The sequence below is a fragment of the Coffea arabica genome, chromosome 8e (assembly GCF_036785885.1).
Source record: "Coffea arabica cultivar ET-39 chromosome 8e, Coffea Arabica ET-39 HiFi, whole genome shotgun sequence".
NCBI classification, from domain to species: Eukaryota; Viridiplantae; Streptophyta; class Magnoliopsida; order Gentianales; family Rubiaceae; genus Coffea; species Coffea arabica.
In genome coordinates, this window is record NC_092324.1 from 22027701 (window position 1) to 22099789 (window position 72089).

The 72089-nt window shown below is 39.0% G+C and overlaps 1 protein-coding gene across 1 annotated transcript; it reads right to left on the bottom strand.

Annotated features, from left to right (window-relative positions):
- Positions 1-27796: 27796 nt before the first annotated feature.
- On the bottom strand, positions 27797-36522 carry LOC113704579 (uncharacterized). Its single transcript, XM_027226468.1, has 2 exons — positions 35977-36522; positions 27797-27913 (listed from the first exon to the last, which is right to left on the bottom strand). Exons 1-2 carry the CDS (start codon positions 36520-36522, stop codon positions 27797-27799), a joined length of 663 nt encoding a protein of 220 aa, XP_027082269.1.
- Positions 36523-72089: the final 35567 nt, after the last annotated feature.

Sequence of the window (72089 nt, forward strand, 5' to 3'; positions counted from 1 at the left end):
ACTAGTGGGTGGTTATTAGGGTTTAGCATACTTATCAAAACAACAAAGAAAAAAAAAAACCTATTCCCTACCTTTCATTGTCTGTCTCCCCTTAGAGCAAGAACCGTCGGAGAGTAGAGAAGGAAAATCAGGCGTCGCCATCAATCAATCAGACGACTAGGCCCCTAAACTCGTACGTCCTAAATTCATGTGAAACTTCTCTTTTAAGTTCTATTAGTCGGATTAATTATCCTAAAGATTTTACAGATATGTATTATGTTATATATAGAGATATATGCTGGTATATGAGATTTAGGAGGATTCATATTTGATTTAGTAAAAATAGGATGTTAGATGAATGGGTTGCCCCAAATCTGTCGAAAGTAAAAAAAAAGAAAAAAAAATGAGAAGAGTAGCGGTGAAGGAGCAACGCCAGGCGTTGTAGAAGCAACGCCACAGGAAAAAAAGTGGGGGCCGCCATCTCTGGCGGCAGAGGAAGAATCCCAAAGGTTGGCCTTTCGGCCAACCCAAGACCAAAAGAAAAAAAAAATTTTGAAGCAAGATTATAGTTGGCCTTTGTCGGCCAACCAATTGAAGACTCTCTGGCGACCATGAGCAGACATGGTTGGCCTCATGGGTCCAACCCACATTCTAATTAATATGACAAATTAGATATGGACTAAAATATAATATAAAATGTAGTAAATGTCTAATAAATAAATTTTAAAACTATAAATTATAGTTTATAGTGGGCATTAAAATTCAGGACCCAATTTAATATAATTGTTGGAATTGAGGTTTAGTCATGTAAAATTATACTTAGTTAATTACGTATAAGATACTCAAGTAGAAACCTAAAACACCGTAATTTAGCCGTATTAAGCCAAATTAGACAAGGTAAGATAAGTTCTAAATTGTTAAACGAAATGCTTAAAATAACAATAATAATAATAATGCTAATAATGGTACTAATAATAACACTAATGATAATAATCATAGCAGTAAATAATAATGTTGATGATAACACTAATAATAATGATAATAATAGCAAGGAATAATTATAAATTATAAATTGATATGGTAAGATAGTTGTCAAGATAATAAGCATGTTTATGAGTAATTATTCTCTTTTAAATTAGGAAACTTTACTAAAAGGAAAGCCGCTCCGATTAAGAAACTTTCTAAAAATAGAAACTTTCCAAATTAGGAAACTTTCCAAAAATAGAAATCATCAATTTAAGGAAGATGCTATTAGGGTTCATATAATGGGCTAGACACGAATCCTTGACTTACGCAGATTTTTGTATATTTATGCATCTATAGGAAGTAACAACTAATTAGGGAACTCATGCATTTGATAGGTACGGTACAAGGACCTAAGGTAGTTCCACTCGAGCAGCTAAACAAAGGTAGGTGGTACTTACCCTTCTGAGATTTCAAATGTGCAAAAATGAAATTCTTGTTTTCAATCCTATTTTGTTGTGTTGACTCGAAAGGTGTTTGATTAAATGCTTTACTTGGATATTTATGGAAGCTATATTTTACTATACAAAATGGGCCATGTGACTTATTTGAAATGTTTTGATATGTTCTTATATACAAGATGAGCTGAATCTTTTATGAAAGCAAAGATTTATGTATATGATATATGAAATGAATTTTGACAAGTAAAGCTCAGAGCAGTCATGGAATAGACGGTAGGGGCTATAGTCCTATCTAATCGCCATGGTAGCCTGGTATAAAGTCCGGCCGATTGGCAAGGTCATGGTAGTCTGGTATAGAGTCCGGCCGATTGACAAAGCCATGGTAGCCTGGTATAAAGTCCGACCGATTGGCAAGGTCATGGTAGCCTGGTATAAAGTCCGGCCGATTGACCCAAGAATGAAATGAGATCAATCGATAGTCGCGAAATCTATTGGTCGCCCACCTAGAAGGGGTTTAATCTCTAGGCTGAGTACTCAGTAGCCGGTCATTACATGTACTTGTTATGAGCTGATACGGGATGATTTATGAGCTGAGTTGAAATGATCTATGAACTAAAATGCAACGTTTTATAGGATGATTCATGAATGGATATGAAGAGACTTATGAATTGCTATAAAGTGATTTATGACATTACGATTTCTCATGTACAATTATCAATAAGATGCTTTTAAGTTGCTTGTCATTCCTTACTACTGATTGCTTTATAAATGACGTTACTTTCAAAATTATGGATGTGAATGATATGCAAACGATTTGAGTTGTACTTATATATATATGTATCTATAAAATTAAGAGAGCATGGTCCAACAGAGGGGTAAATATTACCTACTGAGCGATGTGTCGCTTAACCCACTTCTTACCATTTGTGCAGATTCTGAAGAGTATGAATTGGTTTACGTAGAAGACCCTGAGGACGACTTTTATTAGTTTTAGATGAATAGAAGTTGGCAGGCTAGCTACTTCTAGTTGTTAGTCTTATTTACTTTTGTTGCCGCTGTTTCAATTGGAGAATAAATGTACGAACATCTTGATTATTCGTAGACTTTCTTTCATATGTGATTTGTACCGCACTTTATTCAGTTAAATTATTTAGTACTTTTAAAGTTAAACTAGTTAATGTAGCCTTGTATTCTTGAGTGGGACTTGGGAGTACGGCGGATGTCATGTGACAGGCACGTGCGGGCTCGGGGCATGATACTCGCTCAAATATCACTTAAAGTATGACTAAGTCATCCTATCTCAAATCTTAAGGGTAAGGTTTCTAGTATATCTTCCAAATAGATCTCTAACCTAGCGCTCTGATACCAACAATGACGCCCCTACTTCTCCCTAAGGTGAACCAAAGGGTATCCGCGGGACGCCTGCCCAACTCTCGCCAGGACTCAAGACAATTCGATTCATGCTTAACGATACATAACGATTAATACAAGCCTAATAAAGAAAAGTCGCTTCCATAATCGAATAGCCAAGTCTTACACCACGAGTTCAGAATACATCAGTTATCCAATTCTTACATCAATTCCCAAAATATACAACAGCCAAAATATCTAGTCATTTACACTTGAAACCCTAATACAAAAGTACATCCAAAGGGGATTTCTCCGAATTTCACTCTCTGTCCATTCCTGTTAAGGAAAACAAATCTACGGGGTGAGCAATTGCTCGTGAGGCCAAGAAACACACATGCAAGCACGTTGTCCAAATAACAATCCCAATTAACAAGAAAAATGATAATAATCGAGTAATTAACAATTCAAGCGAAATTTAAACAAAAACAATTCAAGGATATGGTAGCTCTCAGGAGCTAATTTCCACTTGCTTTGCCAATCTCATTCGTATACCTTCCCGTGATGACTCTTCGTCAACCGGGTCGGTATTTCCAATCCGTAGAACTCTACTTGCTTCTCATTTCCGTCCACCGTATACCGCATCGGGCCCGAACTTTGTTTATACGACGATAGTATACGAGTATGCCAAGCGAAATCTCTCCAATAGATCAAACTTATCATTTCATTCCCATGACTCACCAAGGTTCCCGACCAATCCCATGTCGGTTCGAGTCCCAAGGTCGGCCTATGAGTTTGGGTGTCCCCCATTTAACATTTATGAGTCGAGGAGAGTCACTCCAACGATGTATACAGCCATAGCATACCATTTCATTCATTCAATCATTCAATATCATTCAATCGTTCATTTCATTCAATCCATTCAATATATTTCATTCCATTTATTTCATTTCAATCAATTCAATCATGATTCATTCAAATGAGAATGAGTGCGGTAAAGTATACACTCGACTCCATTTTCAAAATCTCCAATCATTAATAACAGTTAAGCATGTATCAAGTTCGCATACACTTGAAACTCACCAAGTAAAATAAGGAAGCAAGCACAAGAAGTTATTTAAGCGTCTCCTGTGAGATCCTCTTGAGTGCCTGAGCAATAATAATGAACTATTACATACTATCGCTTAAAACCCCTACTTATCGAGAAAGATTGCACTCGTGTACAATCTAAGAAGATATCATAAGAATGAGTCTTAATTACTCGTAAATCGAGGCTCAAAAGTGGGGTTTAAATACACAAGAAAAATTTGATTTTCATCTTTGAAATCAAGTGTAAAATGGTCAAACAATATCAAAGGAAAATGGAGAGTTCTAAAAACTCAATTTCCTTGAAGTTCGAAAATTTCAGATTTGATAAGCAATCCTTGAAAAATCGTATCTCACTCTCTGTAGGTCCAAAATTGGAAAACTTGGTACCGTTGGAAACTAGTTCTGAAGTACTAAAAGTTCCTAGAAGACACTTTTCCATGATTCAAAATAGAAGACATTCAAATTTTGGCTTCAAGTTGCTAGTTTGGGCTCCCCGGACAGATTCGGGGTTGGTTTTTGACAAACTTTGGAAATTCGGTAAAATTCACAGAATATGAACTAGGCTCTCGAATTTGAAAATCAATTAGAGTTACAATCAAAGTTTAAAACACAACAAATGGAACAAGAATCAGAGTTTTGAGCGCCAGGATATAGCAGCTCAAAGTTGCTGAAAAGTTCTCGCTGAACAAGGATTTTCCAGATTTGAAACATAGACTTTGGGACTTCAATTGGGCATCAAAATGGACTTGGAATGGCACCAAATTTGGTAGTATTACCCTACCATATAAGGGTTATTCCTCTGTCCAATTTCATGCAAAAATTCGTATGGAAGGTCAGTTAACATTGCCACTAAAGTTCCAAGAATTTCCAAGGCAAACCTGCAAACCTGCCTTGTACTTCCGTTTTCCTTTTTTCCTAACTTTTGGCCAATGAAATCGACTCAAATCCGGTTCATTTATGAAGACAAGGTATAAGAAACATCTAAAATACATTTGGTAGGTGATTGACACCAAAAGTTTCAAAATAACAAGTCCCAATTCGAAATAAGCCATTGGCCAACCCAAAATTAGGGTTTTCAATCACTGATGCAGTTCTGTAATTCGGCCACAAATCACTCAATTCAACTTGGAATTGGCCGTGGTTGGTGGTGTTGGAAAATACATTCATAAGGCTACAATTGTTCAGAAGAAATCATTTTGAAATTCTATTCATAACTAGCTCATATTCGAGCAACAAGTCATAGCACATAACAGGTTTTTTAACACAGCAGTGAAACAGGACAGTTAATTTTGAAAGGCTGGTACGGTTCACTGAAGTTTAATCAGGGGATGTATTTTATACTGTTAGAAAACTGGAAGTGTCTAGTTTCTAACGCCACAAATGGCACTCGATTTCGACGTCGGAGCAAAGAGTTATGGTCGTTTAAAAGTTGTGACAGCCCCACTTTCCCCTAAGGCGAACCAAAGGGGTTAGCGGACTGCCTGCCCAGCTCTCGCCAGGACTACAGATCAGATTAGAGCTATCCGCTTCAATCCGGAACTTACAAACTCGCGTAAACAAATCAAAATAGCATACAAAAGCTTTCAAAAGATAATACATATACACGGTTTGCCAAATCAAAAGAGAAACGCCCCAAAAGTACACTTAGGGTTTTAATACATGAGCTATACAAAAGATATGTTCAACTAGCTCAAGTCGGCAACCGATTATCAAATCCAGTCCAAAAGTATTTATTTTTCCTGTAAGGAAAACAAAAGGAACAGAAAGGGGTGAGCTTGCGCTCAATGAGGTACCAAACATATAGCAATAAAATCATGGCATTTCACGTTTAGCAAATCAAATCAAGTACACATGCCAGATATAAAGCAAAAGAACCAATGATTCAAATCAGAAGGATACGGGTGGCTCTCAGGAGCCAAATTTCCAGTGCAGTGCTTGATCTAAACCGGTTGACTCTCCGTCAACGCATATAGAACCAACGCGTCCGTAGACCCCTCTTTACACCGAATTCCGTCCACCAAACACCCCTTTACCGGGCCCGCTCACCTCAACCGAACAGAAATGGTAATACTCAAGTATACCGGAATCAAAGGTCTCAATACCCAAAATCCCCGAACAGACTACCGTGGTTCGTTATCTAATCGTCCAGGCCCTTGCCGGCCCGACTCGAATAACTTAGCCACAGGATTGAGCTCATAGGTCATAGAAATCCGAACAGATGCAGACACAGATAACAGATTCAGATACAGATACAGAATAGCAGATTCAGATAGCAGATTCAGACGGCAGATTCAGATAGGCACTCAAAATTGGCATATGGACAGACAAGAGAACGAGTGTGATAAAGTACACCCTCGTCTCAAACAAATTAAACAAATTGCAGAGCAGAAATCAAGTTAAACAGCAATGGAGGGGAGTGGTACACTCACCGGCTCAACTTCAAAAGTTTTCACTTCAGATTGGCCTTAATCGCCAAGAAACCCTAAAATAACCAAAATAAACCAATTGAAGGTTTTACTTCCAGAATCGAGTAAACAGAATGCACATGTGAGGCTCGACTACACGTCGTATGCCTTGCCAAATAAATACTAATGCAAGGGTGCAAGAACATGATTTTCTTGGAAACAAAAAGATAACATGAAGACCTAGGGTCAACAACCCAAAAGCCCTTCATTTCCATCAAAAGGCAAATCCAACTTAAAGAACCAAACGGCCTAGAAAATCGGGCAGCACTTCCCCTAAATTTTTTACTTTTCCAGCCATTAAGGCTTCATTATTTCCTCAAATCAGCCCCAACATTTCACACCAAAGGTCATCTCATTTCCCAAAAGCCGTACAGGGCTCAAAGTGGTACAAGTACAAAAGTTAGCTAGGAAACAACCAAAATGAAAGCAAGCCCTAAGAGAGACTCGACGACGAGTCATAAAACAATGCTGAACACAACCCCAATAGGGTCTCATATGCATAACTAAACATGATAGCAAACCAGAAATTAGAAATAGCATTAGTCTTGGCCCCAAATAGAAAAACTGTTTTGCCCTTATTTTGCGGTAATGGCGTCAAATTCACTACGATTATCGGATGGGGGTGTAAGACCCACCGATTCGAAACCAAGAAACAGAGCTACAACAATGTAGAAGGTCACTCAATCCAGTTCCTAACACAACTAGGTCAAATATGCAAAATACTATACCAGAATTCCCAAAACAGGTTTGCAAATCACACAAAACTGTAATTACTATAACTCAGTCTATACAAGTCCAAATGCCGAAATTCCAAAGGCATATGATAGCTAAGACATCCAGTAACATTTCATCAGAAGACACCAACTTCAAAATCCAAACCAAATCCAGTCAAAATAGGCAATTACTATCACAGTTCCGCACATTCTGTTCACCAAAAACAGCAACAGTAAAAACGGCATAACTCTCTCTATACTACTCCAAATGCCCTGAAATTTTGTAGGCACTTCATAATCACCAATACCTACAACTTTCATGTTTTGAGAAAAGTCCAATTCGGCCGCTAGCTATGACCTAAAATTTCGGACAGAATAGGGGTTCATGAACCCTAACTTTTCACATTTCATTCCAAAGCCAAAATTGATTGCATTTACCAACAATTCACACCTACTAGAGTCATTAGAGTCCATTGCCCATCATCAAAGATGGCTACAACATCCATTTCATATTAAACCAGAAAATTCATCATAAAATTAAAAACTTCAACAACTCAAGCCAAACCAAGAAATAAATCATATAATCCAACACTCAAGCCACTTCTAAGCATAATATAACCATCATTAGGTGTAGTAGGGGGGTTCAAGCATCACTTACCAAGTAACAAGAGAGAGAGGGATGATGGCCACCTTAGAGCTTCAAACAAACTTCACTAGAGCACTCACTATCACCAAAAGAAAGGATTTTATGGAATGAAATCAAACCTCAACTCTTGTTTGTGGAAGATTGAGTGAAATGGAAGCTTGAAAGTTGGGAAGTTTCCTTCTTCTTTGAGAGAGAGAGGGCCGGCCAACACAAGGAAGAAAAATGGTGAATTTTGTGAATTTTTGGAGATATTAACTAATTTTGGTCAAAAGTCAAAAATGTGAATAGTAATTCTTAAAGTCCACCCAATGAGAAGGTGACACTTGTCAACTCATTAAATGCATTCCTATCTTTCTTTTCTCTCTCACATCAATCACTTCACACACACTACTTATCTCATAACACCCGATAAATTTTTCACAGTATCCGAAACTTAACCTTATTGGCCGAATTTTTCCGAACTTTTCGCACTAGTGGGTCCCACGTCCAATATATATTCTTAATTTTCTAAAAACTCTCCAATACTAGAAAAATCATCTAAAAACTATAACTGCTCATAAAATTCACCAGGAAAATATTTCTAAGCCAGAAAATGCAAAAAAATGTAATTAAGGGGTAATAAACCCTAGGAAAAATATTAGGGTTTTACGGGTTCTCACACTCTCCCCCCCTTAAAAGAATTTCGTCCTCGAAATTTTCTTATCAGCGGAATCCATCGAATCTAAGGTACCCAACGGATATACAAGCCGGTCAAAATTAAGCCGCACACATACATACAGCCAGTTAAGTCAAGTACAAACATAGACGATCCACCGAGGAAAGGCCTTTCTAGTTCACCAAATCCTTTCTAACCTAGGCCCTCACATCTTTCGTATCCGGGCACAAGAATCCCATCTAAGATAATTCACAACTCGAGCCGGCCGGTCCCAAGAGTAAACCATCCTTATTAAAGATTCCTACCCGACATACATACCTAGCTTCCTCGAGTCCTATGATAATGATTCGTACACTTATCACATGCCCGGTTCATAACTTACGCTCAAACGAGCACTTAGACATATTCATGAAATTAGGACCACAACATCACTTGGCCCAGTCTCACTCCGCGCAGAGACCACGCGAAGTGGCTCTGATACCACTTGTGACAGCCCCACTTTCCCCTAAGGCGAACCAAAGGGGTTAGCGGACTGCCTGCCCAACTCTCGCCAGGACTACGGATCAGATTAGAGCTATCCGCTTCAATCCGGAACTTACAAACTCGCGTAAACAAATCAAAATAGCATACAAAAGCCGTCAAAAGATAATACATATACACGGTTTGCCAAATCAAAAGAGAAACGCCCCAAAAGTACACTTAGGGTTTTAATACATGAGCTATACAAAAGATATGTTCAACTAGCTCAAGTCGGCAACCGATTATCAAATCCAGTCCAAAAGTATTTATTTTTCCTGTAAGGAAAACAAAAGGAACAGAACGGGGTGAGCTTGCGCTCAATGAGGTACCAAACATATAGCAATAAAATCATGGCATTTCACGTTTAGCAAATCAAATCAAGTACACATGCCAGATATAAAGCAAAAGAACCAATGATTCAAATCAGAAGGATACGGGTGGCTCTCAGGAGCCAAATTTCCAGTGCAGTGCTTGATCTAAACCGGTTGACTCTCCGTCAACGCATATAGAACCAACGCGTCCGTAGACCCCTCTTTACACCGAATTCCGTCCACCAAACACCCCTTTACCGGGCCCGCTCACCTCAACCGAACAGAAATGGTAATACTCAAGTATACCGGAATCAAGGGTCTCAATACCCAAAATCCCCGAACAGACTACCGTGGTTCGTTATCTAATCGTCCAGGCCCTTGCCGGCCCGACTCGAATAACTTAGCCACAGGATTGAGCTCATAGGTCATAGAAATCCGAACAGATGCAGACACAGATAACAGATTCAGATACAGATACAGAATAGCAGATTCAGATAGCAGATTCAGACGGCAGATTCAGATAGGCACTCAAAATTGGCATATGGACAGACAAGAGAACGAGTGTGATAAAGTACACCCTCGTCTCAAACAAATTAAACAAATTGCAGAGCAGAAATCAAGTTAAACAGCAATGGAGGGGAGTGGTACACTCACCGGCTCAACTTCAAAAGTTTTCACTTCAGATTGGCCTTAATCGCCAAGAAACCCTAAAATAACCAAAATAAACCAATTGAAGGTTTTACTTCCAGAATCGAGTAAACAGAATGCACATGTGAGGCTCGACTACACGTCGTATGCCTTGCCAAATAAATACTAATGCAAGGGTGCAAGAACATGATTTTCTTGGAAACAAAAAGATAACATGAAGACCTAGGGTCAACAACCCAAAAGCCCTTCATTTCCATCAAAAGGCAAATCCAACTTAAAGAACCAAACGGCCTAGAAAATCGGGCAGCACTTCCCCTAAATTTTTTACTTTTCCAGCCATTAAGGCTTCATTATTTCCTCAAATCAGCCCCAACATTTCACACCAAAGGTCATCTCATTTCCCAAAAGCCGTACAGGGCTCAAAGTGGTACAAGTACAAAAGTTAGCTAGGAAACAACCAAAATGAAAGCAAGCCCTAAGAGAGACTCGACGACGAGTCATAAAACAATGCTGAACACAACCCCAATAGGGTCTCATATGCATAACTAAACATGATAGCAAACCAGAAATTAGAAATAGCATTAGTCTTGGCCCCAAATAGAAAAACTGTTTTGCCCTTATTTTGCGGTAATGGCGTCAAATTCACTACGATTATCGGATGGGGGTGTAAGACCCACCGATTCGAAACCAAGAAACAGAGCTACAACAATGTAGAAGGTCACTCAATCCAGTTCCTAACGCAACTAGGTCAAATATGCAAAATACTATACCAGAATTCCCAAAACAGGTTTGCAAATCACACAAAACTGTAATTACTATAACTCAGTCTATACAAGTCCAAATGCCGAAATTCCAAAGGCATATGATAGCTAAGACATCCAGTAACATTTCATCAGAAGACACCAACTTCAAAATCCAAACCAAATCCAGTCAAAATAGGCAATTACTATCACAGTTCCGCACATTCTGTTCACCAAAAACAGCAACAGTAAAAACGGCATAACTCTCTCTATACTACTCCAAATGCCCTGAAATTTTGTAGGCACTTCATAATCACCAATACCTACAACTTTCATGTTTTGAGAAAAGTCCAATTCGGCCGCTAGCTATGACCTAAAATTTCGGACAGAATAGGGGTTCATGAACCCTAACTTTTCACATTTCATTCCAAAGCCAAAATTGATTGCATTTACCAACAATTCACACCTACTAGAGTCATTAGAGTCCATTGCCCATCATCAAAGATGGCTACAACATCCATTTCATATTAAACCAGAAAATTCATCATAAAATTAAAAACTTCAACAACTCAAGCCAAACCAAGAAATAAATCATATAATCCAACACTCAAGCCACTTCTAAGCATAATATAACCATCATTAGGTGTAGTAGGGGGGTTCAAGCATCACTTACCAAGTAACAAGAGAGAGAGGGATGATGGCCACCTTAGAGCTTCAAACAAACTTCACTAGAGCACTCACTATCACCAAAAGAAAGGATTTTATGGAATGAAATCAAACCTCAACTCTTGTTTGTGGAAGATTGAGTGAAATGGAAGCTTGAAAGTTGGGAAGTTTCCTTCTTCTTTGAGAGAGAGAGGGCCGGCCAACACAAGGAAGAAAAATGGTGAATTTTGTGAATTTTTGGAGATATTAACTAATTTTGGTCAAAAGTCAAAAATGTGAATAGTAATTCTTAAAGTCCACCCAATGAGAAGGTGACACTTGTCAACTCATTAAATGCATTCCTATCTTTCTTTTCTCTCTCACATCAATCACTTCACACACACTACTTATCTCATAACACCCGATAAATTTTTCACAGTATCCGAAACTTAACCTTATTGGCCGAATTTTTCCGAACTTTTCGCACTAGTGGGTCCCACGTCCAATATATATTCTTAATTTTCTAAAAACTCTCCAATACTAGAAAAATCATCTAAAAACTATAACTGCTCATAAAATTCACCAGGAAAATATTTCTAAGCCAGAAAATGCAAAAAAATGTAATTAAGGGGTAATAAACCCTAGGAAAAATATTAGGGTTTTACGGGTTCTCACACTCTCCCCCCCTTAAAAGAATTTCGTCCTCGAAATTTTCTTATCAGCGGAATCCATCGAATCTAAGGTACCCAACGGATATACAAGCCGGTCAAAATTAAGCCGCACACATACATACAGCCAGTTAAGTCAAGTACAAACATAGACGATCCACCGAGGAAAGGCCTTTCTAGTTCACCAAATCCTTTCTAACCTAGGCCCTCACATCTTTCGTATCCGGGCACAAGAATCCCATCTAAGATAATTCACAACTCGAGCCGGCCGGTCCCAAGAGTAAACCATCCTTATTAAAGATTCCTACCCGACATACATACCTAGCTTCCTCGAGTCCTATGATAATGATTCGTACACTTATCACATGCCCGGTTCATAACTTACGCTCAAACGAGCACTTAGACATATTCATGAAATTAGGACCACAACATCACTTGGCCCAGTCTCACTCCGCGCAGAGACCACGCGAAGTGGCTCTGATACCACTTGTGACAGCCCCACTTTCCCCTAAGGCGAACCAAAGGGGTTAGCGGACTGCCTGCCCAACTCTCGCCAGGACTACGGATCAGATTAGAGCTATCCGCTTCAATCCGGAACTTACAAACTCGCGTAAACAAATCAAAATAGCATACAAAAGCCGTCAAAAGATAATACATATACACGGTTTGCCAAATCAAAAGAGAAACGCCCCAAAAGTACACTTAGGGTTTTAATACATGAGCTATACAAAAGATATGTTCAACTAGCTCAAGTCGGCAACCGATTATCAAATCCAGTCCAAAAGTATTTATTTTTCCTGTAAGGAAAACAAAAGGAACAGAACGGGGTGAGCTTGCGCTCAATGAGGTACCAAACATATAGCAATAAAATCATGGCATTTCACGTTTAGCAAATCAAATCAAGTACACATGCCAGATATAAAGCAAAAGAACCAATGATTCAAATCAGAAGGATACGGGTGGCTCTCAGGAGCCAAATTTCCAGTGCAGTGCTTGATCTAAACCGGTTGACTCTCCGTCAACGCATATAGAACCAACGCGTCCGTAGACCCCTCTTTACACCGAATTCCGTCCACCAAACACCCCTTTACCGGGCCCGCTCACCTCAACCGAACAGAAATGGTAATACTCAAGTATACCGGAATCAAGGGTCTCAATACCCAAAATCCCCGAACAGACTACCGTGGTTCGTTATCTAATCGTCCAGGCCCTTGCCGGCCCGACTCGAATAACTTAGCCACAGGATTGAGCTCATAGGTCATAGAAATCCGAACAGATGCAGACACAGATAACAGATTCAGATACAGATACAGAATAGCAGATTCAGATAGCAGATTCAGACGGCAGATTCAGATAGGCACTCAAAATTGGCATATGGACAGACAAGAGAACGAGTGTGATAAAGTACACCCTCGTCTCAAACAAATTAAACAAATTGCAGAGCAGAAATCAAGTTAAACAGCAATGGAGGGGAGTGGTACACTCACCGGCTCAACTTCAAAAGTTTTCACTTCAGATTGGCCTTAATCGCCAAGAAACCCTAAAATAACCAAAATAAACCAATTGAAGGTTTTACTTCCAGAATCGAGTAAACAGAATGCACATGTGAGGCTCGACTACACGTCGTATGCCTTGCCAAATAAATACTAATGCAAGGGTGCAAGAACATGATTTTCTTGGAAACAAAAAGATAACATGAAGACCTAGGGTCAACAACCCAAAAGCCCTTCATTTCCATCAAAAGGCAAATCCAACTTAAAGAACCAAACGGCCTAGAAAATCGGGCAGCACTTCCCCTAAATTTCTTACTTTTCCAGCCATTAAGGCTTCATTATTTCCTCAAATCAGCCCCAACATTTCACACCAAAGGTCATCTCATTTCCCAAAAGCCGTACAGGGCTCAAAGTGGTACAAGTACAAAAGTTAGCTAGGAAACAACCAAAATGAAAGCAAGCCCTAAAAACATGATAGCAAACCAGAAATTAGAAATAGCATTAGTCTTGGCCCCAAATAGAAAAACTGTTTTGCCCTTATTTTGCGGTAATGGCGTCAAATTCACTACGATTATCGGATGGGGGTGTAAGACCCACCGATTCGAAACCAAGAAACAGAGCTACAACAATGTAGAAGGTCACTCAATCCAGTTCCTAACGCAACTAGGTCAAATATGCAAAATACTATACCAGAATTCCCAAAACAGGTTTGCAAATCACACAAAACTGTAATTACTATAACTCAGTCTATACAAGTCCAAATGCCGAAATTCCAAAGGAATATGATAGATAAGACATCCAGTAACATTTCATCAGAAGACACCAACTTCAAAATCCAAAACAATCCCAGCCAAAACAACCCATTTCAGACGCAGTTCGCACATTCTGATCAACCCAGAACAGCAACAGTAAAATCGACATATCTCACTCTAAACTACTCCAAATGACCAGAAATTTTACAGGCACCTCAAACACATCACTACCTACAACTTTCATGTTTTAAGCAAAGGCCAATTCGGCCTATAACCATATGATACAAAACCGGACAGAAAAGGGGGTTATGAAACCCTAACTTCCTCAAATTCCTTCCAAACCCAAAATTGGTTGCAATTATCAATAATTCACACCTACTAGAGTCATTATAGGCCATTGCCAATCATCATACAAGGCCACAACATCATGATCATATTAAACCAGAAAAATCACCAATAAATTGTAAACTTCACCATTTCATCCAAAAACAAGAATTAAATCACAAAATTGAACACTTTAGCTTCCACTAAGCACAACTCTAGCTTCATTAAGTGTAGGGGAAAGTTCATATACCACTCACCTAGTAAACAAGAGAGGGAGAGTTGTAGGACACCTTAGCTTTTCCAAAAAACTTCACCAAATCACTCACTAGCACCAAATGGAGGAATTTTATGGAGTAGAAACTAGATCAAGCAAGTGTTTTGGAGGATTTGAGCTAGATAATTGCCAAACTTTGAAGAGGTTTTTCTTCCTTCTTTGCTAGAGAGAGAATCGGCCAAGAGGTTGAAGACAAGAATGAATTTTTTGTGATTTTTTTTGAGATATTTAAGCAATTGGTCAAAAGTCAAGAAAATGAATAGTAAATCATAAGCTATTTCCAATACAATGGTGACACTTGTCACCTCCATTAATGCAATCCTATCTTTTCTTTTTCCTCTCACATCAATCACTTCACATCCTCTACTTATCTCTTAACACCCGATAAATTTCACACAGTATCCGGAATTTAACCTAATTGGCCGAATTTTCCCGAACTTTTCGCACTAGTGGGTCCCACGTCCATTATATACTCTTAGTTTCTCAAAAACTAACCGATACTAGAAAAATCATTTAAAAGCTATATTTACTCATAAAATTTATTTGCACAATTTTTCGAATAAAGAAAAGGTGGAAAAACGTATAATTAAAAGAAATTAAAACCTAGAAATTAAGAAAATTACGGGTCCTCACAAAGAGGGGCAAACTGTAGACACCAAATTTTAAAAGATAATTTTTAGCCTAATTTTATTTTTATTTTTAGTAATAGTTCTCTTAATTCCATGATTTCTAGTTCTTAGACTTTTAGAATTTGTATAGCACTTTAGTTTTTTTAGATTATTATTATTTATCATTTTTATTTTGTATTCATTTTTACTCTTTTAGCTATTTGTTTTTTGTTTTTTATTATAAGACTTTTTAGCATAGATTTTTGCCAAAAAAAAAAAGGGAACCCGTGAGCGGGTTTTGGGCTGATTAAGAGGTTCTGAAGAGAGAAAAAAAAGAAGAAAAAAAAAGGAGAAACCGTTTCATGCAAGAGTTCAATCGGATGGCTCAAGTTTTGGTGGAAACCCACCCTTAATCCTCACCTTTGAGGTGAGGGTTTTGGGGCCATCAACTCCTATAAAAGGAAAACAGCCGCAGCTGGACAGGGGGGGAGAGTTTGAAGGCTAGAGAGAGTTTCGGAGAGGGGACGGCTGAGAGCAAGAGTTTTGGGATGGCAAAAAGAAAAAACAAGGAGAGGACGGTAGGACGGCTAGGTTTTCAGAAAAGGCAACAAAAGGAAAATGGCTGAGGAGATAAGGAGATTGGGACGGCAGGGGATGATGGCTAGGTCTTGAAAGAGAGGTTGACGGCTAGAAATCTGGGGACAGAGAGAGAGGAGATCGCGGCTAAGAAGGAGAGTGGTAGAAGGGACGGCAAGAAACAAAAGGGAAAAACTGAGAGGGAGTTTCGTGGGAAAACAAGAGCGAAAAGGAAGAAAATTAAAGGAAGAAGAAGCTATGGTACCAAGAGAGAGAGAGCTCTCGGCTGAGCAAAAAAGAGAGCAAGAGGGGAGACCGTGAGCTGCAAAACAAGAAGGAAAAGCAATGGAAACTACGAAGGTTTGGCGGAAATGAAAAGCAGAGGAGGAAAGGAATCGCTGCCCGCCATCACGTCGTCGGAATCTGCCATGACCGCCCGCAAAGCTTCATCCGAATGCACTCTTGTCAGCCGTTCTTCGTTCAGTAGATTCCGAAAGACACCAAAGGTGATTTCTTTTCGTCCTTTACTTCCCGCACATACCCAGATCTTCATCGAATCTGCCAAAGATTTTTGCTACGTTCTGTTCATAAATATACTTCGCTGTTTTACTGCTTACGGCAGCCCAATGGGTTGGATGTTTTGTTGAAAATCCGTTGAACGAACATAAAGTTATTTTTCTTGGTTGCTTCAGCTCTTGGGTTGTTTGGAGTTCGAGACTTGTTTGTTGTTTGACTGGTTTCCTATGTACATGGCTAGCGCAAGATTCTTTCTTTCGGTCTCTGCTGCGTTTTCCTGTTTCAGTGGCACCTTTGAATCTGCTGGGAATGAGCTTTGAATGGGTTATTTGTTTGCTTGTTCAATCCAGTGTTTTATCATGTTTTCTGGAGTCTAAAGCAAAGCTTTTTGGGTTGTTAATAAGCTGTAAAGTTACAATCCAGCCCCAAAACCATCCGGCCCAGCGGCACTGTCGGTATGGATTGAAAAGATCACCTCCCGAACCTCTTCTATGGTCGGAAGGAGCATCAAGCCCTCGTTGTCCTCCCGCGACACCCTTGGCAGTGAACAAGTCAGTGCTGGGCGTCGATCCGTACCTCTATCCGAGGTGAATAGATCCTCAAAGAACGACGCTGCTGAATTCTTAATATCCTCAATCATTGTCAGCCACTGCCCCGTCGGGCTACGGATCCTGCCAATATAGTTAGACACACGTCTTTGCCTCACCACTGCATGGAAAAAAGCGGTATTTGCATCCCCCGCTTGAATCCACTTAACTCTTGATCTCTGGCGCCAAAAGTCACACTCAATCGCCAACTGATGCATGTACGCAGCCCTGGCCTCATGGTATTCAATCTTGGCCGCCGTAGTCCGCTCCCTGTCATATCCCTCCTCCTTTACCTTCATAACTTGCCCTAGCTCCACCACCCGGTCGCCAATGTTCCCGAACACCTCCTTGTTCCACACCCGTAACTTACCTCGCACGCTGGACAGTTTCCGATGTAGCTCAGTCATTGTTCGTGCTGGGCTACCCTCCGCCCACGCCCGTCGAACCATCCCCAAGAAACTTGCAGCAAGAAAGTTAGAAATTGCCGAAGGCTTCATAGCTTGCTGAAACTTGATTGCAGAATGTTTCTCACGTCCTTGCATGAAGATTGCATGAAATAACTTTCCCAAAATTGCACTTTGACCCCTTGGCTTCTAACTCATGCTGCTATGACCCAATCAATTGAATAATCTCCTCAATTTGGTCATTGGTAGTTTTAATTTTACAACTTCATTGCTTGTTTGTTTCAATTAATTACTATGCTTTGTTTCAATTGCACTTAAGTCATAACTTTAGGGGCTTCATGATCAAGTGAGCTTTGTTTTGCACATTTCTTTTAATTTTTCTTAATTAAAGTGGTACCTTGACCTTTTTATTGTTTTGAAGCCATTTTCCCTTCATTTGATTACCATTGCGAGGGAGGTATAACTTCTTTTATCCTTTTTGTCTCTTCTCTATGTGATCCAACGTGCTAAGTGAGAATTGCATGTCTACTTTGCTTTCCTTGCCTTTCTTTAATTCCTTTCATTTATTTCATTTAATTTTGCTTTTATTAAGTTATTCTTTTATGGGGTATGTGTACACCTCTTGGCTTGTAATAGATAAGGCTTGGAGAGCATTTTTATTCACTTTTCCCCTTCCCCATTTGTTTTAGTTAGCCAATGTAATAGGTTCATTAGTGTGATTTGCATGCTTACGTGCTACGTGTTACTTGCTTTCTTAGGGTCTTGCATCTAGATACCATGCTTATGTGTTATGTGCAATATATGATTTATATGTTTATTTGCTTTATTAGCCTTTACATGATTTATTTGGTTTATAATGAATGTGTGACGTCACCGTGGCTAGTCCAACGCAGGTCATGGTCTTTACCCTCGAGCTCTCGCAAGTCCAATGCTTGCGAGAGAATTTTAGAAAAGGGCTAGTCCAATGCTAGACCCAATAGGCCGTCCCCTCTCGTTAGTACATACTTGCATGTCTCACTACATTTCATACATTTTTTTAGTTTTCTAGCATTTGGTATGCTCCTCTAATCATTCCCCCTTCATTTTAGGTTTTTGCATCCTCATGCTAGTTATAGGGTACATTTGCTTGAGCGTCCCCTTTCGGTAAGGGAAACGAGCGAGTGTGGCTATAAAATAGTCTTAGCACGCTAGTTTTTCCTTCTAATCAAAGGGAAAATTAAAATCGCAAAGTTAGGAGTCATTCCCGTACCCGACTTGATGCATTCCTCTAGGTTCATACACTCTCATTTTTATCATATCACTTCCTCACTTTCTTTATCCATATTTTCTCACTACTTATATTTTTCTCACTCCACATGCCATGTTCACACATTTCTCTTCTTTCCCTATCACTTATTTATTTTCTACCTTACAAATTGCACCCAATTGTACTTAGATGCATTTACTACCATTATACCATATTTTGATCCACTTGCACACATACACCTTCATTTTCTCAATTGGCACACATGCACTTTTCTTACATTTGCACATTTGCACTTACATTTGTATTTCTATCTTATTTTGCATTCCTCTTACATTTTTCACACTTGCACTCATATTTGGGTCTTCATTTGCATTGCCCGTGACCTCTATGAGAGTTTTCCTTATTGGCCATCACAACTCATGTGATTGGGACCAAAAAGCCTCATAAGAGACATTTTAGATTTAGGATTGCATTTTTTTTCATATCCATTAGTCACATCCAACATGCAACACATATTTTGGGTAGAAGAATTAGGAAAAGTACGGCTAAGTCACGCAACTAGCTTTGGCTAGGGCAAGGGAGTGCCTTAGGCTTTGCCTTTGCCTTCTCCCTTATCAAATGTGACCCCCGATCCCTTTCTTTGGTTACGTAGACCTAAAAAGTTCTTTAAAAAGGGTTTGTTTACTTTTCTTTCCAAAAAATCACTTTTTGGGTGACTTGGTACACCCTAACTCTATACCAAGTGGCGACTCTATTTTCCATTCAAAAAATCCTTTTTGAACTGTTTGTTTGGCCAAACCGTCGCATTTCACAATCCCACGGCCTTTTATTTTCATCTTCATACACGTTCACATACACACTACTTTCACACATCAAAAAGTGGGGCGCGACAATTAGCGACTCCACTGGGGAGTTCCTAAGTGGGTCCAAGCATTTGATTTAGCTATTCTTTTCCTTTTTTCTACTCTTTTTATGCATAGCATTTGGATATTAGGATTGCATTTTTCCCTTTTTTAGGATTTCTGCATTTCGCGCGTATCAACTCACTTCCTCACACATTCGCCTACGATTGTTTTGATGGATGGATGGTTTATTTATGTGATTCCGCGATTTGCATTGCATTTGGGTGGGGGATATTACCCTAGAGCCTCGCGTTGGTTCTTGATCCCTCCCCTTCAAACGAGCACTAGCATATGTTTTAATTTTTTCACCCCTCATTTATTTTTTCTTTAGTGGCTTGTCACGCCACTCCACCTTATTAGGATTTTAGGCGACCCGCTTGGACATGTGACCGTGACACGACGTGTGCGTAGCATGGTCCGAGGGGTCACTCAATCTTCCGCTTTAAGCTTTGGGTTAATAGCCTTTAGCTTTTAGTCGAAGGTTGAGAATTTTTGATAGATTCACTCAAACATGTGGCCATGACACGACGTGTGCGTAGCAGTGTTTGGGGAATCGCTCGAGCCACCGACAAAGAACCTTGGGATTGATGACCCTTGGTTTCCAAGTCTGAAGGCTCGGGGACCTAAAACCTATCGAGTCTAGATGCATTAGTAAGCCAATACCTCATGCATCCATGATAGCTTGCCTAGGGTAGAGTCTGCCTTGCCTTATTAGGGACACTATTCACGAGGGGAGGGATCCAACCCTTTTTTCCCTTTTATTACTTTATTTCTTTGTATTGATTTTATTGCTTTATCTCGTTGCTACAATGTGTTATGTGTATTATTTGGCTGAACTAACTTTTCTTGTTTTGTCCCCATTGCATTCACAAACCCTAGTAAATAAGAGGTCTGGCATGACCTTCTTTTAGAGCCTACCCGTGTAGATAGGATATTGTACGTTTAAGAAGTTTTGGTATATTTCGTTCATAAATTAATAATGTCATATCATTTTAGGCTTACCCTGGCAAATAAAGGGTCCCTTAGGTCATATTTCATTTCAAATTGCATGTTTTATCGCTTTAATGAACTGGCATCATGCATAAACCCTAGAAGGGAATGCCATTTAGGGGATCCCATGTTAGGAATAAGCCACCTTGTGTCTCGGATACTTAATCCAAGGAGACTTGCACGTTTACATTTTGTACCATCCAAAGGGGTAGGGCACAAGGTAAGGTAGGGTCCGATCCTATCCATGACCCTGGGACGATCTTTGGTACATTAGAATATGAGCATCTAACAATCATTCTTTGGCCATTTTTAACATGGTAAAATCCCTTGCTTAAAGGACATTAACTTGAAGAAATTCACTAATATTTCCTCACTATCGAGATGATAAATAAATTGAGGCCAAATTTGATTCTAGAAGGCTCATAGACTAATGCTTCGCAATAAATTTTTGAAACTACCAATTGATTTTTAAATAAGCTGTTAATTCCATTCCATCCATTGGACCATTTTATTCATCAAAGTTATCCAGTCCATTTTATCAATTTGTTCATTTTTAGGGCAACCTAGTCGATTTTGAATTCATTTGACAAGTTTACCCATTTTTGGGCAATCTAGTCGATTTTGAATAGACCACTAATTTCATTCAATTCATTTGATTAGTTTACCCATTCTTAGGGCAATCTTATCGATTTCGAATAAGTTATCAATATCGTCCGATCCATTTGACCAATTTGCCTAGTTTTAGGGCAATTCGGTCGATTTTGAATAAATCATCCTTTCACTCGATCGGTTTGATCAATTGATTTCATTCAATTCATTTGATTAGTTTAATTCATTTTTAGGGTTATCCATTCAATTTTCAATAAATAATCAAATTTCATTCAATGAATTTGATCATTTTACCCCTTTTGACACATCATGCGTCGATCAAAATAAGCAATTCATTCGGACTTTGTCCTCATTTTTTAGGACGAATGTTTCTTCTCACTCCAGATTGGCCAAATTTTTCAAATCATTTTTCACTCAATCAATTGATTGGATTCATCAGGTATGGTATAGTGCCTACCCTAGAGGATTGCATTTTAATGCTAGGCCTACCCTTGGCATAAAAAGAGTTCCCCCATAGGACATGCATACCGATTTTTTATTCTTACTTACTGACTCTGGGTCTTTTTCCTTTTGTTTTTCCCCTCCCCCTGCATTCATAAAATATTTCAATAAGGGGAAAATACCTTTCTATATCTGATAACAATTTTGCTCTGATAAAGTTTGAAAATTACAAGTGTTACTTGATTCTTAGGCAGGCCCTACAATGTGAATTCGAAAATTCATTTGAAAGCGCTCGTGCAAAACATTTAAGGGATTTCATTGCTCAAAGAAAAAGGGGATATTAAGAGAGAAAATGTGTATACATGTGCAAAGGAATTTTGTAGAAGTTTTCACATATGTATTGCTTTTAAATTTTTCAAACATTGGCATTAATGAAGCTTTTATTCAGACAATTATTGTTTTGTATGTATATTCATGTACATTTCATTGTTTATTTTGGCTCATTGGAGATTTCATGATGAATTCTAAGAAATAAGACTAAATTGGGATTTGTTTTCAACCTCTTGCCTGAAAACTCAAAAATGTATACATTAGATCGGTGATCCGAGCTGTGCAATAAGAGTGCTCAGAATTAAAAGAGGTCACTCAAAAGACCCAATACGATACCTTTTTCACCTTCGCTGTACAATTCATATTTTGCCCACATCTATTGGCCCCCAATAAATCAGTCACATTGATTGATAAATTACAAATTGGGGCAATCTTTGTTTAAAAGTGTCCGCTGTGTCTAATCCGGTTCAATTCACATCTAAGTGAAAGCAAAAATGTGCATTATTCTTGTTTGTTTTAAAAATTTGGAATGATACTTCGAGCGTTCGTTTCTCTACCTATACAGATTTTATCATTTGCTCTCCCATTTGAGCCTTTAAAAGAATAATTTCGTTTCAAATAAGTGCCTTGATGATCACTACCCTACATTGGAAAATTTTCAAATATCAAAAAGGGGAATGGATTCTCAATGACCATTTCGTTATTTTGGTTGTCATGAGGTGTAAGAATGATACTTTGGCCATCGTTTCTTCAACCTAAACACCATTTATCCCTTGCATCCTCATTTGAGCTAAAATTGGTGGTTCTTTTCGAATGCACTTATGATCGCACCGCACATTGGGGAAGGAGATTTGAGGATTTTTCAAAAGAAGGAAAAAGAAAAGGGGGCAAAGATGCTAAAATTCAAGAAGAAGGAGGGAACCGCGAATTGGGGAAATTTGATTCTACCTGGGTTTCAATTTTGAAAAGAAAAGAAAAGAGAAAAAGGACAAGTTCTGTCCGGCGGATCACTTATGTTTCATAGATATGAATGAGCAAGAATCTTCCTCAGTCAATTAATTCAGATACATGCAAGAAATTTCGCATTAATGAAAGTTTCCTTTCAGAGTTATTGTAAGGAACGGAATAAAAGTCAGGCCCTCTTCTTTTCCGATCAAACATTCTATCCCTAGTTATCCCTTTTGAGCCTTCAGAATAAATTATTTCGTTTGGCAAAACCCCTGAGAATCGCAAACCCCACACTGGGGCAAGTTTGAGTTGAAAAGGAAAAAGTTTCAAGAAGTGGAAAAGTGATAATGCAACAAAATCAAAAGACAAAGAAAAGAGAGAACCTCAGTTCAAAAATAAACTGAGGCAAATTTTGTGAAAGTTCAAAAATGGCAAAAGGCCGAAAAATCAAAAGAAGAAAGAAAATGAAAGAAAAAAGCCTCAGTTGAGCATAAACTGGGACAGATTCTGATTTAACCCTAAAATAGGGTTGACGCAACAATGCGATCTCAGATTTTTCAAACCGCTTTTGAAATCCGCTTTCAAGCCTTAACTTTTCTAAGCACCCCACCTGACCCCATTACAAAGCCGAAAGTCCTGACTTCTGTTCTTTGCAATGGCCTTGTCAAGAAAATTTCTGATGCCGAAAATTTTAGCTGTATTTCTGAATTGCTTGGGTATGGGGTTGACGCTACTCACCATGTGAAAACCCACCAGGTTGAGGAAAAGAAGGAAAAGAAAAGCGAAAAACAAAGCAAGAAAAGTAAATGCAAAAATTGACTCTGAAATCCCTGGTGAATGATGAGAAAAATGCAAACAAAGTCTAAGATCTTTGAGTTCAAAATAGGGGCAATTTTGGAAAAATGCGATCTTCGGTGCAATGCCCTTGAAAGTCTTATTCTTTAATTATCGTTTTCAAGCCACATTACAAGCTCATAAAGTCCATCGCTGACTTATCCTTCATGACAACCCAAAGTGAGGATTATGCTCATAAGAAAATCCATCAAATCATTTGTGATCAAAGGGTATAACCAGTTTTCACATGTTTAGCTATCGTTTCTACCCATTTGTTGCAAGCTTAAAGCTTATATGTTGACTAAATTTTCTTAAGAAATAGGGGTGACAAACTATTTGCTTTCACTAAGATGTGGTTTTGAAGGGATTACATACGATTTGGGCACAAGAATAAGACAAATCTTGACCTCCCATTTCCAAATCAGAAATAACGCCCCACTTGATTGGTCCTGAAAGAGAGCCAACAGGAAATGGTGACCCATTACCCAAAACATCGATGCTAAAGTGAGGAAAAATCTTTTAATTTGGCATTATTTTGAGAAATTCATCATGAAATTTCCTGTATAAGTCAAGCAAGACGTTCAATTTTCTTCACATTATATAGGAAACACAGTTTCTTACTTTGTTCAAATAAATGGAAAGGCATCCAAATCAATTTTTGCAATCAAATGGGCCCATACTGGGGCAAATTTTTTATAGTCCATTTGAGGATTTCGTCAAGGAGCCAAGTAATATACTTTCAAATCAATCACACTGCTCTTTCTATGAATAGTAGTTGCAATATTTTGAAATTCAAGTGCATGTCATACTTTGGTAAGCCCCCTGTGCAGGTATCCATGGCTGAAATCGACGAAGGAGCGTAATTCAAAATATTACGAATCAAGGCCTCAAGGAGGAGCAACCACGCCGCAATGCAAATCAATTGATCAGTTTAATAATTGGTGGAAACTGGGGCAAATTATTTTGAAGAGATTCTCTCGAAAAATCAGAAAAAATCAAAATTCAAAAGTCAAAAATCAAAAATCAAGTTCAAATTCTTGTTTCTTGGAAAATCAAATTTAGTTTCTGATTTTTTGACAAATCAAATTCAATTTCTTGACCAATTGGATGGCAGGACTGGGTCTTATCCCACTGACCATTCACAAACTTCACAAAATCATGTTGGAACTGGGTTTTATCCCGCCAACCTCGGCAGAACTGGGTTCTATCCCGCTGACCGCTTATATCATGTTGGAACTGGGTTTTATCCCGCCAACCTCGGCAGAACTGGGTTCTATCCCACTGACCGCTTATATCACGTTGGAACTGGGTCTTATCCCGCCAACCTCGGCAGAATTGGGTTCTATCCCGCTGACCGCTTATACCACGTTGGGCCTGGATTTTGTGCCGCCAACATCACAAAGTTCACGTTGGACTTGGATTTTGTAAGGCAGGCTCGGGTTTAATCCCACTGACCAATTCATCACACTGGGGCAAATCTTCGGATAATTTTTCGAGCAAGCATTTCTTTTATTCTGCCACTAGCCGTTGGGTCAGTCCCACTAGTGAGCATTTCATTTGCACCGCCACTAGCCGTTGGGTCAGTCCCACTAGTGAGCACTTTATTTTACACCGCCACTAGTCGTTGGGTCAGTCCCACTAGTGAGCATTTCATTTGCACCGCCACTAGCCGTTGGGTCAGTCCCACTAGTGAGTACTTCATTTTTCACAGCCACTAGCCGTTGGGTCAGTCCCACTAGTGCGCATTTCTTTTATTCTGCCACTAGCCGTTGGGTCAGTCCCACTAGTGAGCATTTCATTTGCACCGCCACTAGCCGTTGGGTCAGTCCCATTAGTGAGCACTTTATTTTACACCGCCACTAGCCGTTGGGTCAGTCCCACTAGTGAGCACTTTATTTTACACCGCCACTAGCCGTTGGGTCAGTCCCACTAGTGAGCATTTCATTTTGCACTGCCACTAGCCGTTGGGTCAGTCCCACTAGTGAGCCTTTCATTCTGCACCGCCACTAGCCGTTGGGTCAGTCACACTAGTGAGCCTTTCATTTTTCACAGCCACTAGTCGTTGGGTCAGTCCCACTAGTGCGCATTTCTTTTATTCTGCCACTAGCCGTTGGGTCAGTCCCACTAGTGAGCCTTTCATTCTGCACCGCCACTAGCTGTTAGGTCAGTCCCACTAGTGAGCCTTTCATTTTACTGCCACTGAACATGGGTCAGTCCCACCAGTGAGCACTTCATTTGCATTGCCGCTAAACATGGGTCAGTCCCACTAGCGTGCATTTCATTTTCATTGCCACTAAACATGGGTCAGTCCCACTAGTGTGCATTCCATTTTAAATTTTATTCGGGTCAGTCCCATGATTTTAATTTTATTCGGGTCAGTCCCATGATTTTAAACTTTGTTCGGGTCAGTCCCATGATTTATTCGGGTCAGTCCCATGATTTTAAATTTTATTCGGGTCAGTCCCATGATTTTAATTTTGTTCGGGCCAGTCCCATGATTTTTAATTTTGTTCGGGCCAGTCCCATGATTTTAAACTTTGTTCGGGTCAGTCCCATGATTTAAGTTTTGTTCGGGTCAGTCCCATGATTTAAATTCGTTCGGGTCAGTCCCGCTTTTAAATTTCTTGTTCGGGTCAATCCCGTTTTAATTTCTTGTTGGGTCAATCCCATTTCAAAGTTTTATCAAAGGGGTCAGTCCCCATTTCTAAAGCGTCCATCGTTCGAGCCATTCGCAGCCAAATAACACAGGTGAGTATTTGGTGTCTACTTCTTTGTCTCAAGTTTTTCCAAAATTCAGACAAAGAGGGGCAAACTGTAGACACCAAAATTTAAAATAATTTGATCCTAGTTTTATTTTTATCTTTAGTAATAATTTTCTCAATTCCATGATTTTAGTTCTTAAACTTTTAACATTTTGTATAGCATTTCAGTGTTTTTAGATTATTATTATCTATGATCTATTATCTTAGTTTTATTTTGCATTCATTTTTTTTACTCTTTTAGCTATTTATTTTTATTGTAAGACTTTTTAGCATAAAATTTGCCAGAAAAGAGAAAATTAGGAAAAAATATGTTTTATTTCTTTTTATTGAAAAAAAGAGAGAAAAAAGGAAGAAGAAAAAGTGGAAAAGAGGAAAATCTTAGTTTTTTATTTTTTGGTTACTAATTTTTGTGCATTTTATTAAAGTTTGTTTTGAAATTATTATTTTTGTATAATTAAGCGTTTTTAAAAGAAAAAAAAAGGGAAACCCGAGAGCGGGTTTTGGGCTGTTTAAGTGTTAAAAAAAAAAAAGGAGAAAAGGCCGCACATGCATGCGGCATGAAATCACTCTCACGGGAGTTTGTTTCTGGTTGGCTTGGCACCCAACGGATCGGATTGCCCTAAGATGCCCAGCAAACCTCCACTCTCATCCTCACCTTTGAGGTGAGGGTTTGAGAGTGGTGTCTTTGATATAAATAGAACAGAAAACACAGCCGAGAGCAGAGAGAGTCTGGACGGCGGAGGGAAGAAAAAAAAAACCAGAAAGGAGAGTAGAGAGAAACAAGAGAACTGAAGAGAGGGAAGTCTGGGAGTTGTGGGTGGCTAGGAAACGGAAACCAGAGAGGCTAAGGACGGCTGGAGGATCTAAGGGATTCTGGGGGAACGGCTAAAAAAAAAAGAAACCGGAGAGAGGAGACCGAGAGGCTAGTTAGCGGCTGAGTGGGAGAGAAACCAGGAGAGGAGGTGAGGTCTGATGAGGGCTCTAGTTGACGGCGGCTGGAAGGGGAGGTAGAGTAAGAAAGAGAGAGTGACGGCTGGGAGGTTAAGCCGCGGCTAGGTTTTGATAGAGAAAAGAAATAACGGGAGAAAGAGGTGCCAAAGGGAAGACAGCGGAGGAACTGCGAAGTAAAAGAAAAGAGGGAGCTTTGGGGGTCTGAGAGAAGGTGGCGGCTGAATAGTTAGATCAGAAGCAAAAGTAGAAGCAAAACCGAAAACAAGAAAGAACTACTGGAAAAGGAAAGGAGGGATCTTTGACTAGAGGCATCAGCGTTGGAAGCCTCTGCAATTCGGTTCGTGGATGTGGTTTTCAGAAGCGTTCGATTGCTCGGGGTCCCTTTTGTTCACTCAGCAGTCTAAGCACCCTCAGTTTCTGCCGATACTTGATGACGATGACTGTGAGTATGGTTCAGTGATGTCGTTATGTTGTTGATAGGCTTGGTGGTAGTCTCTTTTGCTTTTGCAATGTGAATCTGAACTAGGAACAATTAAAAAGCCGTAATTAGATAGCGTTTTCCTAAATGGGTAATCTGAGAAACTAAAAATCACATCTTTGGTCTGTTGGTGGGATTCTTGTCCGATATGGCTGTTAAATTTAGCTGCATGCGATTGCTAAAGTTTCTGGAATGGCTCGATCTTTTTTTTCCTGGGCTTTGCGTGTCACTTGATAGTACTTCATGTCTGTGTTTGCTGAGATTTAAAACAGCAATGGACGGCATAACATTCATGCAAACCTTCGCACTAGATAACTCATGAAGTTGCAGAATTTCATCTCCATTTTCACATGTTCTTTCTTTTTCTGAAATTCTGGTGTTTAAGTCTGCCAATTTCATGTTGAAAGCTAGGAAGAATGTTTAATGTGCTTGTTTGCATGATTTTAGAACGCTTTTACGTTCAGTTTTGCGCATACAAACCTGCTGCAACAAGCCACGCTTGAAACTCTTGGTCCTGTTGCAGCAGCGCGCGCAGCCCCTTCCCCTTTCCTTAGAGTGCCGCAAGTCTTACCTTCTCTTTTGCTACATTTCATGGCTAGTTTTGTTGGATCCGTTGGGAGTGTTTGGGTCGAACATAATCAGTTTTTAAGCTATTTCGCATGAACGCCTCTCAGCTGGAATAAGAAAGAAAAGAAACTGCATGAATGTTGCAGCAGTTTCATTCGTAGATGTGCGGGAAAGTTTCATAAGATTTGCATGATTTCCTTCAATGTTTTGTTTATTGGATGAGGAGGTTATTTGTTTTGATGCTTAAGTTCAGAGTTTGGATAGATGAGTTGGTTTTACGCAAAGCTGCTTGGAGTCTGTTTGCAAACAAAAATGCAGCAGGCCTCGCTTCCAGTTGCAGAAGACTAGTTTCTGGTTGATTGCATGAACCTACATTCTGCTAAGATCCTTTTGTTAGCCACGCTTAATTGGAGTAGGTTTGAAATTGCTGCATGAATCTTGACTGCCAAAGAGTTTTGTCGTGTGCTGCAGAAGCTCTCGGATGAAACTTGCAGCAAGAAAGTTGGAAATTGCCGAAGGCTTCATAGCTTGCTGAAACTTGATTGCAGAATGTTTCTCACGTCCTTGCATGAAGATTGCATGAAATAACTTTCCCAAAATTGCACTTTGACCCCTTGGCTTCTAACTCATGCTGCTATGACCCAATCAATTGAATAATCTCCTCAATTTGGTCCTTGGTAGTTTTAATTTTACAACTTCATTGCTTGTTTGTTTCAATTAATTACTATGCTTTGTTTCAATTGCACTTAAGTCATGACTTTAGGGGCTTCATGATCAAGTGAGCTTTGTTTTGCACATTTCTTTTAATTTTTCTTAATTAAAGTGGTACCTTGACCTTTTTATTGTTTTGAAGCCATTTTTCCTTCATTTGATTACCATTGCGAGGGAGGTATAACTTCTTTTATCCTTTTTGTCTCTCCTCTATGTGATCCAACGTGCTAAGTGAGAATTGCATGTCTACTTTGCTTTCCTTGCCTTTCTTTAATTCCTTTCATTTATTTCATTTACTTTTGCTTTTATTAAGTTATTCTTTTATGGGGTATGTGTACACCTCTTGGCTTGTAATAGATAGGGCTTGGAGAGCATTTTTATTCACTTTTCCCCTTCCCCATTTGTTTTAGTTAGCCAATGTAATAGGTTCATTAGTGTGATTTGCATGCTTACGTGCTACGTGTTACTTGCTTTCTTAGGGTCTTGCATCTAGATACCATGCTTATGTGTTATGTGCAATATATGATTAATGTGTTTATTTGCTTTATTAGCCTTTACATGATTTATTTGGTTTATAATGAATGTGTGACGTCACTGTGGCTAGTCCAACGTTGGTTATGGTCTTTACCCTCGAGCTCTCGCAAGTCCAATGCTTGTGAGAGAATTTTAGAAAAGGGCTAGTCCAATGCTAGACCCAATAGGCCGTCCCCTCTCGTTAGTACATACTTGCATGTCTCACTACATTTCATACATTTTTTTAGTTTTCTAGCATTTGGTATGCTCCTCTAATCATTCCCCCTTCATTTTAGGTTTTTGCATCCTCATGCTAGTTATAGGGTACATTTGCTTGAGCGTCCCCTTTCGGTAAGGGAAACGAGCGAGTGTGGCGATAAAATAGCCTTAGCACGCTAGTTCTTCCTTCTAATCAAAGGGAAAATTAAAATCGCAAAGTTAGGAGTCATTCCCGTACCCGACTTGATGCATTCCTCTAGGTTCATACACTCTCATTTTTATCATATCACTTCCTCACTTTCTATATCCACATTTTCTCACTACTTATATTTTCTCACTCCACATGCCATGTTCACACATTTCTCTTCTTTCCCTATCACTTATTTATTTTCTACCTCACAAATTGCACCCAATTGTACTTAGATGCATTTACTACCATTATACCATATTTTGATCCACTTGCACACATACACCTTCATTTTCTCAATTGGCACACATGCACTTTTCTTACATTTGCACACATGCACTTTTCTTACATTTGCACATTTGCACTTACATTTGTATTTCTATCTTATTTTGCATTCCTCTTACATTTTTCACACTTGCACTCATATTTGGGTCTTCATTTGCATTACCCGTGACCTCTATGAGAGTTTTCCTTATTGGCCATCACAACTCATGTGATTGGGACCAAAAAGCCTCATAAGAGACATTTTAGATTTAGGATTGCATTTTTTTTCATATCCATTAGTCACATCCAACATGCAACAAATATTTTGGGTAGAAGAATTAGGAAAAGTAGGGCTAAGTCACGCAACTAGCTTTGGCTAGGGTAAGGGAGTGCCTTAGGCTTTGCCTTTGCCTTCTCCCTTATCAAATGTGACCCCCGATCCCTTTCTTTGGTTACATAGACCTAAAAAGTTCTTTAAAAAGGGTTTGTTTACTTTTCTTTCCAAAAAATCACTTTTTGGGTGACTTGGTACACCCTAACTCTATACCAAGTGGCGACTCCATTTTCCATTCAAAAAATCCTTTTTGAACTGTTTGTTTGGCCAAACCGTCGCATTTCACAATCCCACGGCCTTTTATTTTCATCTTCACACACGTTCACATACACACTACTTTCACACATCAAAAAGTGGGGCGCGTAAAAACGTTCACATTTCAGTGTTTTTGGATTATTATTATCTATGATCTATTATCTTAGTTTTATTTTGCATTCATTTTTTTACTCTTTTAGCTATTTATTTTTATTGTAAGACTTTTTAGCAAAAAATTTGCCAGAAAAGAGAAAATTAGGAAAAAATATGTTTTATTTCTTTTTATTGAAAAAAAAAGAGAGAAAAAAAAGAAGAAAAAGTGGAAAAGAGGAAAATCTTAGTTTTTTATTTTTTGGTTACTAATTTTTGTGCATTTTATTAAAGTTTGTTTTGGAATTATTGTTTTTGTATAATTAAGCGTTTTAAAAAAAAAAAAAAGAGGGAAACCCGAGAGCGGGTTTTGGGCTGTTTAAGTGTTAAAAAAAAAAAAAGGAGAAAAGGCCGCACATGCATGTGGCATGAAATCACTCTCACGGGAGTTTGTTTCTGGTTGGCTTGGCACACAACGGATCGGATGGCCCTACGATGCCCAGCAAACCTCCACTCTCATCCTCACCTTTGAGGTGAGGGTTTGAGAGTGGTGTCTTTGATATAAATAGAACAGAAAACATAGCCGAGAGCAGAGAGAGTCTGGACGGCGGAGGGAAGAAAAAAAAAACCAGAAAGGAGAGTAGAGAGAAACAAGAGAACTGAAGAGAGGGAAGTCTGGGAGTTGTGGGTGGCTAGGAAACGGAAACCAGAGAGGCTAAGGACGGCTGGAGGATCCAAGGGATTCTGGGAGGACGGCTGAGTAAGAATAGGGAATGGAAATCTGAGAGTTGTGACGACGAAAAAGGACAGAAATGAGAGGAGAAAGAGGGAGGATGGCGAAAAGATAGAGAGGGATAGATAGGTGGTGGCTGAAACAATCCAGAGAGAGAGCTCGAGTGACGGAGGGGGTGAGGAGAGAAAGCTGAGAGAGTGTGAGCCGAGGAGCGACCAAGTTGACGGCTGAGGGAGATAACAGTGAGGATAGCTGAGGAAAATCAGAAGAAAAGAGGACTTTGAGAGAGTAAGTAGGAGAGGGGGCGAAGGAAGGAAAGCTGCAGTAGCCATTGAAGTCGAGATTCACTACTGCCACCATTTCAGCCCTCCATCGCCACCAGCAGATCTTCACCGAAGGTATTTCAGTCACAAACTCATGCCAAGTTTGGATTTTTTCTGTCGTTAATGCTTGATGTATGGTCGATGAACGCATGGACAATAGTTTGAGGGTCCTCGGTGGTGTTTTTATGATGAATTTGAGATGCTTTTGGTTCGGGATCTATAGCTGATGGTTGTGATAAGTGAGCCCAGCAAAATTGGAAATTTTCTCTCTATTATCTGATTTGCATGACCCTCTGATCTGTTTTGTTTTATCGTAAGATGTTTTTTTTTGTTCTGCCTGGTTTCTGTAAGCAACAAAGGGTTAAAGGATATGTGGGTTTTTGGCTAAAAATAATGGTTTTGGTTCTGGTCATATGAACGTGAATGCATGGGTCAAGTAGTGGTTTTTCGTTGCAGCAATGGCATATGATGCATTGTTTACTTACAAGAAATTTCCTGTTCGCTTGAACTCTCGGTTGGATAGCCATTGGAATGTTTGATGACCCCCTTTGTTTGGGTTTAAATTTCCTTGGGTTGAACATTGCGTATGGAGTCTGTTGCAATAAACTTGAAGGCTGTCGACTCATTGCCGCAGCCTTTCTTTTTCTTTTGGATGCTGAAATTGTAGTAGCTTGATCACCTTGTTGTTTGTGTAATCGGATGTTTGATTTTCAGTAGTAAAACATTTAAGTTGTGCATCCTTGCTAGCTTGAGATTCGTTTGCATGATATATGTGATCAGTAAAAAAGGGAAAACCTCCGCGCGAAAGATATGCGTGCCACAAGTTTCTTCCTTTTCTCATTTTTACTGCAAATTTTCACAACTGTTGCAGCCGTGTCCTGTTTGTTTTCATTTTTAGACTTTTAGTTTGTTCTAACCCAAGTCTGAACTCGCATTGGTTTGATTCTGGTTTCGGTGTTGGCTTAACGTTATTTCGATCATGCTTGGCTGTTTTTTTCCCTTTGTATTTTTTTGTTTCTTTCCTGCATTGCATGTTTCGTCCCAGCAGTTTAGTTTATCAGGTTTGGAAACTTGGTTCATGTTCTTAACTCAAGAGGGATGGGACTGTTTTTCCTATCAAAATGGCATGTTGTAGTTCCCTTTCTTTCATTGTTGTGCGATAGATTTAGGTGATGAATAGCCGAGAGCTATGGGAAGCTTGCGAATGTGATTTTGCAGAGAAAGCTCCTGCTGCATTCTTTTTCTATTGATGTTTTTCTGTTTAGTTTTTACCCTTGATGGTCAGCTTCAATTCTTGTTTCAATCCTGCAATGACGTTGCATGTTTAGTCAATGATTGATAGTTAAAATCCTGGCATTTGGTGAACATGTTTGCATGATGAACTGGAAAGAAAGTCTCGGCTGGAATGGTGCAGAAATCTTAAAGAATTGCTGAAACTTTTTTTTGCAGAAGCTTGTTTGTATGTTTTCCCACGTTACTTGCATGGAGTGTGCATGAAAATCTTCTTCATTCTGGCTCTTGCATGCATGATAAGTTTGGTAGGAGTTTGAGGTTGGGTTTTGGTGAGATGGTTGTGTGAATTTGCCGGGCAAAGTTACTGAAGTTTAAGAGCATAAGAAATGTTGCAGAAACATTCTCTTCGTAGCATTTGCATGCTTTGCATGAAAGTCTTTCTGAAAATTGCAGTTTGGCCCCCCAAGTCTCCCCTCGTTCCACTATGACCCAACCAATTGAATATTTTCATCAATTTGATCCTTCGCAGCTTTGATTTTTGCAACTTCATTGTTTGTTTGCTTTAATTAATTACCATATTTTGTTTAATTGCACTTAATTCGTGATTTTAAGAGCTTTATGACCAAGTGAGCTTGTGTTTTGCATATTTTCTTTAACGTTCTTAATTAAATTGGTACCCTGACCATTTTATTGTTTTGGAGGGTAAATTAGTAATTTCACTTCGTTAGGGCATCAACTCAAGGGAGGTATAACTTCTTTTATCTTTTTTGTCTCTCCCCTATGTGAACTAACGTGCTAAGTTGGAATTGCATGTCTACTTTGCTTTCCTTGCTTTTTCTTAATTCCTTTCATTTATTTCAATTACTTTTGCTTTTATTAAGTCATTCTTTTATTTATTTATGGGGTATGTGTACACCTCTTGGCTTGTAATAGATAGGGCTTGGAGAGCATTTTTATTCACTTTTCCCCTTCCCCATTTGTTTTAGTTAGCCAATGTAATAGGTTCATTAGTGTGATTTGCATGCTTACGTGCTACGTGTTACTTGCTTTCTTAGGGTCTTGCATCTCGATACCATGCTTATGTGTTATGTGCTATATGTGATTTATGTGTTTATTTGCTTTATTAGCCTTTACATGATTTATTTGGTTTATAATGAATGTGTCACGTCGCCGTGGCTAGTCCAACGCTGGTCATGGTCTTTCCCCTCGAGCTCTCGCAAGTCCAATGCTTGTGAGAGAATTTTAGAAAAGGGCTAGTCCAATGCTAGACCCAATAGGCCGTCCCCTCTCGTTAGTACATACTTGCATGTCTCACTACATTTCATACATTTTTCTTAGTTTTCTAGCATTTGGTATGCTCCTCCAATCCTTTCCCCTTCATTTTAGGTTTTTTTGCATCCTCATGCTAGTTATAGGGTACATTTGCTTGAGAGTCCCCTTTCGGTAAGGGAAACGAGCGAGTGTGGCTACAAAATAGCCTTAGCACGCTAGTTCTTCCTTCTAATCAAAGGGAAAATTAAAATCATGAAGATAGAAGTCATTCCCGTACCCGACTTGATGCATTCCTCTAGGTTCATGCACCTCCATTTTACCATATCATTTTTTCATCTACATTTTCTCACTACTTATATTTTTCTCATTCCACATGCCATGTTCACACACTTCTCTTCTTTCCCTATCACTTATTTATTTTCTACCTCACAAATTGCACCCAATTGTACTTAGATGCATTTACTACCATTATACCATATTTTGATCCACTTGCACACATACACCTTCATTTTCTCAATTGGCACACATGCACTTTTCTTACATTTGCACACATGCACTTTTATTACATTTGCACACTTGCACTTACATTTGTATTTTTATTTTATTTTATTTTGCATTTCTCTTACATTTTCACACTTGCACTCATATTTGGTTCTTCATTTGCATTACCCGTGACCTCTATGAGAGTTTTCCTTATTGGCCATCACAACTCATGTGATTGGGACCAAAAAGTCTCATAAGAGACATTTTAGATTTAGGATTGCATTTTTTTCATATCCATTAGTCACATCCAACATGCAACACATATTTTGGGTAGAAGAATTAAGAAAAGAAGGGCTAAGTCACTCAACTAGCTTTGGTTACGTAGACCTAAGAGTTCTTTAAAAAGTTGTTTACTTTTCTTTCCAAAAAATCACTTTTTGGGTGACTTGGTACACCCTTACTCTATACCAAGTGGCGACTCCATTTTCCATTCAAAAACCCTTTTTGAACTTTGTTTGGCCAAACCGTCGCATTTCACAATCCCATGGCCTTTTATTTTTCATTTTCACATACGTTCACATACATATCCCACACACTACTTTCACAACCTTAAAAAGTGAGGCGCGACAATTCACAGGTCAAACGAGAAGCCACCTTTTGGCCTTCTTCAGGACTTCCCTCTTATTGTCCTTTTTCCACTTCACTTCTCCTTGTAAGACCTTCTTCTAGCGTTTCTATTGTCCATGGTGGATAGGGTGAATGGTTTGCTCTTTTTACTTTGGAAGGTGCTGCATTTTCTCTAAGTTCTCCATGTATACTATTAGGTGCACTCCTTTTGCGTGCGTGAAAAGCTTTTACCTGTGCCTTTGCATTCTCAATCTTTTGGGCCTTCTCAAGAGCTTCAGTAAAAGTATTAACTTGAGCAGCTGCTAAAGCTTCTTGGATCTCCAGATTCAACCCCTGTATAAACCGTCTCACCCTTCTCTGCTCCGTAACCACTACTTCAGGAGCAAATTTAGACAATTTAGTGAATTGGGTTTCATATTCGGCTACGCTTAAGGTTTCCTGACGTAACCTAATAAAATTATCCTCTCTCTTCTCTTGGACCAGAGGTGGGAAGTATTTCTCATTAAACTCTCTCATAAAGTTTACCCAAGTCCATGCCGTTTGTTCTCTCTCCCACTTTGCCCTGATAACATTCCACCATGCCCGAGCGGGTCTCTCAAACTGAAAGACAGCAAATGTCACTTGTCTTTCCTCCGTATAATTCAAGGCCATAAAAATATTAACCATAGCCTCCAACCAATGCTCAGCCGTCTCTGGATCAGGCCCTCCAAGGAACTTAAGAGGAACAAACTTTTGAAAATGCTTTAGAGCCCTGTCCTCTCCATTTTCAGGGCTCCTAGGTTGATTCACTGGAGTTCGGCCTTGTTGCTCTAGCAATTGCGCTAAGATATTAGCCATCTATTGTATTGCCGTTGCTACTTGATTCCCTGCTTCGATCCTTGGTTCTTGTTGCTGCTCTGCCGCCGCGTCTCTTGTTTCTCTTGGTTCTTGTACTTGCCTACGTCCATGTCCACGGCTAGCCCCACGTCCCTGACTAGCCCCTCATCCTTGACTTCATCTACCCTTCATACCCTTCTCTCTCTCTCTCTCTCTTTTGTCAAAAGGTTATATAGCACATAAACAAAATCAATCGACTATAGCAGCAAAAGAAAGACATTTTTTTTATCACATAGTCAAAGATAAGGAAATGCACTTAGTACACTTATAGCATTCCAAGTTCATTCATCAGGTTGCACAGATACTTTACTTATCAATTTGATCAAAACCAAGTGCGTAAAACAAAGCAGATACTACACACATTAGTATTGACACGTCACTAGCATACATACAATGGTAGAAAAAGAAATGGTTTGTCATCCCAGTTACCTACACCTACGTCTTGCATTCTCGAGTCTCTAACCTAGGTGATTATCAAAGCAACTGATTCTACCTTTCCCTGGGACACAGGTTGCCCTACTTTAGGCTCAAGATGAAGTTCATTAGGGCCTGCATACCATTGACCTCCCTTGGCTATGTTCACTTGTACTACCTCATCCACAAGCATCTCAAATTAGTCAAAGCACAAAACTCTTCAATTGCAGATACAAATTCAAATACATCATTCGTAATGCTAATCCAAGATAATAACCTATTCTTTCGATCTAGAAACAATTCATATAAGCATGACCTAATCGCATCTTCCATACTTACCTCAATTTCATTCGTAACCGTCATAAAAGTATCAACTCTTTGGTACTCGGGTACAAGAATCCAAAAATAGGATAATTCATAACTCGAGTCGGCCGGTCCCAAGAGCAAATTAATTACATTTGAGATTCCTACCCGACATACATATCTAATTTTCCCCAAGTATCAAGACAAAGGATTTATACCAATAACATTCATGATTTACAGCTTACGCTCAAGAAGAGCATCTAATCCTTTACGCTTTTCACGTAATCGAGACTATAACACCACTTGTCCCAAGCTCACCCGTGCAGATACCACGCAAAGTAGCTCTGATACCACATGTAACGACCCCACCTCCCCCTAGAGCGTACCAAGGGTTTGACGGACCGCCTGCCCAACTCTCGGTAGGACTCACTCACTCACTCAACTCTCAAGATTAATCATTCAGGCCTCCAAAATAACATTTAAGTTCTATAATTCAACCAAAATGTAAACTTATTTACAAACCCAAAAGTCAAACGTATGTTACAACATCAAATGTCAAAATATATTCTATCAACCAAAAAATATAAGTACAAGAGGGTTACACACTCTAGTTCACATTCAATTGCTTCGGACCTCCATTCCTGTAAGGAAAACAAAAACTAAAGGAATGAGTTAAAAGCCCAGTGAGGTTCCTAAACAAGCAATCAGGTAGGGAAACTATGGAAACATTACATTTAACAATTTGCATACTTTGCACAGTAATATCCAGTCATTCAAGAAATAAACACTCAATCATTGGAAGGATACGTGCTCACTCGGAGCCATTCATTCAAGTCATTCATTCATTCATTCGCCAACCATTTGTAGACACCAAAAATTTCATGTTAACTTTATTTATACTTTCATTTTTATTAAATGATAGTTAGTGTATTCTTTATTTATTTTTTATAAGTTAGGTTTATAATTTCATTTTTTTAAGATATTTTTTGCATTAAAATTTTGAAAAGGAAAATTTTCACAAAAATATGTTTTAAATCATTTTAGATTTGATTACTTTAAAATAAATGAAAATATGGCAATGTATTTTCTATTAGGAATTAATTTTGTTTTGTTTAACCCAAAATTGATTTGGAAAGCAGAAAAAAATATAATAAAAAAAAGAGAGAGGGAAGCCACGCGCGTGCAGTGCAGGCGCACATTTTCTTCTTCGGCAGAAATGAAGCTACAGTATCAGAAATGCAGCTACAAAAATTCCAGCTCTTTTCCCACTCATTTTTTTTTCATTTTTTGGGCTCCATTGGATCACTCTACTATAGGCCATCCAGGGAACTCAAGTTATTGAGTAACAAGAGCCATCTAGGGGCTCAAGATAATCATCAGAAAAAGGCAAAAACCCGCACCATTGATGCTAGGCTTTGAGGGTATCTGATGCCTATAAAAAGGCCACAAAAAATGAGAGGGTTTAGGGAGGACATTTTGGAGTGACGGCTAGGGTTAGAGAAAAGGGTAACGGAAGAATGAGAGATAGAGAAGATTAGAGTGGCGGATGGAGAAAAGGAAAAAAAAACCAGAGAAAGGGCGGCGGCTGGGAAAAACATAAAGAAAGAAATCCAGCAGAGGAGGAAAGGGAAAAGAAAAAAGAGGGAGCGAGGTGTTGGAGCTGAGAGAAAAAGACTGAAACAAGAAAGAAAAAGCAAGGGAAAAGGGGCAAGAGAGGTCTTCGGCATGGAGGGGAAGAAACGGAAAGAGAGCTGAGGGTTTTTGGCCAAGAGCAAAAAAAGGAAGGCTACGGGTTGAACAGAAAGTGAGAGAGTAGAGGAGTGGCGGCTGGAGGGAAGAAAACTAAGAGGGAAACCAGAAAAAGAGGGAGGCTTTCGGGAAGACGGCTGAGAGAAGGAGCAAGAGAAAACTAGAGAGAAACGAGGGAGAGAGTGGGAGAGAGAGGAAAGAGGAAAAGAGGTCTGGTGCTATTTCCTCAAGGAGCAAAGGAGCCACTGGAGCTGCTAATCCTCCCGACCGTCACCATCTTCACCGAGAGAAAGCACTATCACTGTAAGTTACCCTTTTCCTTTACATCCCAGTGTGACAGCCCCACCCCCCCTAAGGCGAACCAAAGGGTTCGGCGGACCGCCTGCCCATCTCTCGCAGGGACTACGGATCCGGAACGAGCGTAAACCCTACCAATCGCTCAAAAGAACTTCGAGAAGATAACATTCACTGTCCGAAACCCAAACATGCACAACAACTTTAGATAACCCTAGAAAAGAACATTTCCAAACCCAATCAACTTAGGAACATGGTTAAACACTTTTATATACACATGGTTGCAAATTTATAATTCAAAAGGGAATTGTTTGGTTAAAATACATTTAAGGTTTTCCAACCATCGAGGAGCTATACAAAAGAATACTAAACTAGCTCGATTCATGCTTCAAAACATCATAGTCTTCAAAAGGTGATTTCCTGTAAGGAAAACAAGGATAACGGAACGGGGTGAGCTAGAAGCTCAATGAGGTACCAACAGTATAAACAGTAGAATCAATAGAATTCATGTGAAAGCACTTTGGAGGCGCATATTCACATCAAATATGAGAAATGAATGAATGTCACAATGTAAAGGATACAGGTGGCTCTCAGGAGCCAAATTCCCATTGCTATACTTGATCCAGTCTTGTTGACCCTCCGTCAACGTTCAAATAAAGGAACCAGTCCAGTAGATCACCACTTTAACGCCAAAATCCCGTTCACCAAACATACCCCTTACCGGGCCCGAACGCCAAACAGGAACAGGAATGGTAATACTCGAGTATACCGGAATCAAGAGTCTCAATACCCAAAGATTCCCCCAGGAACAGGCACCCATGGATTGTCAATTATCTCGACCAAGCCCTCGCTGGCTCGATTTAATTAACTCCCCATGAGGTTGAGCTCAGGTTTAACAGGAAGGTCGTTGGATACTCTTCCAAACGACATCATAACAAGTGCAAGTAACAAGTTCAAGTACATAACAAGTACAAGTAATAGATTCCAGTTTGTTCAGTACAGGCAAGAGAACGAGTGTGATAAAGTACACCCTCGTCTCATACAAGATAAACAGTCAGGAAAGACATTTAACTAGCAATTTACAAGTACAGGAAACCAGTTTAGCAATAATTCAGGGGAGTGATACACTCACCAGTTTAAATAAGGATAACTTCAAAAGTTTCCTTCCCAAGTGTGGCTTTAATCGTCGGCACCTTCTAGAACAATCAAGGCAAACACTTAAGACTCTACTCCAAGACCTAGTATGGAATTCGCAAGTGAGACTCGGTTACGAGCCATATGCCTAGTCAAAAGAACCATTAATGCAAAGCAAAGAGGTGACCTCGGAGTGAAAAGGTAACAATTAGTCTTAAAAGCATGAACAACCTCAAAGCCCTACCTACAATGACTGACCAATTCCAAATTTGAAGTAGATAATGAAAGCAAGATCAATACTAGGAAAACAGGATTTTCCAGTTTCGCGCAACCCTATATGAAAAATCATATCTCAAGTTTTGTAAGTCCAAAATTAGTAAAAGTTATACCGTTGGAAAATACATTCAAAGGGATATAACTTTCCAGAAAACATCCTCATAAGATTCAGAACACAAGTCAGTCAAATTCAAGCTTCAAATTGCTGCTTTATCCAGTGAAAGACAGAACAGGTACAATATTTCAGTCAACTTTGAAAAATCACCATAAATGGTACAGACATAAAAAGGGTCTGAAATTTACATGATTTATAGCCCTATGAATCTAGTTTAAAACGCAACAAACGGAATTCAATTCCGACATTCCTACATCAAGATATAGCAAATTTCCCGAGACTGTGCAGAAGCTCCAGGAAAATTTGACAGCATTTCACTTGTCTTTCTTTACTTTCCAACCAAACCTCAACATCCACAAATCACAAGCTATCAAACACCTTTAATTAGAGCCACCATAAGGCTCGAATAGTAAAATCATATGGAACGTATAAGTGAAAAATCAAGCTCGGACATATGCAGAAACGAAGTTTGGGTTGGAAAACAAAAGGCAGATTTGCTGTTGCTTAGCGGAATTAACACAACTGAAGCTATCCTCATCAGATTGAAGTGTAATTTACACCGTTTCGAAGCTAAGAGAAAGGGCTACAATGTTGAAGAAGGCCACTCATTCCATTTTGCAATGTATCTAAGTCAAATTTACCAAAACAACCCCAGATTTTCCAATTCGAAGTTTACTGTGGCAGTCCAGATTCATTCAGTCATATCGCAGCATATACAACTCCAATTCAAGTGATTCCAAAGCCATTTGAAATCTAAGATACAAGGTTATAAGTCTTAAGAAGACATCATCAACCAAATCGGTAGTATTCCTGGTCAAACTAACCAATTACAGAAGCGGATTCGCAGGTTCGGACATAAACAGGGAAGCAGGGGTATTTTGGTCGTTTTACAGGATGAATTGCTCTGATTGAGATGAAATTTTGTAGACAACTTTAAAATATCATCCTCTACAACTTTCATGTTTTAAACCAAGGCTAATTCGGCCTCTAACCTAGTCGAATAGTACCGGGCAGAACAGGCTTCATAGAAACCCTAATCTGGAATTTTTGCTTCAAACCAGAAATTTCCACTAATCATTACAATTATCATACCAAAGCTTCATTCTAACCCATACTAGACCATCATACATGGCCAAACAACATTAAACATATAAAAACAGAAAAATTTTGCATAAAATAAAAAATTCATCAAACACCACCAAAAGTCATGAAAACCTCCACAAAATCACCTAACTAACCTTCACAAGTCATGAATTTATCATTATCAAAGCCAAAGATGGAATTTCTTGACTACTCACCTTGAAATCTCAAGAAAGGAAGCAACTTACACCACTATCTTTCAAACCACTTCACCTATTACTTCACTACCACCTAGCTAAGGGTTTTTATGGAGTGATTTGAAGTTTTATCGGTTAAGTTGTGAGATTGAGCAAGATTGAGTAGAAGAAATTTGATAGCTTTTCTTTCTTTTGTTCTCCAAGAAATTCGGCCAAGAGAGGGAAAAATAAGAGGATTTTTGGCCAATTTTTGGTATTTATTTGGTAAAGGTGGTAAGATGGTCCTATGGTCAAATTCCAAGTCCAATAGCAAAGTGACATTTGTCCCTCTCTTTAATGCTAGGTTATCCTTTTGTCTCTCCACTCTTATCCATACAACAACCTCTAATTATCTCATAACACCCGGTAAATTAAACCCAGTATCCAAAACCTAACCTAACGGGCCGAATTTTTCCGAACTTTTCGCACTAGCGGGTCCCACGTCCGGTATACGCTCTTAATTTCTCAAAAACTAATCGATACTAGAAAAATCATTTAAAAACTATATTTACTCATAAAAATTATTTTTAAAATTTTTCCGAATAAAGAAAATGTGGAAAAACGTGCAATTAAAAGAAAATAAAACCTAGAAATTCAAAAAATTACGGGTCCTCACACCCAGTATCTCTTCAAACACAGATTCTTGAAGCCTTCAAAGCATGTATTTCGTGACCTTGCTTGTGAAATTTTACTATTTTGTTGTTTATTTTTCTTCCCCTTCTGTTTCATGTTCACTAAAGATTTTGTTTTTCCGTTTGTGAGTGGCTGTGTGTTGGTCATGGGGTGTGTTTTGAATTTGTGCGATTGAGAACTTGTGAACCTAAAAAGCCATCAGCTTTGCGTTTTCTTTCCTCCATGAAAATGAAATAGATGTGGTCCGTGGGTTTTCTCTTTGGTAGATTTGATTTTTGATGGTTTAAGGATGGTGAGATGTTAGGGCTGGTATTACAGCCATATCATTTTCGTTTCTTGGTAGCTCTAAATCCCATTCCCTTCGAAAGCTTGCACTGATATTCATGGCTGTTCTTTTTTTTGTTTTTTTTCCCAAGTCTTTCTTTACTGTTTTTGCTCCCTATAGCAGCCCAGTGGGTTTGGTTTTTCGCTGTAAAATTCGTTGTTTAAATTTGTTCTGAGAAAAATGAAATCTGATCGTTAATGTTTTGTGGAAAATTTTCTGCTCCAAGTTGTTTTTTGGACTTGATATACCGCGGGCTAGATGAAAACTCAGAAGTTTGTAAGAATGACATGAATAAGTCTGGGCAGGCTTTCCCCAGTTCAGATTTTCTTTTCTTTTGTGTGTTTGTTATTACATATTGATGATAAACTTGGACGTTGAATCCTTGTTGTTGTTAAAATTTGTTGCTGTCGCGTGAGATTGCTAAACGTCAAAGCATCAGATAAGCTTCAGAAATTTGCTAAAGTTGCATGGTTTTCCTTCGGATTTTTATGTGTTAACACCTAAGGTTTTATGGTGAAAAGTGGAAAGCATGCTTGGTGAACTTGTTACTTTGGCCCAAGTTGTTGTTGGTTGAGCCGTTAGTAATGTTTGGATAGAAAAAAAATTGCATCAGAAACCATGAAAGTTGCAATAAAAAAAAACGCAGCAAAGCTTCGACTAAGTCGTATGATTTTTTTTGGAGGTGCTTTCTTCTTCTTTTGTTGCATGCTCAACCGTGTGTACATGATTGGTTTTATGGAATTTAATGAATGTTGGGTTTGAAGCTCTGTTTAAGTTTCTTGGGTTGCTAATAAGATGCACTTGCAGAAACCCCGTAGCTAGAAATGAAGAAGAAAGCTCCTTCGTAAGCTCATGCATGGAATTTTTTTCCAAATCACTTTAACCCCCTAATTTTCATCTTATGCTACTATGGCCCAACTAATTGGATAACTTAATCAATTTTATCCCTTTAACATGCCATTTTTCTTTAATATGTCTTAACATGTTTTTTGGATAGATTTTTAATGAGTTTTAGGATGAATTTGAAGGGTTTAATAACTTTTTCTAGATTTATAGTTTTGATTTGATTTTTTTGTTGAATTTTGTTGTTTAATTATAGCAAATAAGTTTAATTTATTCATTTATTTTTGTGAACTTTATCATTTGGTTTGGGATAGGTCTCACCTTAAGTCCTTAATTTTAATTTATTTCCTTTTAGGTCCTTAATATTTGTAATAATAATAAATTGATCCCTCGAACCCCTTTAATGGGTCCTTGTTGGTTTCAATTTGATAAATATGAGTTGTTTAGTTTATTTGAATGTTTTGAGTGATTCAATTTCATGTTTATTTCCATTTCAGGTGATTATTTTGTTAAATAAAGTGATGCCTTGACCTTTTCTTTGTTTTTGGAGGGTATCTAAGTAATTTCATTTCATTAGGGCACCAATTCAAGGGAGGTACACTCTACTCCTTATTTTGATTTTACTTGACTCTATGTGCCCTTATGTGACTTTATGTGCTTAATTACATGCCTTTTGAATGTTTTCATTTTATTTATTTATTTCTTCGCTTTATTTGTTTTAATTTTTGTATATTTGTTTTAGTTCAATTTCAATTATTTGAAAGGCATTTAAATGCCAAATTTAATAGTTAGGGGTTTCAAAACATGTATTTAGATAGAATATGTAATAGTTAGGTATTTTTTTATTATTTATTTCTTCCCCTTTTAGATTGTCGTTAGGGCTCCCAAATGTAATAGTTAGAGCTTTATTTGCTTTATTTGCTTGGTGTGTTTTGCATGCTTGTGTGTTATGTGTTATCCACTTTCTTAGACCCTTGCATCTAGATATCATGATTATGTGTTATGTGTTCATGTGATATTATGTATTTACATGCTTTTATTATGTTTTACATGATTAATGTGTGACGTCACCACACTAGTCCAATGCTAGTTGTGTCCCTTTGCTCCTACTTTTTTCGCTAGTCCAACGCTAGTGAGAATTCATAGACATAGGCTAATCTAACGCTAGACCCTTAGGGACCGTCCACACGATAGATCATGATTGTGTGATAAAATCACTTCATTCCATGCATGTTTTTCTATTTTTTAGGGTTTTTATCATTTTTGCATGACATCCCTCCTTATACGTATATCCCTTATCCTATGTTCCCTCCTTATATGTATATCCCTTATCCCCTATTTTCCCTATATATAACCCTTATCCCCATATGCAATACATGACATTTAGACTTGCATTTCATTTAAGAATTAGAACTAGAGCAGATCATTTGCTTGTTCAGATAGGAAAAACCCCTTGAATATGGGATATGGACGAGTTTGGCTCTCTAGCCTTAGCACGCTCGTATTCCCTCTATTAAAGGGAAAATTGAAGTCATGAACATTAGATCCTCGTACCCGTTATAATGCATTCCTTTAGATCATGTATTCGTATATAATTATTTTTATTTTTCTTTTCTTTTTACTTTTCTTTCAGCTGCATATTTTTGCACAATTCGTGACTACTTCGAAAGTTTAGTTTTGGGCGTCGCAATTAACGCGATTTGCATCAAATAACTTCGAAGAGATATTCTGACCCCGATAATTAGGTCTAGGTTTGCATTCATGTAAATACCTTCAAAATGTGATAAATTTTTAGGTTAAATTAAGAAACTTTTGACTAAATTACGCAACTAGCTTTGGTTAGGTTGAAAGGGTGCCTGAGATTTTATCCTGGCTTTCCCTTTCTTCAAATGTAACTCCTGAATCTTTTTCTCTGATTTTCGAAGACTTGGAGTCATTTAAAAAGGGTTTTTCCTACTTTTTTCTTTAAAAATTCATTTTAGGTGACTTGGTACACCTTAACTCAATACCAAGTGGCGACTCCAATTTTTTATTAAAAAACCCTTTTTAAACTATTATTTTTGGGTCAAAATCGTCGCACTTTTTGTCCCATTTAGATCCATTTCTTTATTTACTTTCTAAAATCCAAAACTCACTTTTCAAATCAAAATTAATTAAAACACATTTTCTTTATTTATTTTCTAAAAATCAAAACTCTTATTTTCACTCAAAATTAAATCAAAATTCATTTTTTTCACTGAATAAACTCGTAATTGATTTTTATTTTAAAAAGTGGGCGCGACACCATTTTCCTTATCCCTTCGACATTAGAAAACGTTTGCAAGTGAAAACTCCTTCACTGATCTTGTCATTCATTCATTGATATCATTGCATTGAATTCACTGGCCAGTTCTCCACTAGACTTCGTGGTAATACTCGAGTATAGCAAACATTGTCCCAGGGTCACCAGCCACCTGACAGGTTCCTCTTCTGGCTCAAGTCGACTGGCAACGAAGGGCAAGGGTCCATTCAACCAAAAGGCTTACATTCATGCACAAGTAGCATTCAATTATTTAATCATTGAAAATTTCACGTTCACTTAGGTCGAGTGCGATAAAGTACACATTCGCCTATCGAAAATTCATTTAACAATCATTGAAAAACATTTAACATTCAAGCAAACATTCACAATAATTCACATAGTCATTGGAAGCACAACATGCAAAGAACACTCACTAGTTTAAGCAAAATAACGTCAAAAGTTTTCTTCTGGATTATGCCCTTGATCACCGACAAATCCTAAGAATAACCAAGTGAAAATATTATGGTTCAACCTGTGATGCCCCCACTTCTCCTTAACTCGAACCAAAGGGTATCTGCAGGACGTCTGCCCAACTCTCGCCAGGACTCAGTACAATTCTAGTTCAAGTTTTTTACCAATAATAACTAATAAGACAAGATGAAGTAAGAAAGAGAAGTCGCTTCCATACATAAATATTCAATCTTACATCACAAGTTCAAAATAGATCTACTTTCCAAAAGATGTCTAGACAAAATATTTCAAAATTCTAACCAAAAGAGCCATCAAGTAGGCTTTTCCATAACCCCCTTCCAGTTTAGCTCTTGTTAAGGAAAACAAATCTAACAGAGTGAGCAGATGCTCGTGAGGCCAAGAAAATATGCAAAACACATAGTTCAAGTAGTAATGGCATTTAAGCAAGAATTAAAGCTATAACATTCAAGTAAATTCACAAATTTTCAATTTAACACATTCGATGAGGATTGTGAGAACCCTCACTTTAAAAGTCAATTTTTCTAAACTACATGCCTTACTCTAAAAAAGAAACCACGGATTATAAGCCCTAGCATTGTATCCCCTATGTGTTATCGTATACACTAAGAAATTAAAACATTTTTCTTGAGTTAGTTGTAACTATTTCACCACTTATAATATACCCTTGCATAGCATTCTACATGTATTAAAACAATTTCCATGCATTACATTTCATATCCTTACTTTTAGCTAAAACAATTTTGTTGAGTTAGTTTCTTTTTCCGCCATTTACATTGTACCAAGTGCCTTGCCCTAGGATTTAAATTACTTATTCTATACCCTTACAATATATTTTCTATATGTTATAGTAATTTCCATGTATAACATTCCATTTCATTGTAATTGAAGAAAAATATTTTCTTGAGTTTGTTTAAATTAATGCACCATTTGAAATTGACCAAGTGTTCTTTTCTTAAGTAGTAGAGATTTTTGTGTGAGATTAGAGTTGTTAAACAATTATTGGTACATTTGGAAAGTTAAGAGAACCATTAGTCAAAGATTAAGAAAGTCTAGGTTACTAATGGAGCCATGTGGCAAAACCTTAGCCATGGGTTTGTTTGACTAAGGAATTAGAAAACAATTTAAAGACTAAACTTGTTTCCTTTTTAACCCTTGTTGGCCGAATTTCTTAGCACAAAAAGGGGGAAGAGAGAGAGAGCTCCATATACTTACCTTGAACCCTAGAAAAAAAAAAAACCAAGAACAAAAATCCAAAGAAGAAAGATCTAGAGTTTGTGAGAAAATTTCCTTGAATCTTTGAGGTTGTTTCAAGCCTAAAGCTTCTATTGTGGTGGTTTGTTTGGTGACCAAAGCAACTTGTAAGTAAGGTATGTAATCTTTAAAATTTGGGTTTATGATGTTATATCATCTACTTTAGGTTGAAATGGTGAAAAACAACTTGTTATGGTTGAATTTGGGGTTAGTTTCTTGAGTTAATCAAGTAATGGTTAGGTTTACTAATATGCATACCAAGTGTTTGATGAAATGTCTAACCCTTATTCATGTGTGTTTATGAAGTATTGATATGTTTTAAACCCGTATTTAGTTGGATCTAGTACTTGTTATGTGCAAGGAATGAAAATAACAAGAAGAGTAGAAGTTAGAAATTTTTAAAGTGTGCTGACCGAAACTTTTTAAGCTTGCTGCCCGGTTTTTCCTTGATATTGTCATGCACATTTTGGCTACAAATGTGAGTGTTATATGTTGGGTTATGTGTGTGGAGGTTGTCTGCAAAAAATTAGCCACTTACTTTTATATTATTTTAAGGGCTTATTTAAATATTTATACACCCGTTTTCTCCGAATAATTTATTTCAACCCTTTAAAACCATTTACATAGAACTATGCCTTACATATATTTTTAAAACGTTCCGTTAGCAAATTTAATTTTCAGAAGCTCGTTTAGTGAGAAATAGCAAAAATACGTTTTTCGAGGTAGTATTCGATCTAAGAGTGCAATGATCTTGGAGATTTGAGGACTCATGTTTTATTCTTAAAATAGTTATTTTTATGATTATTCACTCTTGTATTAGTTACTTATATTATCGTTACAAGAATTCCTTTTAGATTTCGTTTTATCGCGCGCTAATTGGAAGTTCGCATATATCGAGCCGGAGCGGTTAATTGGAGATTTAAAAAATTTATTCTAAACTACTAAGACTGAATAATTTATAATGTTAAAGGAAGTACATTAGAGGATTAGTGCACACGTGAAACAAACCCGAGAAAAAACGGACACAAAACGCGTGCGTGCGCGCACTATTAAGAGTTGACTTTTGAAGGAATTCTAACCTCAAAATCTTAAGCTTCCCCAAGAAGCCTTATTCATCAGCCTTTCTCTCTCTCTTCATCCTCAAGGGCTGGCCGAACCTCCAAGCAAAGGAAGAAGAGCAAAGTTCATCCCATTTCACTTCCATTTTTGCAACCTTTTCACTTCAAAATCTCTCACACAACACCTAAACAACTTGGAGAGCAACTCAATCTTGGTGGAGGACATCTTTCTCATGGTTTTTCTTGGGTCTTGGAGGTGCAAAATTTCTGATTTCAGTCGAAGGAGTAGGAGGTAATCATCCAACCATCTAACATTGGCTTTAGTGGATTGATCTTTGCTAGGAAGCTTGTAACTTCATTGTTATTGTTGTTGTTTGGATTTAAATGGTTGGAGTGGGCTCTATTGTGACGACCCCCACCGTACCCAGAGGCGTACCAAAGGGCTTTGTGACACCCCGAATATTAGGAGGTTGTTTGTAAAGAAGATACTAAAGTGTATTTCTTTGGGTTTGATTTCAAACCTTATTTTGTTTTAAAAGATTAGAAACCCTAATATTTTAATCAAAAACCCTAGTTACTTATGACTAACCGGTTTTCTTAAATCTCTCATATTTTAATTGAAACCCTAATTTTAATCACTGGAATTGTAAAATCCCTCACGTTTTCTTAAAAAATTTCCTTTTACTTGGAAATTATTATTTATTAAAGCCCTACTACCCAGTCATTTCACAATAAGTGCAAATGAATCTAGAAAGTAGGGTTTCACTTTTCGGTTTCAAGATTGGAGCAAATTAGGGTTTTTTGCGATTTTTCATAGGATGATTTTTCGGTACGGAGCAAGGATCAAATTGGTGATTAAAAGTGACTTTTAGGTGAGAAATAATATGTGATTAGGAGCAATGATATAAGGTTAGTGAATAGGAAGTTAAAACCCTAGTGCGTGTGTTTTAAAGAAAAAACGGCGCGAACCGACGGGTACCGCGCACTTACCGATTGAACACACCACTTGACCACCACTTTCTTACACATGAGCTCATTAATACTTGAACAAAATATCTTCTTATTTTCCAGCTAGCTTGACCGAATTTTAAAGGCTAAAAATAGCAAGGAAAAGAAAGAGAAAAATGAAAGGTGGTGGTGGCGACAAGTTGATTAGTATTCCTTTTTAAACCCCAATTTTTGCATCTTTCCTTCATTATTTCTGCTCCATAGTCCGAACAAGAAGAGAGAGAAAGGGAGAGCAAGAGAAAACCATTTCCTTCTTGATTTGCACTATCCAAGTGAGAAGAAAGAAAACTAAATCGATTAAAGAGTGAGTTGTGGAGTTGGGAATGCTAGGGTGAACTAAAATTTTCCAAAGGAGGTCGAGTATCTGTGACAGCCCCACCTCCCCCTAAGGCGAACCAGAGGGTTCGGCAGGGCCGCCTCTGCCCAGCTCTCGCCGGGACTCAGTCGTTCACTACAATCCTCAAATGAATTACAAGAATAAACCTCTAAAATTACATCAAATTCTCCAAGAATTACATATCAAAAGCAAAGCGGAAATAATTCTCAACTATACATAAAATGATTTCCAAATCCAAATTGTACAAAACATAGGCCATCTAGTCACGTGCACAAGTACTACAAGTCCTTCTTTCGCCTTGAGCCCTGTGGAGGGGAATAAAATATTTTTGGGGTGAGCTAGAAGCTCAGCGAGTAACCAGTAAAATCCTAAACAAATATATTTCACAATGTTGCATTTCGATCATTTCGATGATGTCATGATTCAGAGATCAAATGTTCGTTTAGTGCTCTCGTGAGCCAGGGAAATCATAGCACTTGAACACCCAACGCTCAAATAGATCATTTAACATTAACATTAACATTAAGAGGGAGCCCCTTCTTGAGCTCCAGATAAACATGAACATAAACAAACGGAGGAGACGTGGTGTTCAGCACAAGACTCCCCAAGTACTCATTTCAAGCCAAAACATGTCATGAACTCACATGCAAGCACGCATGATATGCAGTCGAGTAAATAATGCAAGAAACAATTCATAAGAAGCTTTAAAAATAGTTTGGGGTCACTCACCTCCATGGCTCAGGAACCATCCATCATATATTATTGCCTTGCTCAAATCCAAGTCTTAGTTCACAAACTCAATGCAAACAAGTCCTTTCAAAATTCGGACAGCACTTCCTCTTATCTTTCTTTACTTTTCCAGCCATCATGGCTTCATTATTTCCTCCTTCCAACCCAAAGGTACACACACAACAACAAATTCATCCAATAGCCATTCAGCAAGCTCCAAGTAGTACTAGTACAAGTCAAGCTAGGAAAAAAGTCCGGAAATGAAAGTTAAGCTCAAAACCAGAAAAACAGTTTTGACGTCATTTTACGGTAATGGCACCAAAGGCGCTACGATTGTCGGATGAAGGTGGAAGATACACCGTTTCGAATCTAAGAGACAGGGATACAATATTTAAGAAGGTTGTTTTGGTGAATCTGGTTTAGTATTTGGCACATTTGACCTAGTTGTGCTAGGAACTGGATTGAGTGGCCTTCTCCAATATTGTAACCCTGTTTCTTAGCTTCGAAACGGTGGGTCTTACACCCCAATCTGATAACCGTAGTGAATTTGGTGTCATTACCGCATATTAAGGTCAAATACGGTTTGTGATCCTGTTTTGCAATTCTGGTATAGTGTCTTGCATTTTTGACCTTGTTACATTCAAAATTGGACAAAGTTTCCTTCTTCAACATTGTAGCCCCTTAAGTCCCGGATATCCCTGTAAATTTTCAGGTTAAACGGATTAGTATATCCTGAGCTATAAACTAAATACTCAGACCTGTTTTGACCGTCAAATTCTGTTACGTTTTTGGACAGTTTATGACTGGAACTTTGGCTTCACATTTGACTAGGTTACAAGCTGTTTGGGCTTGCGACCAAAACACCAAACTTATAGCCTTATATCAGAGCTTTCACAAAATTGGTTCATAACATGAACCTACAAACTTGGTGACCTCAGACTAGGTTGGACTGACTTCGACCAAGCCCTAACCGGCTCGAATAGTCCAAACAGGTCTTAGATCGGGCCCACGAACTCACGAACTTTGCAAACTTCACAAACTTTACTCGAAAGTCGCCCCGAGCCACAAGCTCAAGGGTTTTGGTTCCAAAAGGTTCATATACATATGCCAAGTACAATTATACATTCAAATTAGGGTTTAGGTCGAGTGCGATAAAGTACACCCTCGCCTAAGTACCCTTTTCACATATCTCAAACACATAGCCAAGAAAACACATCAAACTGGCCTGAATACTTACTCAAAATACCAAAAGTAGTACGAAAGCAAAATCGCTTCGCGCGTTCGCTAGTAGTGGGCCCCACCGGCTCCGCCTAGCTCACCGCTGTCTGAAATAGAAGATTTTATCACAAACGGCCACTAACATGCCCAAAACAAGCAAAACGGCAAAACGACACGCGCGCACGTAAATATGACGGACGGAAACGGAAACGGCAGATTTGATACTCATTTCTAGTTTACCCATAAGTTGAGTTACGAATATCGGATTAAGGCGTATGAGATGCCAAATCGAAGCTTAAAGGATGAATAACAACTGTTATGAAGACATCCAGAACTAAAACTGGAGGCTTCAGTCCCAAATGACCAAACACAATCACTTACGAAATCTGGCCAATGCACAAATGGTCAGTTTTGAGTGTGAACTGTTTTCTATGCTACACATGGTCAAAAGAGCTGAAAATTGGCAGTTAGATAGTTCATTCCAAATGGAACAACTTTCATGAAGGTCGGCAATCCAAATTCGGAACGGAAATTGGTCATCAAGACCAAAACAGATCTGACCAGAAAATGGTTATCTTCACGGCCAGGCCTTATTTGCTCGGCTATATCTCAAAAACTCTCCAATACTAGAAAAATCATTTGAAAACGATATTTGCTCATAAACTTTATCTGGGAATTTTTCTAATCAAGAAAATGTAGAAAAGCGGGCATTAAACAAATAAACCCTAGAAAAGTAGAAAATTTCCGGGTTCTCAAACTCATTTTTTTTCGGGGCGTCACAATCTCCCCTCCTTAAAAGAATGTCGTCCTCGACATTCCCTGTTGTACCAATCAAGTCGAAACATCCCGCAAAAATCTCTCAAGAGTCAAATCAAACCCACAGTCCGGCATCCTAAACTTCAAGCCTAGGATACACTACAGAGATCTGAAGCCTAAGCTCTGATACCAATTGTCACGGCCCCACCTCCCCCTAAGGCGAACCAGAGGGTTCGGCGGGCCGCCTGCCCGGCTCTCGCCGGGACTCAGTCGCTCACTACAGTCCTCAACCCAATTACAATATAAATCTCAAGCTCAGCGAGTAACCATTAAAATCAGTAATCAAATCGGTTTCACAATATTTCTTTTCAATGATGTCATAAATCAATGATGTCATAAATCAAATGATAAGTCCAGAAACGATTACAGCATTTACAAAACATTAAATATGGAGTATCAATAATTCAAGAAACATGTACAATGGAAAGCGATAGTAACATTCATGAAAGGATACATTCATTCTCCTGACATTTCCTCGCTCATTTGATCATTTATTTCATTTCATTCACCCCGTCCCTGGCTTTTGGCCAGGCTCCACCAACCTACATAGGTAATACTCGAGTATACCAAACGTTCACCCAAGTTCCTAATCGCCTGACCGAGTCCGCTTCTGGCTCAAGACGACCGGTAACAAGGGGCAATGGCCAGTTCAGCCCAAAAGGCTTACATTCATGCGCAAGTAACATTTCAATCGAAAATTTCACATTTATCGAGGTCGAGTGCGATAAAGTACACACTCGCCTCGAAAACTCGTTTTGAAAATCATTATAAGCGCTTAACACGTTATCAACCAAAATACAAGTCATGAAGTCAAGAAATATAGCAAACAAGGCACACTCACATGCCAGCACGCATGATATGCAAGAAAACATTTCAAAAGTAACTTTGGAAACAGTTCAAAAGTAAATTATGTAAGAAACGGATCATAAATAACTTTAGAAGTAGTTTGAGGTCACTCACCTCCACGGCTCACAATCCTCGTCCAATATAGCCAATTTCATCATTCAAGTCCTTTAAAAGTTCGGACAGCACTTCCCCTGAATTTGCTAACTTTTCCAGCCATCATGGCTTCATTATATCCTCAGCCAGTCCCAAAGGTACACACACAACAACGAGTTCATCCCATAGCTATTCAGCAAGCTCCAAGTAGTACTAGTACAAGTCAAGCTAGGGAAAAGTTCCGGAAATGAAGGTTTAGCTCAAACCAGAAAAATAGTTTTGGACGTCACTTTGCGGTAATGGCACAACTTGTACTACGATTATCGGATTAGGGTGTAAGACCCACCATTTCGAAGCTAAGAACCAGGGCTATAACAATGTAGAAGGTCACTCAGTCCAAATCCCAGCACAACTAAGTCAAAAATGCAGAAAACCAACCCAGAACCGTAATTGCAGGTTCCCAAATCACACAATGCTGTAATGAACACAACTCAGTCTATACAGGTCCAAATGCCGAAATTCCAAAGGCATATGTTAGATAAGACATCCAGCTACATTTCATCAGAAGACACCAACTTCAAAATCCAAACTAATTCAAATCAAAACACACAATTACAAGTGCAGTTCGCACATTCTGATCACCCAGAACAGCAACAGTAAAAACGGTATAAATCACTCTACACTACTCCAAATGCCCTGAAATTTTGCAGGCACTTCAAAATCATTAATACCTACAACTTTCATGTTTTGAGAAAATTCCAATTCGGCCTCTAACTATGACCTAAAATTTCGGACAGAATGTTCAACCAAGAACCCTAATTTTCCAGAAATTCTTCCAAATTCAAAATTGATTGCAATTATCACTAATTCACATCTACTAGAGTCATTTCCCCTCATTAACAACCATCATAGATGACCACAACATCACATTCATATTAAACCAGCAAATTCATCATAAAATGGAAAACTTCACCAAAACTCTTCAAATCAAGAATATGATAGCCAGCCTGTATAGACTGACTTGGACTGATTACAGTTTTGTGTGATTTGGGAACCTGCAATTACGGTTCTGGTTTGGTTTTCTGCATATTTGACCTAGTTGTGCTAGGATTTGGACTGAGTGGCCTTCTACATTGTTATAGCCCTGGTTCTTAGCTTCGAAATGGTGGGTCTTACACCCTAATCCGATAATCGTAGTGCAAGTTGTGCCAATACCGCAAAGTGATGTCCAAAACTGTTTTTCTGGTTTTGAGCTAAACCTTCATTTCCGGACCTTTTCCCTAGCTTGACTTGTACTAGTACTACTTGGAGCTTGCTGAATGGCTATTGGATGAACTCGTTGTTGTGTGTGTACCTTTGGGACTGGCTGAGGATATAATGAAGCCATGATGGCTGGAAAAGTTAGCAAATTCAGGGGAAGTGCTGTCCGAACTTTTAAAGGACTTGGTTGCTTTGCATTTGTGATCTAAGGCTTGGATTTGAGCAAGGCAATGCTATATGATGGATGGTTTCAGAGCCGTGGAGGTGAGTGACCTCAAACTACTTCTAAAGTTATTTTTGATCCGTTTCTTACATTATTTACTTTTGAACTGTTTCCAAAGTTACTTTTGAAATGTTTTCTTGCATATCATGCGTGCTGGCATGTGAGTGTGCCTTGTTTGCTATATTTCTTGACTTCATGACTTGTATTTTGGTTGATAACGTGTTAGCGCTTATAATGATTTCCAAAACGAGTTTTCGAGACGAGTGTGTACTTTATCGCACTCGACCTCGATAAATGTGAAATTTTCGATTGAAATGTTACTTGCGCATGAATGTAAGCCTTTTGGGCTGAACTGGCCATTGCCCCTTGTTACCGGTCGTCTTGAGCCAGAAGCGGACTCGGTCAGGCGATTAGGAACTTGGGTGAACGTTTGGTGTACTCGAGTATTACCTATGTAGGTTGGTGGAGCCTGGCCAAAAGCCAGGGACGGGGTGAATGAAATGAAATAAATGATCAAATGAGCGAGGAAATGTCAGGAGAATGAATGTATCCTTTCATGAATTTTATAAACCCTAACTTTCCATTTTTCCATCCAAATCCATAATTGATTGCATTTATCAACAATTCACACCTACTAGAGTTATTATAGTCCATTGCCAATCATCATACAAGGCCACAACATCCCATTCATTTTAAACCAGAAAATTCATCATAAAATGGAAAACTTCGTTACATTCTGAGCTAACATATGCCTTTGGAATTTCGGCATTTGGACTTGTATGGACTGAGTTATATCGATTACAGTTTTCTGCGTTTTGCAAACCTGTTTTGGTGAATCTGGTTTAGTATTTGGCACATTTGACCTAGTTGTGCTAGGAACTGGATTGAGTGTCCTTCTCCAATATTGTAACCCTGTTTCTTAGCTTCGAAACGGTGGGTCTTACACCCCCATCCGATAACCATAGTGAATTTGGTGCCATTACCGCATATTAAGGTCAAATACGGTTTGTGATCCTGTTTTGCAATTCTGGTATAGTGTCTTGCATTTTTGACCTTGTTACATTCAAAATTGGACAAAGTTTCCTTCTTCAACATTGTAGCCCCTTAAGTCCCGGATATCCCTGTAAATTTTCAGGTTAAACGGATTAGTATATCCTGAGCTATAAACGAAATACTCAGACCTGTTTTGACCGTCAAATTCTGTTACGTTTTTGGACAGTTTATGACTGGAACTTTGGCTTCACATTTGACTAGGTTACAAGCTGTTTGGGCTTGCAACCAAAACACCAAACTTATAGCCTTATATCAGAGCTTTCTAACGCCCTTGGAATTTCATGAATCGGATTTATAAAACCTGAGATATAGCCGAGCAAATAAGGCCTGGCCGTGAAGATGACCATTTTCTGGTCAGATCTGTTTTGGTCTTGATGACCAATTTTCGTTCCGAATTTGGATTGCCGACCTTCATGAAAGTTGTTCCATTTGGAATGAACTATCTAACTGCCAATTTTCAGCTCTTTTGACCATGTGTAGCATAGAAAACAGTTCGCACTCAAAACTGACCATTTGTGCATTGGCCAGATTTCGTAAGTGATTGTGTTTGGTCATTTGGGACTGAAGCCTCCAGTTTCAGTTCTGGATGTCTTCATAACAGTTGTTGTTCATCCTTTAAGCTTCGATTTGGCATCTCATACGCCTTAATCCGATATTCGTAACTCAACTTATGGGTAAACTAGAAATGAGTATCAAATCTGCCGTTTCCGTTTCCGTCCGTCATATTTACGTGCGCGCGTGTCGTTTTGCCGTTTTGCTTGTTTTGGGCATGTTAGTGGCCGTTTGTGATAAAATCTTCTATTTCAGACAGCGGTGAGCTAGGCGGAGCCGGTGGGGCCCACTACTAGCGAACGCGCGAAGCGATTTTGCTTTCGTACTACTTTTGGTATTTTGAGTAAGTATTCAGGCCAGTTTGATGTGTTTTCTTGGCTATGTGTTTGAGATATGTGAAAAGGGTACTTAGGCGAGGGTGTACTTTATCGCACTTATACCAACTGTGACGACTCCACTTCTCCCAAGGGCGAACCCAAGGGTATCGGCGGGCCGCCTGCCTAGCTCGCGCCAGGACTCAAAACTTAAAGCAATCAAACGAGATAGCTCGAAAGAGCACTATATACAATATATACAATCCCAAAAGTTATATTTACATCTTCAAAAGTCTCGAGTCAAACCACTCTAATATACTACAACCACAACCAGCAGAAGATAGACCCTAAGAAGGGTCCTTATACAAACCACCAAAACAAAAACAACCATCCTAACTGTTCAACTATTACAAGCCAATCTAACTATACTAGTATACGAGCCAAAAGTCCCCGCGTCGGCCCCTGCTAAGGAAAACAAATGGAAAGGGGTAAGCTATATGCTTAGTAAGTAAACAGGGGCGAAAGCATAAATTTCACGTAACAGTTACACAGTAAGAGTAAAGCAAAAGCAGAAAAGTAACATCACATAATAAGGATACAGGTGGCTCCAAAGCCAATTCATATGCCATGCGTGATCTCCTGCCGACACTCCGTCGACCACACTCAATGGTCCATAGACTTCACTTGTACACCCACCGACACCTTATCACCTCACTGGCCAGTCACCTCACAAACTTGCCCGGGCGAACGAAATCACAAACTTGAGCTTGAGTCACAAGCTCGGGTCACAAACTTGGTCACCTTCTCGGTGAACCGGATTCACAAAATTGGTTCATAACATGAACCTACAAACTTGGTGACCTCAGACTAGGTTGGACTGACTTCGACCAAGCCCTAACCGGCTCGAATAGTCCAAACAGGTCTTAGATCGGGCCCACGAACTCACAAACTTTGCAAACTTCACAAACTTTACTCGAAAGTCGCCCCGAGCCACAAGCTCAAGGGTTTTGGTTCCAAAAGGTTCATATACATATGCCAAGTACAATTATACATTCAAATTAGGGTTTAGGTCGAGTGCGATAAAGTACACCCTCGCCTAAGTACCATTTTCACATATCTCAAACACATAGCAAAGAAAACACATCAAACTGGCCTGAATACTTACTCAAAACGGAAATAGCAAAAGTAAGAAGTCGGATCGAAACGAACAGCTAGTAGTGGACCCCACCAGATCCGCCCAGCTCACCACCGTCTGAAATAGGAGATTGTGTCACATAATATCGTATACGGCTACTATCGTGCCTCAAACAAACAAAACGGCAAAAACGGCACGCGCGCACGTACATATGACGGACGGAAACGGAAACGGCCGTTAGCGGAAACGGCAGATTTGATACTCAGTTCTAGTTTACCCATAAGTTGAGCTACGAATATCGGATTAAGGCATATGAGATGCCAAATCGAAGCTTAAAGGATGAACAACAACTGTTATGAAGACATCCAGAACTAAAGGGCCAAGTACAATTATACAATAGGGTGTACTTTAAATGCAATCAATTATGGATTTGGATGGAAAAATGGAAAGTTAGGGTTTATAAAATCCCAATTCTGTCCGGTTTTGGATCATAGGGTTAGAGGCCGAATTGGACTTTGCTCAAAACCTGAAAGTTGTAGGTATTGATGTGTATAAGGTACCTGTAAAATTTCAGGGCATTTGGATTAGTGTAGAGTGAGTTATGACGAAATTACTGTAGCTGTTCTGCTTTGATCAGAATGCGAAAACTGCGTTGGTATTTGGCTGTTTTGACTGGAATTGGTTTGGATTTTGAAGTTGGTGTCTCTGATGAAATGTAACTGGATGTCTTAGCTAACATATTCCTTTGGAATTTCGGCATTTGGACTTGTATGGACTGAGTTATATCGATTACAGTTTTCTGCGTTTTGCAAACCTGTTTTGGTGAATCTGGTTTAGTATTTGGCACATTTGACCTAGTTGTGCTAGGAACTGGATTGAGTGGCCTTCTCCAATATTGTAACCCTGTTTCTTAGCTTCGAAACGGTGGGTCTTACACCCCAATCTGATAACCGTAGTGAATTTGGTGTCATTACCGCATATTAAGGTCAAATACGGTTTGTGATCCTGTTTTGCAATTCTGGTATAGTGTCTTGCATTTTTGACCTTGTTACATTCAAAATTGGACAAAGTTTCCTTCTTCAACATTGTAGCCCCTTAAGTCCCGGATATCCCTGTAAATTTTCAGGTTAAACGGATTAGTATATCCTGAGCTATAAACTAAATACTCAGACCTGTTTTGACCGTCAAATTCTGTTACGTTTTTGGACAGTTTATGACTGGAACTTTGGCTTCACATTTGACTAGGTTACAAGCTGTTTGGGCTTGCGACCAAAACACCAAACTTATAGCCTTATATCAGAGCTTTCACAAAATTGGTTCATAACATGAACCTACAAACTTGGTGACCTCAGACTAGGTTGGACTGACTTCGACCAAGCCCTAACCGGCTCGAATAGTCCAAACAGGTCTTAGATCGGGCCCACGAACTCACGAACTTTGCAAACTTCACAAACTTTACTCGAAAGTCGCCCCGAGCCACAAGCTCAAGGGTTTTGGTTCCAAAAGGTTCATATACATATGCCAAGTACAATTATACATTCAAATTAGGGTTTAGGTCGAGTGCGATAAAGTACACCCTCGCCTAAGTACCCTTTTCACATATCTCAAACACATAGCCAAGAAAACACATCAAACTGGCCTGAATACTTACTCAAAATACCAAAAGTAGTACGAAAGCAAAATCGCTTCGCGCGTTCGCTAGTAGTGGGCCCCACCGGCTCCGCCTAGCTCACCGCTGTCTGAAATAGAAGATTTTATCACAAACGGCCACTAACATGCCCAAAACAAGCAAAACGGCAAAACGACACGCGCGCACGTAAATATGACGGACGGAAACGGAAACGGCAGATTTGATACTCATTTCTAGTTTACCCATAAGTTGAGTTACGAATATCGGATTAAGGCGTATGAGATGCCAAATCGAAGCTTAAAGGATGAATAACAACTGTTATGAAGACATCCAGAACTAAAACTGGAGGCTTCAGTCCCAAATGACCAAACACAATCACTTACGAAATCTGGCCAATGCACAAATGGTCAGTTTTGAGTGTGAACTGTTTTCTATGCTACACATGGTCAAAAGAGCTGAAAATTGGCAGTTAGATAGTTCATTCCAAATGGAACAACTTTCATGAAGGTCGGCAATCCAAATTCGGAACGGAAATTGGTCATCAAGACCAAAACAGATCTGACCAGAAAATGGTTATCTTCACGGCCAGGCCTTATTTGCTCGGCTATATCTCAAAAACTCTCCAATACTAGAAAAATCATTTGAAAACGATATTTGCTCATAAACTTTATCTGGGAATTTTTCTAATCAAGAAAATGTAGAAAAGCGGGCATTAAACAAATAAACCCTAGAAAAGTAGAAAATTTCCGGGTTCTCAAACTCATTTTTTTTCGGGGCGTCACAATCTCCCCTCCTTAAAAGAATGTCGTCCTCGACATTCCCTGTTGTACCAATCAAGTCGAAACATCCCGCAAAAATCTCTCAAGAGTCAAATCAAACCCACAGTCCGGCATCCTAAACTTCAAGCCTAGGATACACTACAGAGATCTGAAGCCTAAGCTCTGATACCAATTGTCACGGCCCCACCTCCCCCTAAGGCGAACCAGAGGGTTCGGCGGGCCGCCTGCCCGGCTCTCGCCGGGACTCAGTCGCTCACTACAGTCCTCAACCCAATTACAATATAAATCTCAAAATTTCATCAAATTCTCCAATGATTACATATTACAAATGCAGCGGAAACTGATTCCAATCGTAGAACGTATACTTACATCCATATCAATTTCAAATATTTATACAAGACCAACTCGTACATAAAATAGATCCAAACTTAAACTGTACACGATATAAGCCATCCAGTCACGTGAATAAGCACTCCAAGCTTTTCTTCGCCTTGAGCCCTGTGGGGGGGAAAATAAAACATTTTTGGGGTGAGCTAGAAGCTCAGCGAGTAACCATTAAAATCAGTAATCAAATCGGTTTCACAATATTTCTTTTCAATGATGTCATAAATCAATGATGTCATAAATCAAATGATAAGTCCAGAAACGATTACAGCATTTACAAAACATTAAATATGGAGTATCAATAATTCAAGAAACATGTACAATGGAAAGCGATAGTAACATTCATGAAAGGATACATTCATTCTCCTGACATTTCCTCGCTCATTTGATCATTTATTTCATTTCATTCACCCCGTCCCTGGCTTTTGGCCAGGCTCCACCAACCTACATAGGTAATACTCGAGTATACCAAACGTTCACCCAAGTTCCTAATCGCCTGACCGAGTCCGCTTCTGGCTCAAGACGACCGGTAACAAGGGGCAATGGCCAGTTCAGCCCAAAAGGCTTACATTCATGCGCAAGTAACATTTCAATCGAAAATTTCACATTTATCGAGGTCGAGTGCGATAAAGTACACACTCGCCTCGAAAACTCGTTTTGAAAATCATTATAAGCGCTTAACACGTTATCAACCAAAATACAAGTCATGAAGTCAAGAAATATAGCAAACAAGGCACACTCACATGCCAGCACGCATGATATGCAAGAAAACATTTCAAAAGTAACTTTGGAAACAGTTCAAAAGTAAATTATGTAAGAAACGGATCATAAATAACTTTAGAAGTAGTTTGAGGTCACTCACCTCCACGGCTCACAATCCTCGTCCAATATAGCCAATTTCATCATTCAAGTCCTTTAAAAGTTCGGACAGCACTTCCCCTGAATTTGCTAACTTTTCCAGCCATCATGGCTTCATTATATCCTCAGCCAGTCCCAAAGGTACACACACAACAACGAGTTCATCCCATAGCTATTCAGCAAGCTCCAAGTAGTACTAGTACAAGTCAAGCTAGGGAAAAGTTCCGGAAATGAAGGTTTAGCTCAAACCAGAAAAATAGTTTTGGACGTCACTTTGCGGTAATGGCACAACTTGTACTACGATTATCGGATTAGGGTGTAAGACCCACCATTTCGAAGCTAAGAACCAGGGCTATAACAATGTAGAAGGTCACTCAGTCCAAATCCCAGCACAACTAAGTCAAAAATGCAGAAAACCAACCCAGAACCGTAATTGCAGGTTCCCAAATCACACAATGCTGTAATGAACACAACTCAGTCTATACAGGTCCAAATGCCGAAATTCCAAAGGCATATGTTAGATAAGACATCCAGCTACATTTCATCAGAAGACACCAACTTCAAAATCCAAACTAATTCAAATCAAAACACACAATTACAAGTGCAGTTCGCACATTCTGATCACCCAGAACAGCAACAGTAAAAACGGTATAAATCACTCTACACTACTCCAAATGCCCTGAAATTTTGCAGGCACTTCAAAATCATTAATACCTACAACTTTCATGTTTTGAGAAAATTCCAATTCGGCCTCTAACTATGACCTAAAAGTTCGGACAGAATGTTCAACCAAGAACCCTAATTTTCCAGAAATTCTTCCAAATTCAAAATTGATTGCAATTATCACTAATTCACATCTACTAGAGTCATTTCCCCTCATTAACAACCATCATAGATGACCACAACATCACATTCATATTAAACCAGCAAATTCATCATAAAATGGAAAACTTCACCAAAACTCTTCAAATCAAGAATATGATAGCCAGCCTGTATAGACTGACTTGGACTGATTACAGTTTTGTGTGATTTGGGAACCTGCAATTACGGTTCTGGTTTGGTTTTCTGCATATTTGACCTAGTTGTGCTAGGATTTGGACTGAGTGGCCTTCTACATTGTTATAGCCCTGGTTCTTAGCTTCGAAATGGTGGGTCTTACACCCTAATCCGATAATCGTAGTGCAAGTTGTGCCAATACCGCAAAGTGATGTCCAAAACTGTTTTTCTGGTTTTGAGCTAAACCTTCATTTCCGGACCTTTTCCCTAGCTTGACTTGTACTAGTACTACTTGGAGCTTGCTGAATGGCTATTGGATGAACTCGTTGTTGTGTGTGTACCTTTGGGACTGGCTGAGGATATAATGAAGCCATGATGGCTGGAAAAGTTAGCAAATTCAGGGGAAGTGCTGTCCGAACTTTTAAAGGACTTGGTTGCTTTGCATTTGTGATCTAAGGCTTGGATTTGAGCAAGGCAATGCTATATGATGGATGGTTTCAGAGCCGTGGAGGTGAGTGACCTCAAACTACTTCTAAAGTTATTTTTGATCCGTTTCTTACATTATTTACTTTTGAACTGTTTCCAAAGTTACTTTTGAAATGTTTTCTTGCATATCATGCGTGCTGGCATGTGAGTGTGCCTTGTTTGCTATATTTCTTGACTTCATGACTTGTATTTTGGTTGATAACGTGTTAGCGCTTATAATGATTTCCAAAACGAGTTTTCGAGGCGAGTGTGTACTTTATCGCACTCGACCTCGATAAATGTGAAATTTTCGATTGAAATGTTACTTGCGCATGAATGTAAGCCTTTTGGGCTGAACTGGCCATTGCCCCTTGTTACCGGTCGTCTTGAGCCAGAAGCGGACTCGGTCAGGCGATTAGGAACTTGGGTGAACGTTTGGTGTACTCGAGTATTACCTATGTAGGTTGGTGGAGCCTGGCCAAAAGCCAGGGACGGGGTGAATGAAATGAAATAAATGATCAAATGAGCGAGGAAATGTCAGGAGAATGAATGTATCCTTTCATGAATTTTATAAACCCTAACTTTCCATTTTTCCATCCAAATCCATAATTGATTGCATTTATCAACAATTCACACCTACTAGAGTTATTATAGTCCATTGCCAATCATCATACAAGGCCACAACATCCCATTCATTTTAAACCAGAAAATTCATCATAAAATGGAAAACTTCGTTACATTCTGAGCTAACATATGCCTTTGGAATTTCGGCATTTGGACTTGTATGGACTGAGTTATATCGATTACAGTTTTCTGCGTTTTGCAAACATGTTTTGGTGAATCTGGTTTAGTATTTGGCACATTTGACCTAGTTGTGCTAGGAACTGGATTGAGTGGCCTTCTCCAATATTGTAACCCTGTTTCTTAGCTTCGAAACGGTGGGTCTTACACCCCCATCCGATAACCATAGTGAATTTGGTGCCATTACCGCATATTAAGGTCAAATACGGTTTGTGATCCTGTTTTGCAATTCTGGTATAGTGTCTTGCATTTTTGACCTTGTTACATTCAAAATTGGACAAAGTTTCCTTCTTCAACATTGTAGCCCCTTAAGTCCCGGATATCCCTGTAAATTTTCAGGTTAAACGGATTAGTATATCCTGAGCTATAAACGAAATACTCAGACCTGTTTTGACCGTCAAATTCTGTTACGTTTTTGGACAGTTTATGACTGGAACTTTGGCTTCACATTTGACTAGGTTACAAGCTGTTTGGGCTTGCAACCAAAACACCAAACTTATAGCCTTATATCAGAGCTTTCTAACGCCCTTGGAATTTCATGAATCGGATTTATAAAACCTGAGATATAGCCGAGCAAATAAGGCCTGGCCGTGAAGATGACCATTTTCTGGTCAGATCTGTTTTGGTCTTGATGACCAATTTTCGTTCCGAATTTGGATTGCCGACCTTCATGAAAGTTGTTCCATTTGGAATGAACTATCTAACTGCCAATTTTCAGCTCTTTTGACCATGTGTAGCATAGAAAACAGTTCGCACTCAAAACTGACCATTTGTGCATTGGCCAGATTTCGTAAGTGATTGTGTTTGGTCATTTGGGACTGAAGCCTCCAGTTTCAGTTCTGGATGTCTTCATAACAGTTGTTGTTCATCCTTTAAGCTTCGATTTGGCATCTCATACGCCTTAATCCGATATTCGTAACTCAACTTATGGGTAAACTAGAAATGAGTATCAAATCTGCCGTTTCCGTTTCCGTCCGTCATATTTACGTGCGCGCGTGTCGTTTTGCCGTTTTGCTTGTTTTGGGCATGTTAGTGGCCGTTTGTGATAAAATCTTCTATTTCAGACAGCGGTGAGCTAGGCGGAGCCGGTGGGGCCCACTACTAGCGAACGCGCGAAGCGATTTTGCTTTCGTACTACTTTTGGTATTTTGAGTAAGTATTCAGGCCAGTTTGATGTGTTTTCTTGGCTATGTGTTTGAGATATGTGAAAAGGGTACTTAGGCGAGGGTGTACTTTATCACACTTATACCAACTGTGACGACCCCACTTCTCCCAAGGGCGAACCCAAGGGTATCGGCGGGCCGCCTGCCTAGCTCGCGCCAGGACTCAAAACTTAAAGCAATCAAACGAGATAGCTCGAAAGAGCACTATATACAATATATACAATCCCAAAAGTTATATTTACATCTTCAAAAGTCTCGAGTCAAACCACTCTAATATACTACAACCACAACCAGCAGAAGATAGACCCTAAGAAGGGTCCTTATACAAACCACCAAAACAAAAACAACCATCCTAACTGTTCAACTATTACAAGCCAATCTAACTATACTAGTATACGAGCCAAAAGTCCCCGCGTCGGCCCCTGCTAAGGAAAACAAATGGAAAGGGGTAAGCTATATGCTTAGTAAGTAAACAGGGGCGAAAGCATAAATTTCACGTAACAGTTACACAGTAAGAGTAAAGCAAAAGCAGAAAAGTAACATCACATAATAAGGATACAGGTGGCTCCAAAGCCAATTCATATGCCATGCGTGATCTCCTGCCGACACTCCGTCGACCACACTCAATGGTCCATAGACTTCACTTGTACACCCACCGACACCTTATCACCTCACTGGCCAGTCACCTCACAAACTTGCCCGGGCGAACGAAATCACAAACTTGAGCTTGAGTCACAAGCTCGGGTCACAAACTTGGTCACCTTCTCGGTGAACCGGATTCACAAAATTGGTTCATAACATGAACCTACAAACTTGGTGACCTCAGACTAGGTTGGACTGACTTCGACCAAGCCCTAACCGGCTCGAATAGTCCAAACAGGTCTTAGATCGGGCCCACGAACTCACAAATTTGCAAACTTCACAAACTTTACTCGAAAGTCGCCCCGAGCCACAAGCTCAAGGGTTTTGGTTCCAAAAGGTTCATATACATATGCCAAGTACAATTATACATTCAAATTAGGGTTTAGGTCGAGTGCGATAAAGTACACCCTCGCCTAAGTACCATTTTCACATATCTCAAACACATAGCAAAGAAAACACATCAAACTGGCCTGAATACTTACTCAAAACGGAAATAGCAAAAGTAAGAAGTCGGATCGAAACGAACAGCTAGTAGTGGACCCCACCAGATCCGCCCAGCTCACCACCGTCTGAAATAGGAGATTGTGTCACATAATATCGTATACGGCTACTATCGTGCCTCAAACAAACAAAACGGCAAAAACGGCACGCGCGCACGTACATATGACGGACGGAAACGGAAACGGCCGTTAGCGGAAACGGCAGATTTGATACTCAGTTCTAGTTTACCCATAAGTTGAGCTACGAATATCGGATTAAGGCATATGAGATGCCAAATCGAAGCTTAAAGGATGAACAACAACTGTTATGAAGACATCCAGAACTAAAGGGCCAAGTACAATTATACAATAGGGTGTACTTTAAATGCAATCAATTATGGATTTGGATGGAAAAATGGAAAGTTAGGGTTTATAAAATCCCAATTCTGTCCGGTTTTGGATCATAGGGTTAGAGGCCGAATTGGACTTTGCTCAAAACATGAAAGTTGTAGGTATTGATGTGTATAAGGTGCCTGTAAAATTTCAGGGCATTTGGATTAGTGTAGAGTGAGTTATGACGAAATTACTGTAGCTGTTCTGCTTTGATCAGAATGCGAAAACTGCGTTGGTATTTGGCTGTTTTGACTGGAATTGGTTTGGATTTTGAAGTTGGTGTCTCTGATGAAATGTAACTGGATGTCTTAGCTAATATATTCCTTTGGAATTTCGGCATTTGGACTTGTATGGACTGAGTTATATCGATTATAGTTTTCTGCGTTTTGCAAACCTGTTTTGGTGAATCTGGTTTAGTATTTGGCACATTTGACCTAGTTGTGCTAGGAACTGGATTGAGTGGCCTTCTCCAATATTGTAACCCTGTTTCTTAGCTTCGAAACGGTGGGTCTTACACCCCAATCTGATAACCGTAGTGAATTTGGTGTCATTACCGCATATTAAGGTCAAATACGGTTTGTGATCCTGTTTTGCAATTCTGGTATAGTGTCTTGCATTTTTGACCTTGTTACATTCAAAATTTGACAAAGTTTCCTTCTTCAACATTGTAGCCCCTTAAGTCCCGGATATCCCTGTAAATTTTCAGGTTAAACGGATTAGTATATCCTGAGCTATAAACGAAATACTCAGACCTGTTTTGACCGTCAAATTCTGTTACGTTTTTGGACAGTTTATGACTGGAACTTTGGCTTCACATTTGACTAGGTTACAAGCTGTTTGGGCTTGCGACCAAAACACCAAACTTATAGCCTTATATCAGAGCTTTCACAAAATTGGTTCATAACATGAACCTACAAACTTGGTGACCTCAGACTAGGTTGGACTGACTTCGACCAAGCCCTAACCGGCTCGAATAGTCCAAACAGGTCTTAGATCGGGCCCACGAACTCACGAACTTTGCAAACTTCACAAACTTTACTCGAAAGTCGCCCCGAGCCACAAGCTCAAGGGTTTTGGTTCCAAAAGGTTCATATACATATGCCAAGTACAATTATACATTCAAATTAGGGTTTAGGTCGAGTGCGATAAAGTACACCCTCGCCTAAGTACCCTTTTCACATATCTCAAACACATAGCCAAGAAAACACATCAAACTGGCCTGAATACTTACTCAAAATACCAAAAGTAGTACGAAAGCAAAATCGCTTCGCGCGTTCGCTAGTAGTGGGCCCCACCGGCTCCGCCTAGCTCACCGCTGTCTGAAATAGAAGATTTTATCACAAACGGCCACTAACATGCCCAAAACAAGCAAAACGGCAAAACGACACGCGCGCACGTAAATATGACGGACGGAAACGGAAACGGCAGATTTGATACTCATTTCTAGTTTACCCATAAGTTGAGTTACGAATATCGGATTAAGGCGTATGAGATGCCAAATCGAAGCTTAAAGGATGAATAACAACTGTTATGAAGACATCCAGAACTAAAACTGGAGGCTTCAGTCCCAAATGACCAAACACAATCACTTACGAAATCTGGCCAATGCACAAATGGTCAGTTTTGAGTGTGAACTGTTTTCTATGCTACACATGGTCAAAAGAGCTGAAAATTGGCAGTTAGATAGTTCATTCCAAATGGAACAACTTTCATGAAGGTCGGCAATCCAAATTCGGAACGGAAATTGGTCATCAAGACCAAAACAGATCTGACCAGAAAATGGTTATCTTCACGGCCAGGCCTTATTTGCTCGGCTATATCTCAAAAACTCTCCAATACTAGAAAAATCATTTGAAAACGATATTTGCTCATAAACTTTATCTGGGAATTTTTCTAATCAAGAAAATGTAGAAAAGCGGGCATTAAACAAATAAACCCTAGAAAAGTAGAAAATTTCCGGATTCTCAAACTCATTTTTTTTCGGGGCGTCACAATCTCCCCTCCTTAAAAGAATGTCGTCCTCGACATTCCCTGTTGTACCAATCAAGTCGAAACATCCCGCAAAAATCTCTCAAGAGTCAAATCAAACCCACAGTCCGGCATCCTAAACTTCAAGCCTAGGATACACTACAGAGATCTGAAGCCTAAGCTCTGATACCAATTGTCACGGCCCCACCTCCCCCTAAGGCGAACCAGAGGGTTCGGCGGGCCGCCTGCCCGGCTCTCGCCGGGACTCAGTCGCTCACTACAGTCCTCAACCCAATTACAATATAAATCTCAAAATTTCATCAAATTCTCCAATGATTACATATTACAAATGCAGCGGAAACTGATTCCAATCGTAGAACGTATACTTACATCCATATCAATTTCAAATATTTATACAAGACCAACTCGTACATAAAATAGACCCAAACTTAAACTGTACACGATATAAGCCATCCAGTCACGTGAATAAGCACTCCAAGCTTTTCTTCGCCTTGAGCCCTGTGGGGGGGAAAATAAAACATTTTTGGGGTGAGCTAGAAGCTCAGCGAGTAACCATTAAAATCAGTAATCAAATCGGTTTCACAATATTTCTTTTCAATGATGTCATAAATCAATGATGTCATAAATCAAATGATAAGTCCAGAAATGATTACAGCATTTACAAAACATTAAATATGGAGTATCAATAATTCAAGAAACATGTACAATGGAAAGCGATAGTAACATTCATGAAAGGATACATTCATTCTCCTGACATTTCCTCGCTCATTTGATCATTTATTTCATTTCATTCACCCCGTCCCTGGCTTTTGGCCAGGCTCCACCAACCTACATAGGTAATACTCGAGTATACCAAACGTTCACCCAAGTTCCTAATCGCCTGACCGAGTCCGCTTCTGGCTCAAGACGACCGGTAACAAGGGGCAATGGCCAGTTCAGCCCAAAAGGCTTACATTCATGCGCAAGTAACATTTCAATCGAAAATTTCACATTTATCGAGGTCGAGTGCGATAAAGTACACACTCGCCTCGAAAACTCGTTTTGGAAATCATTATAAGCGCTTAACACGTTATCAACCAAAATACAAGTCATGAAGTCAAGAAATATAGCAAACAAGGCACACTCACATGCCAGCACGCATGATATGCAAGAAAACATTTCAAAAGTAACTTTGGAAACAGTTCAAAAGTAAATAATGTAAGAAACGGATCATAAATAACTTTAGAAGTAGTTTGAGGTCACTCACCTCCACGGCTCACAATCCTCGTCCAATATAGCCAATTTCATCATTCAAGTCCTTTAAAAGTTCGGACAGCACTTCCCCTGAATTTGCTAACTTTTCCAGCCATCATGGCTTCATTATATCCTCAGCCAGTCCCAAAGGTACACACACAACAACGAGTTCATCCCATAGCTATTCAGCAAGCTCCAAGTAGTACTAGTACAAGTCAAGCTAGGGAAAAGTTCCGGAAATGAAGGTTTAGCTCAAACCAGAAAAATAGTTTTGGACGTCACTTTGCGGTAATGGCACAACTTGCACTACGATTATCGGATTAGGGTGTAAGACCCACCATTTCGAAGCTAAGAACCAGGGCTATAACAATGTAGAAGGTCACTCAGTCCAAATCCCAGTACAACTAAGTCAAAAATGCAGAAAACCAACCCAGAACCGTAATTGCAGGTTCCCAAATCACACAATGCTGTAATGAACACAACTCAGTCTATACAGGTCCAAATGCCGAAATTCCAAAGGCATATGTTAGCTAAGACATCCAGCTACATTTCATCAGAAGACACCAACTTCAAAATCCAAACCAATTCCAGTCAAAACTTACAATTACAAGTGCAGTTCGCACATTCTGATCACCCAGAACAGCAACAGTAAAAACGGCATAACTCACTCTACACTACTCCAAATGCCCTGAAATTTTGCAGGCACTTCAAAATCATCAATACCTACAACTTTTATGTTTTGAGTAAAGTCCAATTCGGCCTCTAGCTATGACCTAAAATTTCGGACAGAATGTTCAACCAAGAACCCTAATTTTCCAGAAATTCTTCCAAATTCAAAATTGATTGCAATTATCACTAATTCACATCTACTAGAGTCATTTCCCCTCATTAAAAACCATCATAGATGACCACAACATCACATTCATATTAAACCAGCAAATTCATCATAAAATGGAAAACTTCACCAAAACTCTTCAAATCAAGAAATAAATCATATGTTCCATTACTCAAGCTACTTCTAAGCATAACATAAACATCATTAGGTGTAGAAGAGTGTTCTAGCATCACTTACCAAGTAACAAGAGAGATAGGGATTGTGGACACCTTAACTCTTCAAAACAACTTCACCAAATCACTCACTATCACTAACTAAAGGGATTTTATGGAGTACTTGCAAGATCAAATGGTTGGATGGTTCACCTTGAGCAAGATTGGAGCTAAAACTTGAAGAGTTTCTTGCTTCCTTTTGGAGAGAGAGGGCCGGCCATATGAGGAGAAGAAATGGTGATTTTTGAGCAATTTTTCAAGATATTTAACCAAGTTTGGTCAAAAGTCAAAAAATGAAATAGTAATTCATAAATCTTCTCCAATGAAATGGTGACACTTGTCACCTCCATTAATGCATTCCTATCCTTTCTTTTCTCTCTCACATCAATCATTTCACACACTCTACTTATCTCTTAACACCCGATAAATTTTACACAGTATCCGGAATTTAATCTTATTGACCGAATTTTTCCGAACTTTTCGCACTAGTGGGTCCCACGTCCTTTATAAACTCTTAATTTCTCAAAAACTCTCCAATACTAGAAAAATCATTTGAAAATGATATTTGCTCATAAACTTTATCTGGGAATTTTTCTAATCA

Excerpts from the sequence above, each read along its gene's own strand:
- LOC113704579 (XM_027226468.1), bottom strand. The coding sequence starts at position 36,522 with ATGGCTAATATCTTAGCGCAATTGCTAGAGCAACAAGGCCGAACTCCA. Across the intron at positions 27,914-35,976 it reads AAGCTTTAGCAGCTGCTCAA|ATTCACATTGCAAAAGCAAA; the intron begins GTTAATACTTTT and ends TTCCTAGTTCAG.